Source organism: Eriocheir sinensis, chromosome 49, assembly GCF_024679095.1.
Source record: "Eriocheir sinensis breed Jianghai 21 chromosome 49, ASM2467909v1, whole genome shotgun sequence".
NCBI classification, from domain to species: domain Eukaryota; kingdom Metazoa; phylum Arthropoda; class Malacostraca; order Decapoda; family Varunidae; genus Eriocheir; species Eriocheir sinensis.
In genome coordinates, this window is record NC_066557.1 from 7,054,731 (window position 1) to 7,126,819 (window position 72,089).

The 72,089-nt window shown below is 43.1% G+C and overlaps 3 protein-coding genes and 1 long non-coding RNA gene across 10 annotated transcripts in view; 2 read left to right on the plus strand and 2 right to left on the minus strand.

Annotated features, from left to right (window-relative positions):
• Nucleotides 1-2,757: 2,757 nt before the first annotated feature.
• Nucleotides 2,758-8,506, plus strand: LOC126981783 (uncharacterized). The gene is made up of 2 exons (XR_007734135.1): nt 2,758-2,945; nt 8,228-8,506. It is a non-coding gene; the product is annotated as an uncharacterized LOC126981783 (long non-coding RNA).
• On the minus strand, nt 7,738-28,906 carry LOC126981782 (uncharacterized). Of its 5 annotated transcripts, XM_050833330.1 has the most exons (15): nt 28,302-28,906; nt 27,856-27,917; nt 26,774-26,838; nt 25,981-26,076; nt 24,171-24,312; nt 20,839-20,942; nt 19,334-19,467; nt 18,022-18,235; nt 17,163-17,295; nt 15,526-15,703; nt 15,143-15,249; nt 14,692-14,808; nt 13,217-13,309; nt 12,835-12,933; nt 7,738-10,102 (listed from the first exon to the last, which is right to left on the minus strand). In XM_050833330.1, exons 7-15 carry the CDS (start codon nt 19,461-19,463, stop codon nt 9,863-9,865), a joined length of 1,311 nt encoding a protein of 436 aa, XP_050689287.1. In that variant the 5' UTR covers nt 19,464-19,467; nt 20,839-20,942; nt 24,171-24,312; nt 25,981-26,076; nt 26,774-26,838; nt 27,856-27,917; nt 28,302-28,906; the 3' UTR covers nt 7,738-9,862. The 5 variants fall into 5 exon arrangements, with proteins under 5 accessions (XP_050689287.1, XP_050689288.1, XP_050689284.1 ...); XM_050833331.1 differs by lacking the exon at nt 27,856-27,917; XM_050833327.1 differs by lacking the exon at nt 25,981-26,076 and having other exon boundaries at nt 8,947-10,102; nt 18,022-18,240; nt 28,302-28,899.
• An 8,160-nt stretch (nt 28,907-37,066) lies between these two features.
• Nucleotides 37,067-48,020, minus strand: LOC126981786 (cytochrome P450 9e2-like). The gene is made up of 6 exons (XM_050833335.1): nt 47,847-48,020; nt 46,816-47,494; nt 45,257-45,475; nt 43,564-43,624; nt 40,469-40,659; nt 37,067-39,553 (listed from the first exon to the last, which is right to left on the minus strand). Exons 1-6 carry the CDS (start codon nt 48,018-48,020, stop codon nt 39,384-39,386), a joined length of 1,494 nt encoding a protein of 497 aa, XP_050689292.1. The 3' UTR covers nt 37,067-39,383.
• LOC126981785 (coiled-coil and C2 domain-containing protein 1-like) overlaps nt 45,352-72,089 on the plus strand; it is a 29,833-nt gene continuing 3,095 nt past the window's right edge. The window contains exons 1-13 of one of the 3 annotated variants that reach the window (XM_050833334.1): nt 45,352-45,491; nt 58,254-58,377; nt 58,886-58,992; nt 61,533-61,777; nt 63,347-63,629; nt 63,867-64,248; nt 64,710-64,849; nt 65,046-65,166; nt 66,402-66,596; nt 67,056-67,252; nt 68,231-68,386; nt 70,129-70,304; nt 70,926-71,046. In XM_050833334.1, coding sequence (XP_050689291.1) covers nt 58,263-58,377; nt 58,886-58,992; nt 61,533-61,777; nt 63,347-63,629; nt 63,867-64,248; nt 64,710-64,849; nt 65,046-65,166; nt 66,402-66,596; nt 67,056-67,252; nt 68,231-68,386; nt 70,129-70,304; nt 70,926-71,046 — 2,238 coding nt within the window. In that variant the 5' untranslated portion in view covers nt 45,352-45,491; nt 58,254-58,262. Of the gene's footprint in view, nt 45,492-47,896; nt 48,040-56,474; nt 56,620-58,253; nt 58,378-58,885; nt 58,993-61,532; nt 61,778-63,346; nt 63,630-63,866; nt 64,249-64,709; nt 64,850-65,045; nt 65,167-66,401; nt 66,597-67,055; nt 67,253-68,230; nt 68,387-70,128; nt 70,305-70,925; nt 71,047-72,089 lie in introns of those variants that run through there. The other 2 variants (XM_050833333.1, XM_050833332.1) reach the window with 2 other exon arrangements.

Consider the following 72,089-nt stretch of genomic DNA (forward strand, 5'->3'; position numbering starts at 1 on the left):
GGCTAACAGCGCCCTCGCGCATCAAAAATATACCTCACCGGAAGTGGCTTACGGCCGTTTCTTTAGGTGTCTTCCTACCTACTTTCAGAAAGTGCTGTTAAACTGTTGAGTGTGATAAGAAAGATGTTTCCCATCTTTTGCTCGTGCGGATTTGCAGCCGGCTGGCGAAGCTACAGAGACCTGAGCAGTCCGGGTTCATAATTATCGTATCCTAGCCCTTCACATACTGGTAGAGCCAGGGTAAAATAAAGCTTTATTTTACCCTGGGTAGAGCACCGACATGAGTTTCGATACGGGATGCATGCAGCCTGTGTCGATATCAAGAATGCGTTTGATTCATTGCATCGCGAAGCACGCTAGAATCTCCTGCAACTCTGCGGGATTCCTGCAATGACCGTTGTTCTACTGACTGGCCTGTACTCACGGACTTAGAGTGTTGTGAAGTGTTGTGTGGGGAGCGTATCCAGCTTATTTCCTGTAATCTTTGAGGAGTCGCTGGAGGTTTTGGGGCCTGCTCTCAACTCACTGCACGAAGAGGCGAAGTCTTTAGAACTTCAGGCTTCCTGGGTCAAGACCATGTACAAGTGTTTGGAGGCTGACTAGATGAAACAGTACGAGCTGCTTTTGCATGTGGTCAGGACAGTGATATCTTCTAAAAAATCACATATCATGATAGCATAGTGCAGAATAATTTCGGGTCTCGTCAAGATGTCTTAGGGCGGATTGGATAGGCTTACGGTATTATGTACTCGCTCAACAAGAGTATATGGCGTTGTCGATACCTGATGCAGAAGGACAAAGACCCGGATCTTCAAGTTGCTTCTGGTACCTGTCTTACACTATGGCTATGAGACATGGACACTGAATAGTGACTTGTAGAGGTGGATTAATGCCTTTGATAATAAATGCCTGCTCAGAATCATGGGATGTCATTGGAATAACTTTGTGTCACACCGAAGATTACTCCGTGAGACTGATTCGAGGCCCATTACTTGCATAGTCCGTGAACGCATCTCCGGCCATATGTGTATGTGACAAGCTACCCAGATGGCGACCATGCTCACCGTGCTGTCTCCGTAAGAGACAACACGGTGATTCCGCAAACTCTGTGTACCTACTCGTTCTGGCACGGTGCATTCTCTGTAAGACACAACCCCGAGTGTAGGAAGGCCAAGAGGACGCCCACAGAGTTCGTGGGTTGAGTAAATCGACAGATCCTGCAATGAGGTACTTGAGATGGGAAGGGTGCCGGCATGAAGACTTGCCCAGATTTGGCGTCATAGGGTCATAGGGTGGGCGCGGTAACGTGCCTTCCGACTTTTCATTAAGTTAATATTAGAAATTATGAATCATATAAAATAATCACAAGGAATAATCATAATATTTTAGAATGCGCATAAATGGATGGGTCATTTTAAGCTCGCTGAGCAGGCCAGAGGGCACGGTCGTGGCCGGATCCTACAGCAGTGAGAGAGGTGGCTTCAGAATAAAAATCCCTGACACGACATTTCAAGGCGACAAAATATATTTAAAACGTTTCAGTGTGGTAAAGGTCAGAACGTTGTTAACATTTTCTATGATTACGTGGAAGCCGCCAGAAGCGTCGCCTCGGATCGTGAATATTTAGAGGAAATTGAAACCGTGAAATGTTATGCTGATTACTTGGCGATCCCAGGCGGCCCAGCACAGATACGTAAGTTATGGAAATTAATCATTGTTACTTAAATGTTATCAAATTTAAGTCATGGTTAGGGAAAATATGTCTGATATGTGATTGTTACAAGTACAGACTTTGAATAGCCATGTGCTGGATAAGATTACATTGGTTGGTTGGTAAATGTATTACTACAGTGGCATTCTAGTAAAAAATAAATAAATAGCTCTGGAGAAGTAATGAAGAAACTAAACATTATTATAAGAGAAAAAAATATCAAGAAAATTAAATAATAAAATAAAATCCAAGCCTGCCTGATTGATTTCTTCTCTTGTTGACTGTTAAGTGTGATCTTGGTGTGAAAAAGAAGGAAGTGTAATTGTTCTGGAAAAGTCGTTAATTACCCTAATTACCGAAGGAAAATATATGAGATGAGAAATTAATAACGATAGAGTGTTTTTTTTTTTACTTCCTCTCTTGTTATTGGTGAAAGACATAGAGGAGAAGTTATCCTTATTATAGAAGAAAGTATAGATAAGATGGAAGAGTTAAGATAAATGGAAATAAAGATATAGATAAAAATGGAATGGAGAAGATAGAATAAAGAGATGAATGAGAAATGGATAAGACGAAATACAGAAATGGATAAGATAGAAAATATAAATGAATGAGAAATGGATAGGATGAAATATAGAAATGATGGAATATAGAAATGGATGAGAAATGCATAAGATGAAAAATGAAGACATATAAAATGGAATACAGAAATGAATAAGAAATGGATAAGACATATATATGAAGGCAGTTATTGGGGTCGAGGAGGCAGGTTTTGGGGTCGGAAATCGGCAAACATAGGAGGCTGAGTACGACAATCTGGCAACGTTGTCCAACTCACACACACTCACCGTTGCCATATTGTCGTACTCTGCCTCTTAAGTTTGCCGATTTCCGACCCAAAAACTGCTTTCATCACCCAAATAACTCCCTTGATATATGGTTATCGTTTAAATGGTTAATTATTGGTGCTTCTTGGCAACAGTTATGGGCCACAGAAACCGGTAAATACGCGGCTCTGAGTACGATAGTCTGGCAACCGTGCACACACTCCATTTTGAGAGAAGGACAGAAGGAAACAACATGACGCTCCTATTTCCTCTCGTCTGGCTCTCCTGCAGCGCCCACAGACACCACCAGGAAGCTTAAGAAACCCAAGACCTTCTACTAACTCACAGTGGCGATGGAGGTCAAGATAGAAGCAGGGAAGAGGAGAAAAGAGGCGAAATGTGAGAAGGTACGTGTCGAGATTCACTTAAAAGCTTGTCAACCATTCCTTGTACGTATGAATGTATATGCCTTTTCACTACCGTTACCACTTTTTCTTTACTTTTAAGCTTTTTCCGCCTTCATATCATGGTTAAGGGACATGTATCTCGTCCCTTAAGTATAATATGGAGGCGTAATATCGTATTTTGGAGGCTCGTAGTGATTCTCGATAATTACCCATTCCTTAATTCCTTCTCTCGTTGTTCTTTTCGCCTTTAAGAGCATGCAAGGGGCTTCAGGGTGACCAGGTAAGCCTTGGCAGAGGTTAAAAGGGCACGTATGGTAGTGTTATTAAAGGTTTTTTAAGGGCTGGTTCACTGAGGCGCTTCGGTGGTTTGTTTTGTTCGTTCGAGACACTTGGGTCGATATTTTCAGACGCTTCCTCCTCTAGCATCAACTATTTCCAAAGGACGAAAAGGAGATTAATCGGATTTTCATGAGTTTATTTTACATTCATGGTGCAGAAGGGTCAAACTACCACCAGGGTCATTAAACTACCCCTGAAAATGCCCCAAACTCCTACGAAATCCTTGGGTTTGGATTCGCAGCCCTTCCTCTAACAGCACTTATTTCCAAAGGCTGCAAAAGACATTAATTTTTTTTTTCATGGTACAGAAGGGTCAAACTACCGAAAGGATCATTAAACTACACCTGAAAATGCCCCAAACTCTTACGAAATCCTTGGGTTTGGATTTTCAGACCCTTCCTCTAACAGCACCTATTTCCAAAGGCTGCAAAGGACATTAATTTTTTTTTTCATGGTACAGAAGGGTCAAACTACTGAAAGGATCATTAAACTACAACTGAAAATGCCCCAAACTCCTACGAAATCCTTGGGTTTGGATTCTCAGCCCTTCCTCTAACAGCACCTATTTCCAAAGGCTGCAAAGGACATTGATCTTTTTTTTTCATGGTACAGAAGGGTCAAACTACCACCAGGATCATAAAACTACAACTGAAAATGCCCCAAACTCCTACGAATTTTTCATGGTACAGAAGGGTCAAACTACCACCAGGATCATAAAACTACCCCTAGAAATGCCCACAACTCTTCAGAAACCCTTGTCTAATATGTGTGTGCTTGGGAACCGATATGTTTAAGAATAGGACCCTTAACATCATCGTCTCTTAAAGTTACATGAATACGAGGTGGTGTAGAAAACCAGGAAAAAGCAATGAAACAGGAAGCACGAAAGTGAATACAAAAGGGCATGTATGGTAGTGTTAATAGTGTTGGGTGACTGCTGGTTCACTGAAGCAGTTTGGTGGTTCATTCCGTGCGTTGACTTACAATCCTCGTTTCTGTCTCATTAATGCTAATTGGGTAAATCTTAGGAATAGCGGCTCCTAGCGGATGCGCGTTTAGGGCGGTTTAGGCGCGTTTAGGTGGTAATTACAACATTTCTAGCACGTACGACGGGGTTTTGACAAGCGGACAGACGGATTCTTTTTAGGAGCAGCGAGTAGCGGGCTTTTTTTTTTTATTAATGTTTACTTTTTTGTGCCCTTGAGCTGTCTCCTTTGCTGTAAAAAAAAAAAAAAAAAAAAAAAAAATGTCACAAGGGTGTATTTTTCCACGCTGGCCTCACGATTTCTTCCTAATCGATGGGCGATGAGACTGCGAGCTCCGGGATGAAGAAAGAGAAAAGCCCGCGCGGAACAATACACCCTTGTGACATAAACACGCCTGTCCGCTTGTCAAAACCCCGTCGTGCGTGCTAGAAATGTTGTAATTACCACCACACCGTGCCCTAAATGCGTACCCGCTAGGAGCCGCTATTCCTAAGATTTACCGCCAATTGTAAAAGCTCAGAAAACTGGAAAAATGCAGTAAAATAGGAATCACTGAGGAAAATAAGATGAATCACGTCTGTAAGAACTGTTAGGCGTTTCAAGAGGCCGTGATGACTCGTTCGCAAATATCTAAACAAACTGTTGGATCAGTACGGCATTTTAGCACAGCTTTTTCGACACCCTGCCCTAATTTTCGGCAATATAGTGCATTTCCATATATGGATGATTAATTCGCTTACTCTTGGCTCTGATGGCGAAGCCCGGCATGAGCCATCCAGACATACGAACATGGGAAGCGTGACGCTGCCTTCCCTTTCTCCTCTCACCACCTCCACTCTCTCTCTCTCTCTCTCTCTCTCTCTCTCTCTCTCTCTCTCTCTCTCTCTAACATGCATTATATCAGTGACATCTCAAATAATGGACGGCGGACTCTCTTGATTTTGCGGCCCCCTTGTCATTAAGTCGCGAATTTTGGAAAATCAACCGCTTCGGTGCGAATCGCCATAACTCCCTTATTTCTGGGGTTACAGATGTTTTTGGTATCAATCGACGGCAAAATGAAAGAGAGCTATATTTTTTTAGTAAGCGGCCGGGCTAAAAACTACTTGAAAGGCTAAAAAATCGAACGACTGAAAAAAAAACTGAGATCCCAACCTTGAAACCCACTTTTTTTTTTAATTTCAAAAAAATTTATTTAACAAATAATTTAGCCCTACCAATGTGCTTTCCAATATGATGCATAACATTTCCCTATTCCCAGTAGTTTCGTCGCTAGAGCTCAAAACGTAAACCCTTTTGAGAGCGATTTTGACGAACTCCAGACACTTTGCCGTTTTTGTCTAGTGTGGCCTTGCTATTGCCTCTAGAAGGCTGTAATTTGGCATGTAGCCCCTCTTGGCAATGTAGTTAGACCAGCTCGAAGGATTTTGTGATACCTCGATTCCAAGTTTGTCGTCGACCCGTCACAAAATAGCCTTTTTTTCGGCACTTTTGCCCCGATTTGGACACGTCCTAGTTTTTTGCTCCAGTTTTTTTTCTTATTATTAATTTATTAATAGAGCTTTCATTTGCCACCAAGTACGCCTTCCTAGCTTCAGTAGTTTTTGCTCGACCTTGACCAGATGTTGCGACGAAAATTCGCCGAATCTGACTCATTTCACGCGCCGCAAAAATTAATATATCTGCATAAAAATTCATATATGAACACTTCAATATGTTGTCTATCTTGTATTAATATCATTTTAAGATATTTATATAAAAAGTTACTATTTTTATATAATCGTTTCACTATATAAATCAACCTATATTAAGCGCCTTATTATACATGTTATTTCTTATTTAGTATTCAACCCTATTTCTTCCCATTTATGAATAATACATTTAATTTGCTTTCTTTTGATACCATATATATATATATATATATATATATATATATATATATATATATATATATATATATATATATATATATATATATATATATATATATATATATATATATATATATATATATATATATATATATATATATATATATATATATATATATCGATGGTAGTGGTGATTGCAGATTGTTAGTAATGATGGTGATGGGAGTGGTGGTAGATAATGGTGATTGTAGAGGTATTGATGGAAGCGGTGGTGATGGTTATAGCAGGGCTGGTAGTAGTGGTGACGGTACTAGTGGTGGTAACTATAGGTTGTTAATAATGGTGGTGGTGGTGTTGATTCTGTTCAAAGCTTCTCAATAGCACTATATAGTACGTATAATGACCAACTATTACAAAGATCAGTTAGCATTACTTGTTTTGAAGGCTGTTGATGCAGGTGCTGTGTGGTTAAGGGTTCGAAATAGCTATATAAAAATTAGTTAATTGTACTTTATGAACACTGAGTGATGGTTCCTCTCTCTCTCTCAGTATATGCTAGTCGTGGTGGTCGGTGGAGAAGGCGAACTAAGTTCAGTTTGACCTTGGTAGTGTTGGTGGAGTGGTGGAGAGTGTGGTGGGGGTGGATGATGTGGAGGTGATGCCTGGAAGTTGTGGAGGAGTGTGGTTGTGGAGGAGTGTGGTTGTGGAGGAGTGTGGTTGAGGAGGAGTGTGGTTGTGGAGGATAAAATATGGATAAGCTGAGTTTACTAATAATGTAAGTGTGGTAATGAGGTCTGGGAGGGGTTCAATTTGTTAGTTAAGTCTCATTAGTAAGGAAGCATGAATGAATTTACTGAGTTGGTTACATAAGTATAGTGACTGTTTTGGTTATAGTCAGGCAAGGTTAATTAAGGGTCTCTTCACACATGTCACTCAGCAGTTCACGGTATGACTCAATAAAGGACCACTTGCTCAATAGAAATTCTTATCACTGAGGAGGTAGCCTATAATGAATAACACATTTATCATTATCTCAAAGGGTACACACACACACACACACACACTAGAGACAAAGAAATATTGAAGTTTGGAACAGACTAAGTGAGGATGTAGTACTGACAGGAAGTGTGCAAAGCTTTAAGGATAAGTTGGATAAATGTAGATACGGAGACAGGACCACACGAGCGTAAAGCCCAGGCCCTGTAAAACTACAACTAGGTAAATATACACACACACACATTCGCCTCACACCTGAGAGGTTCTGGGTCCAATTCCCCGGCGGAGTGGAGATGGATAGGCAGTTTCCTCCAATCTGTGTACCCTGCCCACCCAGCAGTGAATGGGCACTGAGTGTCAGTCGAGGGTTGTGTCCCACCTCCCGGGTGTGTTGGGGTGTAAAGCTACAGCCATACCCAGATACGTCGCTTGTGAACTCCTTTATCGCAGTTAGTAAGTACTGGCTGGCGATCGTGATTATTGCTTGGTCCAACCATGGTGAACACACACACACACACACATATACTCATCATTATCTTACAGGCTACTATCTATAAGTAATATCAAGGTGTTAGCAGTGGTCATTAAAACACTTCAGAGTTAATTTTCATTCATCACTTTTATATAAGATATTATGTACATCTCACTTGTTCTATTTTTTGGCTATATAAGTTTTGTATGGAAGGTTGGTGAGGCATTGATAGACCTTAATTTCTACTCCCTTATTACTCAAATAATGTTCTCATCACATTAAACTAAACAGTAAAGTTTGGAAATATTAATGCAGTAATATCTCTTTTCTACTTAGCCAACTGCTCTTCTGTTGTCATATAAATTTATATTTTCTACTAACCCTCAAATCGTCAGGCAAACCACAGGAAACAGTGTAAAGAATTTACTCTAAAATTGGTTCCATAATTCCTGCAAATGTTGATAATAAGTAAAGTCACATGAACATTAAGTGTTAATTCTCTGACTCCAACTCAACATAATATTTTTTTCCCTATTGAGTTTTGACAATCATGATACGGTTGTGAAATTACTGCTTAATTCAATGATGTCAACCAAATTTACCTATCTCGTGTAACAGATGAGCTACATAAAGAAAAGTGAATATTTCCTGAACCAACGGGTGTGTGCTGGGCAACGGAGATGTCAGACACCCGCCCACCTACAGCCAGTCTACAGCATCCTTACTTGCTTGGCCAGGGATCCAGCCACTGCCGGGAGGGATCCAGCTTAAGGGGATGGAATAGTTTAGGAATCACTGTTCCTATTTTCTTTTTTGTTTGTGTTTCAAAGAAGGACAGGAAAGTACAGGTGTTTGATAAGACACTAATCTTAAAACTCAACATGGAACTAAACAATATGAACTTCTTTGTTTAACATCCTTATTTTCCCTTATTGGGTTGGACAGGCTGATGAGGGTGACGTTGTCTTTCATCTTGGTTTGAGGCTGGACTTTTTCTGCCCTGGATGCCCTTCCTGTAGGCAACCTCATGTTTCAGCTGAGGGCCCAGGTGGATTGCCTACTATGGCTAACGAGCCCCACCTGTACAGGTTTGCAGTCAGAATTGTCCCTCTCCTCGGTGGATTGCCTACCGTGGCAACAAGCCCCACCTGCCCGGGTATACTGCCAGGAACTTCAAATCTTCTCAGACTCTCAAGAAATAAAAATGTATAAATGATAAACTATCAGATAATAAAACTCACCTCAACTATTTACATTGCCTACAGTAGTAGTTTTTAATGAGGATAAGCTTCCAATAGCCCTAAGGCTTCTTCATAAATTTCATCAAAGGTGACCGATTTTTTTTTTTATATTTTTTTTTATTTTTTTTTTTTACACCCTAAACAAATACTAAGCAAATATCGTAATATAAATAAGAGTTTTTAAAAGGTCCATTCTGCTTGATTTTGATGGACTTTCATGCAAGATTTCTAATGAGGATAAGCTTCCAATAGTCATTTATTTTGTCTCGTTTACCAATAAACAAAGCAATGAGAATGATCAACTACATTTTTATAACAATGGTATCACTTATTGTACTGAGGTGTAATTGTTACAAGTCCCACAGAAACACAGGGAATTTACAATAATTGAGAGAATAGTTCAAGCTTTGTGGGCACAAAGACGTAGTTGGTGGTGACACTCTGGCTGGCAATTGTGCAAATACCCCATTAGGAACTGTGTATGTAGAGTGTGCCAAAAGGAGAAAGTTCCCAGTTCCTCTCTTATGTTGATGTTCCTGTTACAACTCATTTGACTCCTGCAATCCATCTTGCTCTTCTGCTCTGTTGTCTTTCATCATCTGTTCCTTGCTCTTTTTTCATTTGTCACAGGTGTAAGATAGAAAGAAATCCATAAAACAAAATAGTTTCATCCTTGCCAAGTTGAATATCCTACTGCATCCCAACACTTTACCATCTTCACCATTTACAAAACTATATGGCACCTGGAGTCTAATTTGTAGTTTTTGTCACATGCATGCCTGAGTGGATCATAAACACTCCTAAATTCTTGGAGATAATGTAAAATGCTGCAAAATGCCACAAGGATGCAGGCCTCCATCCACTGACAGAGTAGAAGTTATGTCAAGGCACTGGTTTGTTTTTGTTTTGATGCAGGCTGTAACATCACAGGCAAACTATCTATAAGCCAAATCAAATCTGTGTCACCAGCTTTGTAGTCAGTCACAATACCAACTATGATACAGAGCCTGTTTCAGCAATCCCTACTGTTAGAACTAGGCATAGAAAGGTCAACAGTCTCCAGCTTAAATTTTTTGATGGGCAAGTCCAGGTGAGGGATGTCCTTCTTGATACAGTAGGCCAGGAGGTGCAGCATGAATGGGTTTTCCATCCACTCAGCAAAAGGCTGTACTTCAGGCCTGGAGTGCAGGTCTCTCAGTGTCTGCTCCACCACACCCGCCTCAAAGTTCAGCACCATGGCTCCTGCCACCACCTGGGAATGGTACATTGCTACGAAACATTCTTACACTCTAAAACTATTAAAGAATTAAGAATTGTTTTAATTTAAGTTCTATACTGGGCAGTTCCAGGCTGATTGCCTCTATCATACTGCTATCTAAGTAAGAACATCAACTACAGTACCCTCATGAGTTTCACACTATTGGAGTTTTGTGATACTCGAGTTTCGCGCTTAGTCCTAAATTCTTACCATCCCGACTTTCACGCATTATCGTCCCGAGTTTTGTTTTGCTTTGACATGTACGGCTCAGGTCCACCTACCATCGGCGCCATGTCAATACAGGGCGACTGCTTTGTTCATGTTGTGGATACTGGCAACCAACCTTGGCCATGTGTGACACACACCCAGAAAAGTTGGAGTTGCTGGTTGGCCCTACTGCCAACATGGTTGAAAGAAAAAGGCCCATTGTGAAACCAGCTTACAAACAGCTGGCAACTTGCTCCTGGTTGGGTGTACGGGCAACCATGGTTGCCCGTAGCCCCAATGGTTGGAAGAAAACAGCCAGTGTAACACTGCCTTAAGGTAGCGAGGCTGCTGACTGGGTGAATGCCGTCGATGACGTCATCGGACCCTCAGCAAATTACAAGCGTGTTTTCAGAACTGTCAGCCAATAGTAAGGCAGCCACCTTCAATTGCGGCTTCAAAACGACCCGTTCTCTTCCATTACATTATCTTCCTTTTTTCAAGGTGCATATTTTGAGATAACAAGGGAGCAAAGTGGAAAAAGTCAGCTCTCCATGGGTTGAAACAAATGTGCTTTTTCAGTGTTTTCAATACCCCGAGTTTCGTGATCTTCGAGTTTAGCGCTATACCTTTGAAACGAAGCAAACGCGAAACTTGAGAGGGTACTGTACCCTTAAAACTATCTCATTTTTCAATCCATAAATAAATAAACCACCCTTCTTCCTTGCAATGCCCTTTCTCTTATCTCTCCCTCCGTACCACCATGCTTACACATAACTGATCCAAGATACTTAAACTCATTAACCTCCTCCATTTCTTCATCATTCAAAATTATTTTGCATTTTTTTCACATTCAATTCCCACTCTATATGGGCATACAAAATCTACAACGTCACTTCTACTCCGCTCACAAACCATCACTTTACTTTTGTTGACATTTACTTTCAGCTTTCTCCTTTTACATACCCTATCAAAAACACTGACCAAATTTTGTAAGTCACTTTCATTTTCTGCAATGAGCACTGTGTCATCAGCAAACAGGATTGAATTCATCACCCACTTCCTTCCCTCAGCGTACATTTTTACTCCAACTTCTCCAACTTTGCCCTTCATTTCTCTCATAACACCATCCATATAAATATTGAGCAACCATGGTGACATGACACACCCCTGCCTAAGCCCACTTTTTGCTCAACATGTTCACTTTTTTCTCCACTAATTTTGACACATGCAGATGCATCCTCATAGAAAGACTTTATTGCATTAAGCAGTTTTCCTCCCACATCATATATCTTTAATACATCCCACAATGCCATCCAATCGACTCTGTCATAAGCTTTTTATAGATCCATGAAGGCAGCGTATAGTTTCTTTCCTTTTGCTATTATTTTTCTACTGCCATCCTGAAGGCAAATATCTGGTCCACACATCCCCTTCCCTTCCTGAAGCCTCCTTGTTCTTCAAGATTTGCCGCACAACTTTATATTTGCCTCCCATACCATCATAAAAATGCAAGAGGTAGTAATCGTGTGTCTGGCAGTGACGTACATCTTTTTTCCCCACTCGCTGGTGTGACGGAAGGAGGGTCTCCCTCCCTCCCCTCCCTCCAGTGGGGGTTGACAGTTTGTTTGGCCTTGAACAATTTAGCCTGAAATTTCCCCTACATCCTTGTGTTTCTGCCCAATTTTGCTGGATTAAATAATGGCTGGAAAACATACAGATGGGCACAGTAATAATGAAATTTGCAAGCTAAAAGGACTGGAGCTTAGAATAGTGGGAAACTTGATCCACTGATTTAAGGCTGGCAGAGAGAGGATGGTCACACTCCCCAAGAAATAACCAGGGAAACCAAAATTTTTTTTTACAAAGCAGGAATGTGTTAAGTCGATTGCTTGACGTCAACCCTTGCATTATAACCTGGAAACTGAAAGAAAGAAAACATACTCTCCTTGGTGATGTGTCACTGCAAGCAGTGTAAGAAACTCTGCAACGTGACCTTGGCTGCAGGTGTTGTTGCACGCAGAAGAAGACACTGATAAATGACCCAAAAAGGAAGAGGAGGCTTCATTTTGCCCAGCAATGTAAAGATCAGTGACAGCAGGCATTGTTTTGCCCTCTGTATATTTTCCACTCATTATGTAATCCAGCAAAAATGGGTGGAAACACAAGAATGTAGGGGATATTTCAGGCTAAATTGTTAAAGGCCATACCAATTGTCAACCCCTACTGGAGGGAGGGAAGGGAGGGAGACCCTCCTTCCGTCACACCAGTGAGTGGGGAGGAAGATGTACGTCGCTGCTAGACACACAATGACTTCCTCTTGTATATTTTAATGGTATAGGAGGCAAATATAAAGTTGCGTGGCAAATCTCGAGGCACAGACTCTTGTGCAATAATCATCCATGCAAACTGTGAAAGTTTCTGTTGCCCATTTTCTTGTATATTAGAGGGCACTGCTGTAACTGACCTAACTACATCTTACACCTGGATATAGGTTTTATCATAAACGCTAATAGCCTAACCTGTTCCCGGGTGAAGCCATAATCCAGCAGCAGTCGTAGAACAGTCTTGGTGTTATTAATTCCAAATGGGGTAAAGACATCTGTCAGTAAGTCCCGAACCTGCAAAGAGAAATGTTGTCCATGGTGTGATGAATGTGGGCCCCACACGCTAAGCACTCAGCCACCGCCTTACATTTGCAGTCAAGGAGGACTGGGATATTTTGCCCATTTGCACATAAGTTTGTTTCAGCATCATTGTGAATGGTGAGGTTTGGCAATATATTTAGTATGGTTTTTCTCTCACGTGCCAAGCAAATTAATTCCCATTTATTTGGTCAGCATTCAATCAGTTTGACAAGGTTTTCTTTAGGACCTATCATATTAAATCTACGTCCCACTGTACCTGGTCGGGGGGCAAGTCAAGAGTGAGGGCAACATAAGACACAACCTCTGGGGTGATGCCGTACCACTGCCTGTGTCCAGAGTGCTCCTGGCGCTGAAAAAGAACAAAAAATGAATGTGCAGAATGCATACAGATGAATGAAAAGAGGAAAGACTAATCTCAGAGAAACATATACTAAAACTGTATGGGAAGTGAAAAGTGATATAAAGAATACAACAAGAAATTATTAAAACAGAATAGTGCGGCAAACGAAAGAGGACCCTCAGGGTCTTTTCTAACCATACAAAACAAACGCCAAGGAAAATACTGGCCTATGCAGATGAGAGGATAGGAGTCCACATGACCAAAGCGACACAAGTATAGCATTAAATGAGAACACCTGTCCCCTGTATTTGCAGGTTAACTAGCATTCAGGAATTCACACATTCATGGATTTTCCTGCAATTGCACAAAGGTGGCCACAAGGGAATTTTCCCAGCGCCACTCCAAACATTTATGGTCTCCCCGCAGATGATTCTGCTGTTCTTAAGGAAAGGGCAATGTATACGTGCATATGATTATAAATGGCTGTGTGATGGATTGCCAGTATCAAGAATATTGAACGCTGCACTGGCAGTACACACCAGTATCAGTACTGACTAGTCTGGTGCCAGTACTGAGTTGCATAGCTGGTACTGTTAAAACCTTTAATGATGATCTATTATAGATCACTGATCTGGTTGTAAAATCTGGATTATTATGATCTGGGTGATACGGATCCTAAACTGCCTGATCCAGGTCAGGAGGTGGGTTGTAGATGACACTCACAGCCCAGATCCCAATTGGCAAGAACACAGCAGCTACTCATCCTTCATGAGGAGTATGCATGTGTTGTAGTAAAGACCAACCACCTCGAGACCAAGATCAAGACCAAAACCAGACCTTCTGAGAATGAGAAGAAGAACAAGACCAAGACCAGGCCTTCCAAGACCAGCATGAGCGGTGCACAGATCAGCAATCGCAAGAAAAGAGTTGAGCACGAAGCTGCTTAACTGAAAGATGGACTGTTGATCATGAGGGCGGTGAAAACACCCTGGAGTAAGTTTGCGAGAGGGACACTCTGAAAGATGTTACCAACACTGGGAAGGCACCCAAAGGAAAAGGCATGAGTGTTGCAGTGGTGGGCATAATTAGTCACCCAAGAGGAGGGCCCAAGTACAAGAGGCTACACAGGACAACAAAAGGATACAAGAAGAGAGGATGAAGCTGAAGATTGAGTGGATGTGGGAGAAGGACTGACCAAGTGGAAGAATGAGATGGAGGGAAAGAAAACTTTAGACTGGTATAGGGAGAAAGAGATGTGCGTGCGTGCGTGCACATTTGATCACACTGTCCAGGCAGTTCACTGAACCAATTGTAAAAACAAAGCTGCACCCATTAGGTGAGCCTTATATTTCATTGAGAGGCTGTACTTAGGTTTAAGTTATACAGCATACCCCAATTGCCAGGGAGATGCTGGAGATGATCTGTCCTGATTCTGCAGCATTTATCAGCCTCTTTGTGTGTCTCTGGCTCCTTAGGATCTCAAAGAGTCTATCAGATGCCATAATCACCTGAAACAAAACAACAGAGTAAAAGATCTTTCAAAGAATAAACAATATATTTACTTCAGGGGCTATAGACATTTACATGCCTGTGTGGGGTAGTGGTTAGCAAGCCTAGCTACAAATCTGTGGGGCTGGGTTCCATCCCAGCCTGAGACAGTCAGCAACAAGCTCACTTAGCTGTAACCTGTTCATTCTCCCTTTAAAACTGTTTGATAAATGGTGATCTGCAGGAATCAGGGGAAGTAATCAGAGGTGATCTGCAGGAATCAGGGGAAGTAATCAGATGTCACTGACAGCTGGATGAATGAGCTAAGTTAAGATAACCTATCCCACCCCTCACCTCCCATTCCTGGAGTCGTTGAAGGGCTTCTAATCTCCTCTCAACCTCAGAGAAGGAACTGGATTTGAACATTATTGTCGCATGGTGTGTGTAGGAGAACTTCCACACTAAAGAGAAAGGCAAAAGAACATTATTAATAAATACTGTAAATACTTATGTAATATAAAAAGAATTGAAAAATAATAATAGCTAAATTTTTTGGGGTCTACTTCTACTTAGTTGAGTATATTCCTGAACCCAACACATCATGGCCTTGCAGGGTTCACTGTTGTATGGTATCAATTTTAAAATGAGATGGAGCTCTTACATTATGTTATAATGACCATACTGCTTAGCATTTTTTTATCTCTTGCATTGCTACCTTTTCTATAAAATTAACTGACCTTGGTGCTTGTGAAGCAGCCTCAACCAAGAGTCCAAGTGAGACGCAGGGATCTGCGACAGCCTTGGATGTGCTTTGACCACTTCCTTGGTGGAGACACCACCCATGCTAGAGAACCTTTGCAAGATCTCCTTCGTGTTGTCTGGATCTAAGAACAACAGCCGTGGCTGATCTTGTATCTTTGGGAAGATAACGATTTTAGGGTTAGTTTGTAGCAGTGCATGCCATGGCAAAACTGTAATCCCACCCCCACCCCACACACAAACCACAAACAAACACACACACACACACACACACACACACACACACACACACACACACACAGTAAAGTAAAGTGAGTACTGTATTATGTGATAGTGAAAAGAGGGAAAAAAGAGTGGTTTATGTCGCTGTACAGAGGAAAAGGGAGCAGAGGTAATTGTAATAGTTACAGGAGAATAAGTATACTCAGTGTGGCAGGAAAAGTGTATGGAAGGGTTTAAATGAGAGGATGAAGAATATAACTGAGAAAAGTGTAGGCGATGAACAAGGAGGTTTTAGGAAAGGGAGGGGTTGTGACCCTTGTGTAGACCAAATATTTGCACTCAAATTGTTAGTTGAAAAATTCATAGACAAGGATAGGAAGCTGTTTGCTGCATTCATAGACCTGGAGAAGACATATGACAAGGTTGACAGGAAGGGGTTGTGGGATGTTCTAAGGATATATGGTGTGGGAGGGCTTTTGCTGGAGGAAATCCGCTCCTTCTATAAGGATGTGAGTGCCTCTGTACGCATGAAGGGTGAGTTGAGCGAGAGTTTTGGTGTTGGTGTGGGTGTGAGACAGGGGTGTGTGATGTCACCATGGCTTTTTAATGTGTACATGGATGGTTGTATGAGAGAAATGAAAGCCAGAGTGGGGGAGCTTGGTCCAAGGCTGAAAGTGAAAGGTACAGAGGAGTCATTAGTGGCGGGCCTGTTTGCAGATGATAGTGTTGTTGGCAGAGAATGAGGGGACGCTGCAGAGGAGAGTGGATGAGTTTGACAGGGTGTGTAAGAGGAGGAAGCTGAGAATGAATGCTGGAAAGAGTAAGGTTATGGTATTTGAGAGGGCAAGAGAACAGGTCATTGATTTTACAACCCGTACGGAGTTAGAGCAGAGGGTACAACAAAGTGTAGGATAAGGTTAGGGGAGGAGAGAATGGAGGAGGTGACTGAGTTTAAATATTTAGGGATTGTTTTATGTAAGGATGGAAGAATGGAAGGTGAGGTGAGGGAAACAGCAGCGAAGGGCAGACAGGTGCATGGAATAAAAAGTGGCATAAACATTTAAAGCCTCATCTCTTGACTTCAACTTGTACTACTATCTCATCTATTTCTGATTTTTTTTGTGTGTATGTATTTTTCAGAGTAGCAATCTACTTTCATTCTACTGTCTAGCGATGAATAAATCAAGTAACTAGTGCATAATTTAAGTGAGCTACAAAGAATATTGCAGTGTGGAAAGGACAATGTCTTAGGATGAGTGGGTGAGAGCTACCTCAAGCCCCCTATCCAATCAGACAGACAAACAATAGCAGGTGAAGCTTATTGTCGCAACTCAGCAATTTCAATATTGCTAACTCCAACACCACACCATGACAAGTGATAAACAAGACTCACCTCAGAAAAGCTGCATCCAAGGCAGTCAATTAAGACGTCACACAACCTGGAGTAATGATTCAAGGGCCTCCACAGAGAACGAAGGGAGGCACCATCCAGAAAAGCTCCCACTGAGTCTGCATCCTCAGAGAACCTGTATGGAAGAAAAGGCACAATTTAGAGGAAACTTTATGAAGAGGATAATAAAAAAGTGGCTGCTACAATTCAATGAAGAAAATGTAAAGTCCTGCACCATGGGAGGGGATATCCAGCACACCAATATCACATGGAAAACACTCCACTATCCACCACAGAGGCAGAGAGACCTGGGACTATATGTTACCAGGCTACCAGGGTAGGCCAAATCCGTGCCAATCGCAGCAGCTGGGTTAAGAAAAGGCTAAAAAATTCATGGCTAGAGAATAGGTGTTGTCAGGTTTGCAGGAGCAGCTCAACTAAGCAACTTGCCTCTTGCAGACTTGTCATGTTCTTCTAAAACCATAATGCCTTATGGAAAATTTCCTGAAGACAGAAGGCACTTTATAGTAGCTGTTGCTAACACTACTATTCTTGCCATGGAGGCATTTTGTCATCTTCGTAAACAAACCGCCTAAGTCATTATTTTTTACTTCTCAGGAAATCAGAAAAGAACTGTCATTATCTCATTTGCCTTAAGATTTAGGAAGAATGAGAAGGCCAATTCTAGAACACTCAAACCCTGAATGACAAAGGCAACTATACAGAAATGGGCGTCACATGATGGAAAATTGATGTAGACAAAAACCCGGAAACCACTGAAAAATGACTTAGGCGATTATTTTATGAGGGTGACGATTTGTGTCTTGTGATTCTAGAGATCTTGTAAGGCTTTAGAGCTTACCTGGCAGCCAAGTAATGTTTAAGCAAGAAGAGGTACAGGTGCTTCAGAGTCACTTGATCATCTCTCCGGCACAGGTCCAAAGCAGCCTGTAAAGTAGACTCTGACAATTTGAGGTCAAGCCTGCCAGCTGACAAAAGGTGCTCCAGAGGGTCAGAGTCAAAGATGCTTGTGATGCTGCTCCTCAAGGCATTCACAGTACAACCCATTACTGAAGCTGTCCTGAAAGAAATAAGAAGGTGAAGCATAAGCATATTCCACTCTGTTAAATAGTTTTATTACTGAGGAAGCGTATGTATAAGGCGCCCACAAGCAAAGTGATGTATGCCACATGACCAATGTTTTGAAAAATGGGCTTCAAAGTCTGATCATGAGTACATAATGTGTGTTTGATCCTAGAGTTAAATCAAAGTATGTACCTACCTTTGTATTCGTTCATACACACACTGGTAATATTTCTGTGGGGTCTGATTCACTTATTGGAGTGAAATTCTATTGTGAAAAACAGTCGCAAATTCGTGTCACTAGTAAAAATGAAACTAATAATTTAAATTTTGCCACCATGAAATATTCACAAATAGATAAGTATGAAAGCTCACAAAGTCACAATTACCTACCTACATCACCTGCTTTGCGCAATAAAAATATGCTATTTCAGGTATCTGATACCCTCAAAAAGGCGTGCGCGCTGCCTCTGGCCTCGGAGCTACAGCCAGGTCAACGTTGCCAGATTGTCGTACTCAGCTGATTATATTTCCCGCCTTCCTACCTCCAAACTGTCTTCTGGGCTCCAATAACGAAACTAATTTACAGTTATCGTTAAAAGAGTTAGGTTCTGATGTTTCTTGGCAACAGTTAGGCGTCAGAAACAGGTAAATACTGTTCTCTGAGTACGCCAATCTGGCAACAGTGGCTATACGTATTTTCATATTATTGTTCTGTTGTTTATTCAATGTTGTGATCAAGAAAAGAATACTCATAATTTTAGTTAGTTTTTGGTTATAAGGTTTCTTTATGAAATACAATTATAATCCTACCTCCTCTACCTTAGGAAACGTCCTGAATCCTGGATCGGCTATGGTGATGTTAGGTGCACCTAATTAGTCCAATGTACTGTGGGTCAACTGTACTTAGATTTTGGCCTCTTTGAAAAATATGAAGATACTAGTTGGCATTATATAATTTTCTAGGGGGATCTGAACATGTGTTACAAGAGGGGAGTTTTTTTTTTAAATAATACCAAAAAATGTGCTGGGTAAATTTTAAATGGCCCCATGCAGTAACAGCTAGGAGAGGTTCCATGCAGCCAACTCACCACACAACATGGTGCAGTGACGGCTGGGAGACTGACAGGTCCTGCAGCAGTTGGACACGGTGCTTGTACTCTGCTGGAGTGAGGAGAAGAACTTCCTTGGAGAGTTCCACTTCTTTCCAGCAGTAGCCATCTTCCTGGGGATGAAAAATTAACATCGTTATAGACTCAGCCTTCAAAATAGCACTGTTTGTGTTACACCAGTGTGGAATACATTCATGTAAAAGGTGACCTAATGTAAAAGTCAGTAATCCCTCTTAACCTGGTAGCAGCGGGGATCATGTTTCTAAATGGTCCCTCTAAGCGAGAAAAATGAGAAAAAATCATCACTCACACAAACCATTTCATAATATACGTACATCAAAGCATTTGTGATCAGTTTATGTATCATCTATTTTGGGGGGTTTATATCATGGCACAAATTTGGCCCGTTGCTGCTACACGGTAAAGCCACAAATTTGGGCTGTCACTGCTACCGGGTTATAGTTTATATGTCTGACTGAAGAATAAATTTACCAACTAGTATCACTACAAATGCTGACCTATTAATATTTGCCTTGAGAACTTGTTAAAAAATGTTTATGTGAGTGTATACAGTATTTTACAGCCTCCCCTTATCTACACATGAGATACAAGCATCCTACACTATTTGGCAAGGTTGTGTTCCAAAGCAAATGGTTGAGTAGTGAGTTGTCAAATAACACACCCGTTTTTCCCACAGGAATACATGTAAATGGGGGCAGTATGCAGGTGATCCCATACATGCACCATTTAATTTTGCATGTTTTTATATATAATACATGATGATTATGTTGAAATTATGGCTGAAAACTTGTTATAATCAGAAGCGACGTTTGAAATTTAGCACGTGCGGCCAGCCCGGATACGGGGTGGGGTGCCGTTTTCGCCCAGTCATATTGAAGGGGTTAAATATTCCTTTTCCCCTTAGTTGTAATTGCATAGAGGTTGGCCGGATGGTGCTCTGGGAATTATTACTCACGTCCTCCCATTGGCATCCCACACTGCCAAGAATTTCTCCAGTATCTCACCTGACGTGGCTGTGTTAGTCTAGCTTCAAGTTTCAAGTTCACGTCTCTCTTCTCCCCATTGCACTGTTGATTCAATTAGCAGATCTTTGGGGTGGTGGTGGCCTACCATTTCAAGCAACACCCAGTCACACTGCAGTTCTATTTCTTTTCAATACCATTTTTCAAAATTCATTCTTACTTAGCCAATGTGTACAAAAAAGAGAAGCCTCCATACGCCCTCCCAGGCACGACGCTTGAGCAACTAACAATGATACTAATAGTTTTGGCAGGATTTAATTTCATGCACTAATGCTGATTCAAGTTCTTCAATTAAAAAAATAGCAATGAAAGATAGTAAGGAAAGCAACCTTGCAGCATACTTTGAGTGGTACAAGATAGTCAGAACTGGTGTAGAAAATAATGATAACAAAGTAAATTTGCCCAATGGTAATTGTTGTAGTAGAGGAGCCGGTCTCTCACCTTCACCAGCTTAAGGATGTGGTCCAGCTGTGTTTCCTCCAAACCCCTCAGCCGGGGAAAATTGTATACGAAAGACTTGGCCTCTGCAAGAGTCCCCAAGTCTTCTGTTTGAATAAACACAAAAAAGTACATCAGTATTAAGTGTGTTGTACTTTGTGCAGGTATCAGATCACAGTATCATAAACCCTCAATTTAATGAACCTATGATTTAAAAATGAAGATTCTAAACCCACATAAACACAAGACAGTAAACATTAAAAACAAAATACATCAACTAATAACTTTAATTTGATAAACCGATATTAACAACAGCAACAAGATTTGCTGTTACAGTAAAACTTCTAGGAGCTGGCAACCAGTGATTCAAGGGTGACGGATAAATGGAAATTACGGATACTTGGCGTATGTTCAGAAAGTTCCCCATGAAATTTCATTCAACCAAACATGTTTACATCGCCACAATCAAACAGTCAATGAGGGCATACCACGGGGGGTGCGTTACCTCACCCCCTCCCAACGACGCTAGATCTGGGCTTCCCTCCAGGCAAGATACACTGGAAGTCAAAAATACTGCCGGGAAGTAAACAATGACAATTTGGGGGGGCTGCGGTAGCCACCCTATCAGTAACAAACACAAGAACATAAGAATGTAGGAGTCTCCAAGAGGCCTCAAATCATAGGCCTGTACAAGGCAGCTCCTTTGAACCTAAGCTCCCGTGTATCTAACCTCACCTAATATCGCTGTCCATGAACTTATCTAATCTATTTTTGAATGTGACAATTGTATTGGCACTCACCACGTTACTGCTAAGCCTATTCCACTTATCCACCACTCTGTTAGTAAACCAATTCTTGCCTATGTCCCTGTTGAATCTGAATTTATCCAGTTTAAACCCATTACTTCGTGTCCTACCCGGTTCTCTTACCAACAAAACCTTATGAATATCCCCTTTATTAAAGTCCTTCATCCATTTATAAACCTCGATCGTGTCTCCACGCACCCTTTGCCTTTCTAGAGATTGCAAGTTTAACTGTTTGAGTCTTTCCTCGTATGGCAAGTTTCTCAACCCGAATCATCTTAGTCATCCTCCTCTGCACCGATTCTAACATTTTGATATCCATTCTATAGTAGGGTGACCAGAACTGAACTGCATAGTCAAGATAAGGTCTAACTAATGCTAAATATAGTTTGAGGAAGACTTCAGCGCTTCTGTTGCTTACGCTCCTTGAAATAAATCCCAGTACCCTATTTGCTCGATTTCTAGCTTGAATACATTGTGCCCTTGGATGGAGATCAGAGCTCACTAAATCCCTCTCGCACCCAGACCTGCTTATGAGAGTGTCATTTATGCAATAGTTATGTGAGGGGTTGTTCCTACCTACACTCAGAATACTGCATTTCCCCACATTGAACTCCAACTGCCATTTATCCGCCCAGTCATACAATCTGTTTAGTTCATCCTGGAGAATACTAGCGTCCTGATCCAACTCAATTACTCTACCGATCTTGGTATCATCTGCAAACTTACTGACATCAGTACTAAGTCCTGTATCTAAGTCATTGATATAAATAATAAACAAAAGTGGACCTAATACCGAACCTTGTGGGACCCCACTTGTAACACATCCCAGTCAGATCTTTTACCATTGAATTGCACTCTTTGCTTCCTATTGCTAATCCACGCCTGACCCAGTTCAAAACCTTACCCTCTACTCCGTGAGCCTGTAACTTAAGCAACAGTCATTGGTGAGGAACTTTGTCAAACGCTTTACTAAAATCAAGATAGATTACATCATAATTTTCATCTCTGTCTACCGCCTCAAATACTTTATTGTAGAAGGACAAGACAAGAAATTGGTGAGGCATGACCTACCTTTCATGAACCCATGCTGCGAGTCGTGAATTAAGCTATGTTCCTCTAGATGCTCCCAAATGTTCCTGACTATTATGGACTCCAGCATCTTGCCTATAACTGATGTTAAGCTAATTGGGCGATAGTTTGAAGCAGCTGACCTGTCCCCCTTTTTGAAAATCGGCATCACATTAGCTACGTTCCATGGGCTGGGCACATAACCAGTATTAACCGACATCTTAAAAATGTCAGTTAGTGGGTCACTGAGTACATCATTACATTCCTTTAATACCCTTGGAAATATCCCATCAGGACCTGGCGACTTATTCTTCTTAAGCTTATCTATTTCATCCTGAACTACTTCCCTGGTAATCCCTCAATTTATTGCCATCCCCGCCCTCGTACACCTGAACCCCTTCCGGAATAGTCGTTCGATCCTCTTGTATGAATATTGAAAGGAAGTAGTCGTTCAACAATGTGCTCATATTTTCGTAATTTTCCACTAGCTCGCCTGTGTTTGTTTTCAGTGGTTCAATTTTCTCCCTTGTTTTTGTTCTATACATCTGAAAGAAGCCTTAGTGATAGCTTAAGGGGTCGCCCATTAGGTAAGTTAGGTTAAGTTGGGTTTGGTTAGTTTATATTTATTTAGCACGTGGTGTGGGGCGGTAACACAAGACGGGACAGGGCAGAGGTGGGAGTGGTCCACTGCACAGGCCAGTGTTGCGAGAAATACGTAGGTACTTCCTGGCAGAAATAAGTGGCTCTGCTGCTCACCACGCATGGGGGAATACACAGCAGGAAAAACATTAATTTGCCTGGTTTTGTTCTACTTTGTCCACTTCTGATCTTTGTGAGCGGTGAGTGAAACATAGAAACAGTAAGCAAGTTGAACATCCCTCTGCGAGCTATTCTGCGGCTGCAGTGGCGAGTGGTAGAAGGTGCACAACAGGCATCAAAAAGTCAATCATTTAATGATTTGTGACAAACAATTAGCAGATTATTTGATTAATATACCGAAAACTATGAAAAAAAAAGTTTTATCTGCCAGTGCGAGACTGGTCCATTTATGAAATTTTACCCATACCTTCAACAATATGGCCCCCCCACAGGGCCCCACTGCCAACCTGGCAGCCTCAGTGCCTCACAGTCCGTCGCCAAGTGTGCTGTGTGGCTATACAGACAACATGAAGACAACATATACAATAAAAAAAACTATATACATATGTATATTACGTTCGTTGGTATCATTATACATTTTTTAAAATTTCTGCTGTTTATAATGAACTTTCAGCGTTAACTTACTAAATTCCCCCCAGTTAGTCCATTATATCCATGGGCAAGAACAAATAAGCGCTGTTTCAGTGTTTTCAATACCCGAGTTTCATGATCCACGAGTTTAGCGCCATACCTTCAAAACAAGCAAGCGCGAAACTTGGGAGGGTACTATAAACAGATGGCCTGTACCTACAAAATACTTACTATAGTGGTGGTGGAGGATAGAGTAAGGACTACGCAAGTAGTGTTTGTAGTGGGTGACACCCTTGCTCTGCTGGCAACACGCCCGAGTACCATGGGTGCCCCAGGTGGTTGTTCGTGCACTCCTCAGTATGCCAGAGCAATCCTGCGGGATAAAGTGTTCATGTACTATAAGTAATTGTAATATGCCAAGAAGTATCACATTTATTCATGTAGAAATCAAATACTTTCGGACATTTTTAAGGCTAAGTTTAGAAAGCTATCTTGTAACACAAACATTTCTCTTTCTAATGCATAATAACTTTCACCTGGTCTTACTTGTTTGTGCGACAGAATTTGGAAGCTTGGCAGACATTAAATTTTTATAGTTAGCCGAGGGTTATGTTAAGGTAACTGGGAGTCTGAGTGTGAAGGTAACAGGTTGAAAAGGGATTTGTCCACTTAACATTATGATTAATTGATGTGGGTCACAGCCTCTGTTCACGGCACAAGAAGAACCGTTCGACAGGCAAAAATATTAAATGAAAGGTTTTCCAATAAATACCAATAAAAGAAAGTAAGTCAAGGAAGCACAGATGTGATGCAAAGGATCACCAACTCAGTCCTCTTCCATCATAATAACAATAAAAATCATAATAATAATAATAATTATAATAATAGTAATATTAATAAAAACAATACTCATATCAATGATATTATTATCAATATCGCTGATAATGTATGAAAATATATGATTTAATTCATTTTATGACCAGCCAAAACAATAACACTGGCTGCCCCCTGGCAGCCAATGCCACAATGCCTGAAGTTTTTATTATATTTAGTAGTGATATTTTCTGCAAAAAAGCAACACTCACACGCACACACACGCGCACACACACAAAAATCTGATTCTGATTTTGTCTGAAAATGCACAGGGCACCAGGGCTGGTGTGTAACACACATAACAACATTATGGTAATGGGAAAACTGTTTACTGTACGCAAAATTTACATTATGCAAACTCACCAGGAATACAATACTCGCGTAATCTGAGAGGTGCCTGTACTTAACAAGCAGGTGATTCTTATGCTTTGAGTTCCCTGTTTCCCCACATCCTGATTTATCTCACACATCCTGCCTTCATCCCCTCATCATCATCTCACAATCGCCATTTCTAGATGTGCGATAATTATTCTAAACGACAATAATAAAATTTTTAAGACCGTCAGTTTATCATCTCCACTCTTGTAAAAAATATATCACTTAACATGTTTCTGACAATTAATTTGATTGAATAAAAATACCTAGTGTTATTTGTGTGGGTGCTATAGTTTTGTATCCAAAGATCTATGTAATTGAACTACGCTGAGTATGACAAACTGGTAACACTGCTCAGTTCCTTAACCCGTACAGTGTTTAGTACATATATATACGTACCTCTTAGGGAAGTGTTTAGTACGTATATATACGCTTGCTCTTTTGACCAATTTTACGCCCTTTATTTTTGTTTGTGTATATAACATTTTTCATTGACAGTAAAAAGGAATATTTTGACGTCTTTTTTTCAAAGAGATGTGGAATGGCCTCTCTAGACAAGTGTACGCATTCCAACAAAAATCATTATACAAGAAGGTAAGTTACTTTCTTCTAGTAGGTAATTTCTCCTTGATTCTATAATCAGTAAGGCATGTGGAATTGTAAATTACGGTTCAGAGTAATCAGAAATGAAAACTGATCGTCTAAAGCTTCATAGTGTTATGCTGACCTTTCAGAACTATCCAACCATTTTATTGTACTTACAATTCTGTTTATTTTAGGTTTTTTTACTCACGCTTTAGGGTTGTGGGAAGTGTTTATAATGGAAAGAATAAAGGCTTTAATTTTTTTTAAAAATAAATTTCCTTTTCCCGGTATGACATCTTGAGGTCTGAAATGGAGAAAAATAAGAGGACGAAAACTCTAGGGTAGCAGTGCTTCCATTCCTCACATATAAATAATGCATATATCAAATGATTTGTGATTTTATTTACATTTTAAGGGGCAAATAAAAAAAAATATGAAAAAAATGCAACCTGGCATTAGCCCTATCTATGACAAAAGATGACACTGTACGGGTTAAAAACTTTCACCATCACCATCCAGCTACAAGGAGGACTGGAAGTCAGTAAGGTATATGCTGTCCAAATGATTTAAGACTAAAGAACAATTCATATTACTGACATTCAACCATGAAAAGAAGAAAGAGAAAATGTGACAAAAACAGCAATTTGCTGCTCCCCCTCTGGACCCTTCCCCTCACCAGCCTGCAGATTGCAGTGCAACTGTCTGCCCGGAGTAATGTTTAGTGGCAGCAGCTCACACCCCAGGTATGTTTCACTCACTGTAGCGGGACTATTGCACAACGTGTCATAACACAGATTTCACCACTGTCTTCACAGTTAAGATGTTTCATACAATATGAAAAAACAAAAAAAGAATAGCAGCTTTTTTTTCCTATTTCTCAAGAACATTCCATGAAAATCCTGTTGTTCAAGGGTTAACGCAATGAATTTTAATTAAGTTACATTCATTTCCCAAATGGTGAAAAATTACATAAAACTTTCACAATAATATACAGCACTTACGGCAGGATGCCCTCGAAGGTGACGGCAGAAGAGTGTTAGCATGCTGTCCTCAGTCACCCTCCTGCCTGCAACATAAATGCTCATTAATCTGCTTCATCCTCTAACTTGGTACAGTTATGACTCTAAGAGAGTGACAATAAATAATCTTATAACAGTATACAATCATCCCCAAACCTCTCTGAAGTCAATTTGATCTCTCTCATCACATGAAAATGTTGTACTATGTGACACCCCATAGTTACAGAGATATTATTCCAGAAAAGAACAGACATCTCATTCCAGTGGATGACACTGTTCTGTTGATTTTTTTGTGCCTTTCTATCTGTCAACAGTCTATCTGTCAACAGCTTTCCACACAAAGTATAAATGCTTGGACTGAGGTAAAGGAATAAGGGATTTCAGCAGTGTTCACAAATTTAGAACTGGAGATGTGATAGCATGAGCATCCCGTGGCTCAGGCTCCTTCCACTAATATGCTATGGTAATGGCCAGTTGTGAATAGATGTTACAACAGACATTGGAAACATTAGGCATCTTAAATTAACCTAGTGTGTGAGAAGATAGAATACAGTAATACCCCACTTTGTTATTTCAACATGTCAAACTCAACTTTATGCCACTGTTCTAGAGTAAATTTTTGTTTAACCCGGTAGCAGTGACGGGCCAAATTTGTGGCTTTACCGTGTAGCCGCGACGAGCCAAATTTGTGCCATGATATAAACCCCCCCAAAATAGATGATATATCAACTGATCACAAATGCTTTGATATATATTATGAAATGGTTTGTGTGAGTAATGAATTTTTCTCATTTTTCTCGCTTAGAGGGACCAATAAGAAGCATGATCCCCGCTGCTACCAGGTCAATAAACTCCATAATGTCTGACTTTATGGGCAGTATTACAAGTTGAATCTGAGAAGTTTTGGGTCCCTACAGAGCTATTCATCCCAAATTCTACATGTAAGGACCCAAAACTTCTCAGATTCGACTTGTAATACGGCCCAATGCCATTCAGCAAAGTAGCCTATGCACAGTGAGCCCAGTGCCAAGCGTTTGTTTACACAATGCTGGGTGTGTGCTTACCGTTTACCGTTGATGAGGTTTCAGGCCCCGGTCCGCCACCGTAGCAGTGCTCCACAGGGCCGCTAACATTATAACAGTAATATTAGCACCTAAAGTTGTCCTCAATCCTCATATTTGTGAAGTTGTAGGATTTAGTGAATAAGTACTACTCTCTCTGCTTCTGCCTGGTTTGGGAGGGATTACATCATCTGCTACTGCTATGGGGTATATTCATCCTTACCAAATGTCATCGCCAACTATGTCTTTGTGCCCAAGAAGCTTAAACTAACCTTTCAATTATATATTGTATATTACCTGTGTCTCTGGGACTTGTAACAATTACACCTCAATACAAAAAGTGATACCATTGTTATGAGAAATGTAAATAATCATTCTGGTTATTTTATTTATTGGTAAATGAGAGAAAATAAATGACTATTGAACTGAGCACTACGGGAACGTCTTACCTTCTTCTTTTGACCCGTTCCGCTTTGTATCGCTTCTCAGGCACACACTTACTTACTACACTGGGCACACTTACACACTTACCCTGCACTGAGATGTTTGTCTATACACTTTGCTTTCTCTTTTCTTTTCTTTGTTTTAGCTTAATTTGGCCTTTTCATCTTTCATTTTTCATTTCGGTCCTTTTGTCTGTTTCCACTATTACAGTTTTCTTTTTACGGCTCTTTTTGTGCAATGTTTTAAGGGGGCCGCTGTCCTCCGCCGGCCCGCCGGTGTGGCAGCTCAGGTAGACGTAAACAACAACACTTCAGCCGCTTATACGGGTTATCAATTCCGCGTCCACGAATGGACCGTATTGGCCATACAGGCAGCGCCACACGTGGCCACTCAGTGAACTGTCAAAGCAGTACTTTCCACAGAACTCAAGTTATGTACTAGAGTGCGTGAGGCTGCCTCCAGAATACAAGGCCTTGACACCGCCACCGCTCCAAGCCAACGACAGCACACACTTCACTCCTACCCGATTTCCTGACTCTACTATTTGACTTGGAGAGAAACTGTTATAATGTGTGGCTTGGGGCGACGGCGGCATCATGGCCGTGTATCTCTGAGACAGCCTCAGACGCACTCTAGTCTATAACTTGAACTCTATGGAAAATTCAGCTTGGAGTTGAGTGGCCACATGTGACGCTGCCTGTATAGCCAACACGGTCCATTCAGGAGCGAGTGATTGAGGCGATGAAAGAGTTCCTGGAGAGCATGTGGCGTGCAAGATGTAGGCAATGACATCTTGCCCCGAGTAGCTGAACGCCGATTTTCTGTATGTTTTATTTTTCTTTCTGCCGATACAAAGGGCTGGCTGGGAGAAATCTCAAGCTACCTGTGACATCAAGATCAAAATCAAGATCAAGAAGTCAGCAGAATGTCAGTAATCGATGCCTTATTAAAAAAAAAACCTGCTCAGAGCCTCTGAATCGATGCTGATCGAGTCGCACATTCCCATATCTCCCACAATCTGGATCTGGACAATTCTGCGTGTTATGCACCTATATATAATTTTACAAGCCCCCCCCCCCTTCTCTCGCTCTCTCTCTCTCTCTCTCTCTCTCTCTCTTTACAGATGGCAATGAATACGAGGAACGGGGCTGTGCTAAAGAGAAACATTATGGCAAGAACTGCAGTACACTAGAAGTTGGATATGCTGGCAAGAAATCCTGCTTCTGTAACTCTGACCGCTGCAATGCCTCCCCCTCCCTCAAGCCTCCCGTGCCTGACTCTCCTGTTTCAGTAAGTTTTTTGGGGTCCTCCTCCTCTTTTTCCTTCAGTATTTTTCTTCTCTGTTTACTTCTCGTTCCTCTTTTCTTTTCCACTTCTTTCTGTTCTGCCTGACCCATTTTCTCCTCCGCCTCTTCTTTATCCTTTAGTCTCCTCATCGCTGTTCCTCCTCCTTTGCAGATGTAGACAGCCTCACTCTCCTCCCCCTCCTCCTCTTCCTCCTTTGCAGATGTAGACAGCCTCACTCTCCTTCCCCTCCTCCTCTTCCTCCTTTGCAGATGTAGACAGCCTCACTCCTCCCCTCCTCCTCTTCCTCCTTTGCAGATGTAGACAGCCTCACTCTCCTCCCCCTCCTCCTCTTCCTCCTTTGCAGATGTAGACAGCCTCACTCTCCTCCCCCTCCTCCTCTTCCTCCTTTGCAGATGTAGACAGCCTCACTCTCCTCCCCTTCCTCCTCTTCCTCCTTTGCAGATGTAGACAGCCTCACTCTCCTCCCCCTCCTCCTCTTCCTCCTTTGCAGATGTAGACAGCCTCACTCCTCCCCTCCTCCTCTTCCTCCTTTGCAGATGTAGACAGCCTCACTCTCCTCCCCCTCCTCCTTCCTCCTTTGCAGATGTAGACAGCCTCACCTCCTCCTCCTCCTCTTCTCCTCCTTTGCAGATGTAGACAGCCTCTCCTCCCTCCTCCTCTTCCTCCTTTGCAGATGTAGACAGTCTCACTCCTCCTCCCCCCCTCCTCCTCCTTTGCAGATGTAGACAGCCTCACTCTCCTCCCCCTCCTCCTCTTCCTCCTTTGCAGATGGAGACAGCCTCACTCTCCCCCTCCTCCTCCTCCTCCCCTTCCTTCTCTATGCCTTACCAGTCCTCAGCCAACAAATCCACATTATTCTTTATCAAGTGTAGAGTTCTCTGGATGTAACAGTCATGCCAGACAGCCCACGTGCTCTCTGAAGGGTGTTTCCCGCATGACCACTAATGAAATATGGTGTGTACTAGGCCTAGACTTTACTGCAGCATTATAGTCACAAACCGCTGTGTTGGATAGCTGTTACTGCCTCACAGCACTGTTCTCATGTCCTTAAGGGGTGAATAATTTCATGCCTGTATGAAAACACTTTCCGTGATGGCATAGTCTTGAGTTTGGTCTTGGAAATGTTTGTATTTTGAAATAAAGCATATTTAAAATTTTACTTTGTGTCTACACTGCCTCGGCCACACCCTCTGCACGTCGCTGCACCTCCTCCCTACATGAATGTCTGGCCTCGTCGCTGCACACTGTTACTGCCTAGCTGGATGTACAGTTTGGCTCTGTGCAGCTTGACACTGTTCCCTAACCTTACCGAAGTGCCGTGCCCTACAGGCCTGGCGACCATGGCTTGACACATCTCCCTGTACTGCAGCAACTGTCCAGCACAATGTCCACCACACGCTGCTCTTACCATGCACCTCTCTCTGTCTTCCTCTCGCTCTTTTTCCCTGATCTATTTGTCAATCTCACATTTTCCAACTCTCCCCTTCCCTTCACGTATCTTAACAACTTTATCTGTCTCTTTCTAATCTTCATCTTTATTTCACTTTCTGGTCCCTTTCCCTGCAACTCTTATTCGTTTGTTTGTCTTTGGTGATACTATTAACTGCACATTATAGTGTCATTCTGTACAGTTTGACACTAGCAACTGCACATTTTAGACTGGCTCTGTACAGTTTTGAAACAACAATACAGGGTCTGGTTTTGTTAACCTTTGAAACTATTAACTGCACACTTTAGACTGGTTCTGTACGCTTGAAACTATTAACTGCACACTTTAGACTGGTTCTGTGCACTTGAAACTATTAACTGCACACTTTAGACTGGTTCTGTACACTTGAAACTATTAACTGCACACTTTAGACTGGTTCTGTGCACTTGAAACTATTAACTGCACACTTTAGACTGGTTCTGTACACTTGAAACTATTAACTGCACACTTTAGACTGGTTCTGTACACTTGAAACTATTAACTGCACACTTTAGACTGGTTCTGTACACTTGAAACTATTAACTGCACACTTTAGACTGGTTCTGTACACTTGAAAATATTAACTGCACATGTTAGACTGGTTCTGTAGAGATACACAATGCAGTGTTCGTTTCTGTACAGTTTTGACACTATTAACTGCACAATTGAGTCTGGTTCTGTACAGTTTTGACACTATGAAATGCACAATTCAGTCTCTGGTTCTGTACGGTTTTGGCATCAAAAAGACTTTGTAATACAGAATAACGAAGTGTTGAACAGCGCACAGACACAAGGAGAGCCAGGTGCGCACCCTGTTGGTGTCTGTTCCCAGCCAGCTTTTCCGCCAAGGTGTGGACGGCTGTTTACATTCATATTTATATAAATCCTGACGACATGAGAGCTTTGCGAGAGTGGTCATGGAGAGAGTGTCACAAGTGTGTGCATGCGGGCCACCAGCAGGCCGGACTGGTGCTGGTGGCCGCGCTGTACATGCTGTCACTGGCCGCTTTCTCCTGGATGCACCACGACTCCCTCTTGGCCTTCCAGCAGCTGCACCGCCTCGCGAACGATATTGTTGTGCCTCCCCGAAATAGCAGACAGCCAATTATGGGTCCCATGCGAGCGGTGCACGTCAGCACTGGCTATGTCACTGCCATCATGAGGAAAAGCATACAGCTCCTGCAAGAGCACAGCTTCCTGGACCCGGGGGAGCCGTGGGTGAAGGCGGTGGGCACGGTGGCTCTGCGGCAGGTGCGGAACCCCGATCTCAGAACCTCCATTTATAGTCAGAACTGCAACTGGACGGCCCAGAGTGTCATGGACCGCAGCTTTGAGGGGTCGCTCGCCCCCACAGCTTGGAAACACTCTCGGAGCGTCGGTTTGCCCCCCATGCAGGGCAGCTGGTGCACCGTGCCAGATGGCGGCTACTACCTGGGCCTCCGCCTCCAGAACCTGCCCAACCATGAGCAGTGTCGGGCAAGGCCTCCCGCTGAAGTAAGTGATTGCGTGAAGAATCTCCTGGAATCAATAATGGCCGAGTTTGGTAAAGCTGGTTGGATTGACTCTCTAACCAGCACAGTGACCATCTCTTTGACCATGTTTGATTTCCGCCACGGCCTGGCCAGCGTCGTGGCGGTGGTGGCGGAGAAGCAGACCACAACCAGCTGGCTCATCACGTCACGCGTCTCCATCGCCTACCCTCGGGAGTTCTTGCTGACGGTCCTGACGCTCGTGGTGGCGCTCGTGATTACTGTCCTTGATCTGCTCCTCTCGCAACACCTTCGCCTGGTAAAGAGGATGCTGCTCATGGCCTTAGACACGGTGCTTGTGGTCACCCTCTTGACGCGACTCATCCTGCACTTCGCTGAGGCCAGACTCTTGGGCGCCGCCACGGGGAAGTTCCTTGAAGAGCTCAGCGGCCAGCCTCGGAGGTCAGGCGCCGACCCGTTTGGAAGGTACGCAGGTATTGAGCCCTTGGCAAGGCTCGAGCAAAGAATCACAGCTCTGGAGACGGTCTGGATGCTCAGTTTGCTGGTGAAGCTTCTCGCCTTGGAGTGGTATGTGACCAGAGGCTTCACATCCTTCATCCTGATCCTCCGCAGAGCCTTGAGGAAGTCGTATCCTTTAGTGTTCACGATCGTCGTTCTCGTTGTGGTTCACGCCTCGATCTTCTACCGCTTCTTCGGGGGCCACTTGAGGAAGTTTGAGTTTCTCGATGACTCTCTGAGCGCCATGGTGGGCTACACGGTGGGCACCTTCAACCACCAGGAGTTCTTCGCGTCAAGCTTTACAAGGAAGGCGCTCTTTCTGTTGTCTGCCTTCATCCTCTTCTTGCTAGGGTCACAATACGTTCTTACGTTGTTCCTGGCTGCCGCCGAGGCCATGAACGAAACGGACGAAAGCGTGCAGGTAGAGGAGGGAAGGAGCAAAGACCCAACGGACAAGGACGATTCCGATGACGAGGTGTTCCTGAGGGTTGTGAAGGAGGAGCTGGAAAGGACCTTGAGCAATAGGTCACGAGGGTCAGCCTCCACCACTAGTCAGGCGTGAAGGCAAGACGAGAAAGGAGGACGTGTTTCCCTCAGACTCGCCACAATTACCAGATGCTCTACTTTCCTGGCACTTACAAAACGTTTAACCCGGTACCTGCGGGGATCATGTTTCTTAAAGGCCCCTCTACGCGAATTAATGAGAAAAAATCATCACTCACGCAAACCATTTCATAATATATATCAAAGCATTTGTGATCAGTTCATGCATCATCTATTTTTGGGGGATTATATCGTGGCAAAAATTTGGCCCGTCGATGGTAGCTACACAGTAAAGACACAAATTTGGCCCGTCGCTGCCACCGGGTTAAAGCTTACCTTCAATGCTTATTCGTGTAGTTTGCGCCTCCAGTGGTAAAGAATCATCATCAAACGCTATAATCTGCTGGTGAAAGCTAAGAATATGAATGCGTTTTTCGTGCGGAGAAAACCAAGCCAATTCTGAGTATACAATTTCCAGGTCCGTAGTGGCGCTCCCCTTTCCTTCCCTCGGCCTTACTGTTTTATCGTTAGGACAACACTTATTTCTACACCAAAGGCGAACGAGACCGTCCTAGCGCCTAACAACAACAACAAAAGCCTGCAAAGATGGCGCTCCTACCAAGATTAAAGGAGAAGGCAAGAATAGATGTACAACTTTCTTTTCTGCAATTATCACCCGATGGCGGAGAAGGAGTGGTCGGTGCTGGAGTGGTGCGGAAAGGGCTTTGTGGCCACCGTCTGCGTGTCTGGGGGATACCGCCTCAGGCTGGAACTCCCCGCGTATTACGTCCTCCAGCACAAGGAGCGGCGGGCCGACGGGACGCAGGTGCTGAGCTTCGGCATCCCCTGGAACAGCCTGCAGCTCATACCTGAAGGCGAGGACCCACTAGGCAGCGAGGCCGTCGTCCAGGGCAGGTACGGAGACGAGGAGGCCCACAGCCCCTCAGTCTCCTCCGCAGATGACTCTCGAGGTCTCAAACTGAAGGTTGCCAATAACTACAAGGTGAAGTTCCCGAAGAGTTCCCAGGGACCACAGGGACCTGAATGATCCGAGACGAACTGGAGAGGTGAGGAGGAGGAGGTTTGGTCACTGGTAGCTAACTAGTCCTGCTCTTCGCCTCCTCCTCCTTCTCCTTCCCTCTTTTCCAGGGTAATTTACGTGCTATCCTCAGCCTATTTTCTCCATCTTGATTCTTAGCGGGAGAGGAATATAATGTCGTGGCTGCCTTTCTAGTTTTATGTTACTTCCAGCACTCGTCACAAGCCTTGTCTCGTTGCTTTAAGGTCCCATTTCGCGTGACGAGAGTGACTAAAGACGGGATCGGCTTTATTGGTTTAGCTAAAATGTCCGGCCATGACTTTTGATTCATCAGACGATCACCCACAAAGCTCGAACACTTCAACTTTCACTACGCGTGTTCACTTACATTTTTTGGCGCGTTGTGTGTGAAGTATTTCGCGCTAATTCAATTGGAGATATTCACTTTGGTGTTGCTTCCACGCGTCAGATTATGGTGATGTATGCCTATAAACTATGGTGATGAATGCCTACAAACTATGGTGATGTATGCCTATAAACTATGGTGATGTATGCCTATAAACTATGGTGATGAATGCCTATAAACTATGGTGATGTATGCCTATAAACTATGGTGATGTATGCCTATAAACTATGGTGATGAATGCCTACAAACTATGGTGATGTATGCCTATAAACTATGGTGATGAATGCCTATAAACTATGGTGATGTATGCCTACAAACTATGGTGATGTATGCCTATAAACTATGGTGATGTATGCCTATAAACTATTGTGATGTATGCCTATAAACTATGGTGATGAATGCCTACAAACTATGGTGATGTATGCCTATAAACTATGGTGATGTATGCCTATAAACTATGGTGATGAATGCCTACAAACTATGGTGATGTATGCCTATAAACTATGGTGATGAATGCCTATAAACTATGGTGATGTATGCCTATAAACTATGGTGATGAATGCCTATAAACTATGGTGATGAATGCCTATAAACTATGGTGATGTATGCCTATAAACTATGGTGATGAATGCCTACAAACTATGGTGATGAATGCCTACAAACTATGGTGATGTATGCCTATAAACTATGGTGATGAATGCCTATAAACTATGGTGATGTATGCCTATAAACTATGGTGATGAATGCCTACAAACTATGGTGATGTATGCCTATAAACTATGGTGATGAATGCCTATAAACTATGGTGATGAATGCCTATAAACTATGGTGATGAATGCCTACAAACTATGGTGATGTATGCCTATAAACTATGGTGATGAATGCCTATAAACTATGGTGATGTATGCCTATAAACTATGGTGATGTATGCCTATAGACTATGGTGATGAATGCCTATAGACTATGGTGATGAATGCCTATAGACTATGGTGATGAATGCCTATAGACTATGGTGATGAATGCCTATAGACTATGGTGATGAATGCCTATAGACTATGGTGATGAATGCCTATAGACTATGGTGATGAATGCCTATAGACTATGGTGATGAATGCCTATAGACTATGGTGATGAATGCCTATAGACTATGGTGATGAATGCCTATAGACTATGGTGATGAATGCCTATAGACTATGGTGATGAATGCCTATAGACTATGGTGATGAATGCCTATAGACTATGGTGATGTATGCCTATAGACTATGGTGATGTATGCCTATAAACTATGGTGATGTATGCCTATAGACTATGGTGATATACGCCATTCCTGCGAGCCACACCTACGTACTCCTGGTTTAAGTAAGACTGACCTGCTGAATCTGAATCAATGAGTCGAGGGATTCGTTGATTCGAGCCCACCATACGCAGCGCCCCGAGACTCCGAGAGGCAATCAGTCTGGCAGTCAGTCCAGTCAGCGGGACGGTGCTCGCTCCGGTCCCGTTCTGCCCCGCCTTGTCTCTCCACACCCCCGTCACTGTAGCAGAACGTAAGTACCCTGGGGTTAATGGTTTTCAATGTTGGGAGTATCGACTACCTTGACCTTAGCCATGTTTGATTGCAGCTTTTCTTGACTGTCTCGTGTTTTGTACTCACTCGCTCCAGGTAGAGGTGGAACTTGGTTGGCAACGGTGGGGCAGGGAATAGGGAAGGTTGCCTATGTTTATGTGGTGCTGGGACGTTGTTTGGTGGGGCGAGGTTGGTGTTTGGTGGGTCCAGATTAATGTGTGGTGGACCAGTGCCCCTGTCTTGGGTGGATTACATTATTGGGTCGTTGTGTACATCGGATGAGTTTTGCTGCTTTACTGTAACCTTAGAGGGGAGTGAGCTGGAATTAAAATAAGGAAGTTTTTGGTAGGTCAATCACAATCGGTCTTATTATCCAGATTTCCCGAAGTAGCCTCATCCAGGCCATGGTCTCATCCGCAAGGCTTGTGGGGGACTATAGAAAACAACCAAATACTGTATATCTTGTATTAGCAGGTGATACAATAGCGCCTCCACTCGCAAGACTCGCCAAGTGTTAGCCAAAGGAAAGGTCTGTCTCGCATCATGGCAACGAGGCGTAACAGAACCCAAGAGCATAGCAATAATAACACTAATGTTCCTTAAAGTTTAGCGGCATCACAAAGCTAAATAGAAACAAACCCCAGAAAGTTGTCACACTAATGTAAACAAGGAGAAATTTAGCAGCAGGGGTCTGTCTCGGTTGGCAGAGGAAGGGGCAGTGGCCGTCGAGTCTCGTACCCTTGTTTTTGTCCGTCCATTCCTGATCTGCGCATGCACGACCTTTGTTTACATACACACAGGAAGGATGAATTTCGGCACGGCACAGGATGTCTCACTTATCACATTTACCGACATACAAGGGGTGCAGGTTATCTAATTTATCGACATACAAGGGGTGCAGATTGTCTCATATATCACATTTATCGACATACAAGGGGTGCAGGTTATCTCATATCACATTTACTGACATACAAAGGGTGCATGAACAAACTCATATTTCAAACATTTATCAAAATCAAAACAAACGTCATCATTTCCTTTTATAAAAACAATAAATCTTTCAATTCAATTCAGAAATAAACTTGGGTGGGACAATGTCTGTAAATGTGATAAATAAGATAACCTGCACCCCTTGTATGTCGGTAAATGTGATAAGTGAGATATCCTGGAAAATTCAGCAACCCTAGCTGTATGTATGTAATCAAGGCGGACGGACTACAACAAGGGGACGAAACTCGACGCAACAAGCAGCTTTTGTAGTACGTATCGGTCTTTCTCTCTGGCGACTTTACTCCAAACAGTGTTGCCATCTACGTATCATCAGCTTTCATAATCCCCCACTGAGCAGTTTCGTCACAACTTCCAGCACCAATCGTCTTGCAAATGTCCAATTCTCGTAGGTTTAGATAAGGCAGTTTGCTTGTTCCTCCTCCCTTCTCCTTTGTTGTTTTACTTGCAACAATAAACTATCAATCAATCAATCAATCCTTCTGGTTATCCCTCGGCTCTGCGTTCCCTTCTGTGATGGATGAGCAGAACGGTACAGCGTTGAGAAGAGAGGGGTGGATGAATACCACGTGTAGCAAGTTAAGTTTAATGGCTGCCTCTCGCGTCGTCTACTTTGTTAACGTCTTCCTCCAACGAGACAAGTTATACGAGGTAACGAAGTATTGCAAGAATCTGAATATGCGGTTTTTTTTTTTTTTTTTTTTTTGTCCAATGATCTTTTCTACGTTTACTATTATTTACTCTATTTTTTCTTTGTGTGCATTAAATGCTTTTTAGTTGTGTATTTTACCCTATACATTGTCTATATATGCATCGTAATTATTTGTTCCTATATATACTTAGTTATTTGTAGCCATCTATCTATATTTAAGCATTCCTTCGTTGATTCCTTTTTCGTTATTATCCTACTGTGCGGGGTTTTGGAAGTAACGGCGCAGACACTAGGCATGAACGAGCCATCAGCCTGGTTTTGCTTATGCCGTGAAGCAGGGTTGCCATTTGGTATTCTTCATCGCAAAATGATCCAAGTTAGATAATGAAAACACAATATATCAATGAATCAATACAGTTTGTCTGCGCTAATCGATTAGTGTGTTTGCCTTTTCAGTATAATAATAAACCAAAAAAATATGTACTGCAACTCCAGGACGTAATACTGCGAACAAATTGATAAATAAGCAGACTGTCCTAAAAACGTGGTAAGGAAGAACGGAATTGGCAATGAAAGCTGAGGAATTAGAAGAGATCCATATTCTCAGACATTTCGGGGATTACAGACCCACATTTGATAAGGCTTTCCTAGAGGTTGTTGTGGGTCCTTCCATGGGTAGTTTTGTGAATATAGTGATAGTTTGAGAAAGTTTCTGCGCGATGAACGTGAGAAACACCCATGAGAGCCTCTTAACCCGGTAGCAGCGACGGGCCAAATTTGTGGCTTTACCGTGTAGCAACGACGGGCCAAAATTCTGCCATGATATAAACCTCCCAAAATAGATGATGCATAAACTGATCACATATGCGTTGATATTTATTATGAAATGGTTTGCGTGAGTGATGATTCTTTCTCATTATTTAGCTTAGCGGGGCTTTTCATCTAACCTAACCTAACCTAAGAAACATGACCCCCGCAGCTACCGGGTTAATCTCCTTTGTGGCCTTCGGAAACTGCTGTTGAGTACCGAAAGAGTATGAGGATACGACCCTTGTTCCTGTGTGACAAGTGACAGCCCTGCTAAGTGGTTGTCCAGTAACAGCTGTCCTCAGTCCTCCTTGAGCGGCGTCAGCAGCATCGTGACGCCTCCACTGGGTCGGAGTAAAATAGGAGAGTTTTCGAACGTCATCTCTTCGTTCCCGGGTGCCAACTTCAGGTCCACCGCCAAGATGAGGTGAGCCAGGGCCACCTTGGCTTCCATGAGGGCGAATCTCATCGCTGGACGTAGAGAAAAGAAATAGTAGAAGATAACGATTAGCCATTAACGATTAGTACCATATTCACCACTATGTAACCCGTAACTATTTTTTCAGAAGACAAAATACATAAGGAAAGGCTCATCGTCAAATTTAAAGGCTGATACTACAAGACACTCGCTTCACACATAAGCTATTTCTAAAGGTCAAAGAGGGGATCAATCAGGTTCTACTGATTTTTTTTAGGCTCAGGGTACAGAGGAAGGGTCAAACTACCACCAGGGTCATAAAACTGCTCCTGGAAATGCTCACAACTCCTACGAAAGCCTTGTCAAATATGTGTTCTTGGGCGGCGAAGTGTCTTATAACACGACTCAAAGTGTTTTTCATCCAGTGTTTACGCTTGCCTCGAAAATAAACCCCGCCCACTCTACTCTAGCGTGCACCAATCACACACTTCTCGAGTAAGAGTGACAGCGTGGCTTGCTCGTGGATCGACCATGGTGACAGATATCTAAAGGGGAATGGGGAGGAGCTAAACTGTCGAAGTAATTTGCATCAGCACAACATCCACCAGTCAGATGTAGCCCGAGATGGAGGAGGGGCGTGGCCTGCTGGTGAAAAGGCTGATGACATACAAGAAAAGAGGAGGGGCTTATTCTCAAAGATAAAATGCTTAGACTAAACATTTAAATCTGGGACCATATTTTCAAACGCTTCGCCGCTTAAACACTCACATTTGACTGGGTTTTTGAAGGGGTATTGGGCATTTCCAGAGGCACATTTATGACCCTGGTGGTAGTTTGACCTCTCTTCTTTACCTCAAACGTGAAAACACCCATGAAATCCCGATTAAACTCCATTTTAGCCTTTGGAAATATATGACATGAGAGGTGGAAGCGTCTGAAAATACCGATCCTGTACTCTAATCGCTCACCAAGGCAGTTTCTGGGACCCATTCCAAAGGGCATGTGCGTGAAGCTCTTGATCTGGTCTCGGTTCTCTGGCAGGAAACGCTCTGGCTTAAATTCTTCGGGGTCGGGCCAGTACTCCGGGTCGTGGTGAAGGCTCCAGATTGAGAAGTTGATCATGTCGCCGGGCTTAAGGACCAGATCTGTGCCGGGAACCCTGAAAGAATAGGGCTGTGTGGAAGAGTGAGGCTGTGTGGAAGGGTTGGGCTGTGTGGAAGGGTTGGGCTGTGTGGAAGAGTTGGGCTGTGTGGAAGAGTTGGGCTGTGTGGAAGAGTTGGGCTGTGTGGAAGAGTTGGGCTGTGTGGAAGGGTTGGGCTGTGTGGAAGAGTTGGGCTGTGTGGAAGAGTTGGGCTGTGTGGAAGGGTTGGGCTGTGTGGAAGAGTTGGGCTGTGTGGAAGAGTTGGGCTGTGTGGAAGAGTTGGGCTGTGTGGAAGAGTTGGGCTGTGTGGAAGGGTTGGGCTGTGTGGAAGGGTTGGGCTGTGTGGAAGGGTTGGGCTGTGTGGAAGAGTTGGGCTGTGTGGAAGGGTTGGGCTGTGTGGAAGGGTTGGGCTGTGTGGAAGAGTTGGGCTGTGTGGAAGGGTTGGGCTGTGTGGAAGGGTTGGGCTGTGTGGAAGAGTTGGGCTGTGTGGAAGAGTTGGGCTGTGTGGACCTCCTTGCACGTATCATTCATGCTTATATGACGAAAAAGAAAGTAGTCTGTTGTATCAAGTGTGAAACTTAAGTACTGCCAAAGATGATAATGCTGTACCGTACCATTTCTGACACGTGCACATTGGTAAACACAAAGGAGGAAGCTCTTACACATCCAAGTGGTTTACCGAGCCTAAAGTATATAAATAGTGGTACAATAAACATACCATTGTATCTTTTTAGTTTCCTGGTGCTACTTCCACATCTATCCTTAGTTGTATATTCACACTTTGTACTGCCTGGGGGTTGGGATGGCATGCTCCTCCCTTCTCCTTTGTTGTTGATTGATTGATAGTTTATTGTTGCAAGTAAAACAACAAAGGAGAAGGGAGGAGCATGCCATCCCAACCCCCAGGCAGTACAGAGTGTGATTATACAACTTGTTTACTTGCAACAATAAACTGTCAATCAATCAATCATTTCTGTACTAAAGACTAAAGAGATTGACTGAAAGGAAAATGACCACAAGCTGGGGGCGGATTCTGAGAAGGGCCGCAAGTTAAGGCCCGCGCGCTGCCTTAACTTCACTAAGGCGCCGTTGGCTACGGCCGTGCTACGGCGCCGTATCTCTGCATTCCTTTCCCATACTCAAAACTTTTTAAGGCCGTCGTAAGGGGACCTTAGGGCGCGCGCCGCTGTAAGGCGGCCGCGTCTCAGTGGCCAATCAGGGGCAAGTTCTAGTCGGCAAATAGGAAGCGTCGACCAATCGCGGGATATAAACACAAATCAGCTGTTGTGCGAACGTTCCCGCGGTGCCCACCCTCTCACGACAATGGAGCCTCTCTCCTCACCCCCTACCTTGCCCCCTACGAAGAAAAGGAGGTCAAACTTTTCGGAAGAGGAACTACTAATGCTAATAGCACTGACACAAACCTAACCTACCTTTGTTCATAACCTCAGACATTCAGACTATGCTATATTCTATATGCAAGCTATAACACCATTTTTGTGAAAAGTTACCTTTAACATTTATCAGCACTATGGTATATATACAACACTTGCAACACAGTGATGTCCCTGCTCACCCACGCGTGCAAGATACTACGTTGCGAAGGATGGGGGATGGATCCCCAAGTCTGTAGGATTTAGGAAGGCAAATATGAGGAAAATGGTGTCGTGCGCGTAAACTGAATGCAGATATATTTACTCCGTCTTCAATTGTGATGCTGTGCATATAGGAACATGGCAACATACCTATCTACTACTGGTTCTTTGCAACTCCACATAATAAAAATGTATCATTGCAAGAGGCAGTGGGAAGCCCTCTCACAAGTTTTCACCAAACTTCCTAGTTACTGTATTACTAAACATCTTGCTGGTAGTTCATTCACTTCTTACGGTTGTATAAGTAGTATAACTACGTAAACATCGTATATATGCATTTCATACCTGTATAAAGGCTGTATATGTTCCACTTGTAGCAGCGAAGGCGTGCAGGGAGGAGGCCGTAACTCAGGGCGGCCCACACCCGCCTTAACCTGCGGCGCCGTAACTCTCCTCAAAATGGCCGCGCCGGTGTTTTGAGTATACCAGCGGAAGCGCTACGGCCGGACTTGCGGCGCCTTAAGCAGATACGACGAGCGCACCGGTGCTTTACTTACCTTGTACGGAGCTGTCCCCGCTTTCTTGACAGACAAAGGGCGGGCCGCAATACAGATCCATGTACGCAGCTCGTCCCGTGTCCGTGGCTGCCCCCTATGTTTTTATGCACGGGAGGGCATATTATTTTATTCTTTCAAAGGGGAAATAATCATGAGTCCAGTATAGCGCTCTGTTTTTAACCCGGTAGCAGCGATAGGCCAAATTTGTGGCTTTACCATGAACCAGCGACGGGCCTAATTTTTGCCATGATATAAATCCCCAAAATAGATGATGCATAAACTGATCACAAATGCGTTGATATATATTATGAAATGGTTTGCGTGAGTGATGTTTTTTTCTCATTTTTCTCGCTTAGAGGGGCCTTTAAGAAACATGATCCCCTCAATTACCGGGTTAATAAGTGAAGTGAAGGGCCGTTAAATGGCCTTGATGCAGTGATTCAGGGGTAAATTTACGTGAAATAGCATCTTGCTAATTAAAAAAAACTATCGACTTCTCCGTTGGTTGCTTATAAGGTTTGGTGGATATTGTTCATTCAACAGAAGATACTGCAAGGGGCCTATTTCAACCCTAAATTTGGCCAATCTTTCCGGTAAGTCTGCAAACATGTTATCGGGGGACGCCTGCGTACAGCCATATTTATCAACAAGTCTTTGTAAATATTCACTTCCAAATTCGCGGAGGACAGCTCTGCAAAAGGTGACAGCCACGTGCACAACACCGGGAAACGTAAACTAAAGTGCATGTCAGTAAACAGAGCGAGGCTCACTTGTACTCCTTGGTGCACTTCCGATCCCCAATTGTCCCGGGCGGGTACAGTCTCAGCGTCTCTGGAAAGAGAGGGTGACTTAGGAATGACTAAGGGCCGGTTTGTTAAACACTTCTTCGCCAAGCACACATATTTGACAAGGCATTCATAGAAGTTGTGGGCCTTTCCAGGGGTAGTTTAATGACTCTGGTGGTAGTTTGACCCTTCTTCTGTACCATGAACCTACAAAAACACTCATTAGAACCCGGCTGATCTCCGTTTTGGCCTTTAGAAATTGTTGATGTGAGAGGCGGGGTCGTCTAAGAATACCAACCTAAGGGCCGCAGTCTCAGGAGTCTCGGCCTCCAAGCACACACACATTCGGCAAGGCTTTCGTACGAGTTCTGGGAATTTTCAGGGGTAGTTTCTTGTATACCATGAACGTGAAAAGTACTCATAAAAAAGCGATTAGTCTCCTTTTTGCCTTTGGGAATATTTAATGTTAGGCGGAAGCGTCTACGATCACCGCCCTTGGGCCTGTTTTCCCAGACGCTTTCGGCTCACACAACAACTATTTCCAAACCCCACACAGGAGATTCGTCCGGTTCTTATGACTGTTTATCGCGTTCATGGTGCAGAAGCCTTGTCAAACTATCACCAGATTCATAAAACTACCCAGCAAAATACTAACACAATAACCTCTACGAAATTAACCTCAATAAAATCGAAACACATTAATTACTCAAACTTCAGTGTTCCTTCTGTAAACATCCGAATTTTGAGTATGCACTAAAAAGGTTAAGACACGTTCAATTAGTGTTGAAAAGTTAGTACAATTGAAATATTTAACCCCTGCGGGCAAACAGTTACGTATCATACATTACAAGCCTTTAAGTGTCACGTGGTGCCTTCTGGTGTCTATTTAACACAAGGGCAAACATACGTGGAACAGCCTGCCTGAAAGTGTGGCCTGTAGCCCTTGCACCAACACCTTGACAAATCAATGTTACGACTTTGAGAGAGAGATGCACAGGGAAGAGGTCCCTTTAGGAGTAATGCCCTTAATTTGTGAGTAGTTAGCTCCCTTAAGAAAATCACCCACCCAAAAGGGGCTATTACTCTGGGCAAATTTTCCGTGGATCTTCAGTCAAACCACGATTTCCGCTGGCGTGGTTCTCCTATTTCCGTGGTTTTCTGACGTGTCCACGATCTTCCAAAGCTACGGTAGATTTCACCGAAGAACGACGGTATTACTCACCATCATCATCAGCAATAACAAGAAACAAATAAGAACCACGCCAGCGGAAATCGTGGTTTGACTGAAGATCCACGAAAAATTTGTCCAGTGTAATAGCCCCTTTGAAGGAGTAGTTGTTTCCTTTAGGAGTCGCGCCCTTGTGAGTAGTTAGTTAGCTCCCTTAAGAAGATCACCCACCCAAAGGAGTATAGTTATTTCCCTTAGGAGTAGCGCCGTTAGAAGTGTTACCTCCCTTAAGAAGATCACCTTATGGAGTAGCTATTTCACTTAGGAGTAGCGCCCTTAGGAGTGTATGCTCCCTTTAGAAGATCACTTTTAGGAGTAGTTATTTCCCTTATGGGTGGCACCCTTAGGAGAGGTTGTCTGAGTGGTCTGGTTATCTGTTTATCCTGTTTATTCTGTATCCTATTTATACTGTGTATCTAGGGAAACAACACTCAACAAAAAACAACTCACCCATCAGGAAGGCGTCCAGGAACTTGGCCTCCATGACCCCCTGGTAGGTGATGGAGCCGTGTTCCTTGACAAGCTCCTGCATCTCGTGGCGGAGGCGCTGCTGGTACTCGGGGTGCCTGGCCATGATTCTGCCGGCGAAGGCGAGGGTGGTGGCGGTGGTGTCGTAGCCAGCCATCAGGAAGAGGACGCTCTGGGCCACCACTGTGTTGTCGGCGAACACTAGAACATCAAACCAGTAAGTTCTCACCTTCGTATTGGTCTTGTAAACGTTTGCCATTTTCCCAGTGTCGTTATTTCGGGGTTGTGGCTCGGGGATTAAGACCGGATGGCCTTCCTGACTTCACGCCCCTCCAGTGACATTTGACATCTGGAAAGCTTTTGACAGTCTGGCACAATTCTTTGCTTTCTAAACTACCCTCCTACGGATTCTATCCTTCTCGCTGTACTTTCATTTCCAGCTTCCTTTCCGGCCGATCTGTCTCTGCTGTGGTAGACGGTCACTGTTCTTCCCCTAAACCTATCAACAATGGTATTCGCAGGGGTCTGTCCCATCTCCCACTCTCTTTGTGTTGTTCGTTATTATCTTTCCAGAACAAACTGTCTTATCCACTCGTACGCTGATGACTCTGCTCTGCATTATTCAACTTCTTTCAACAACGTTGAACTGATCTCTCTTTTGGCCACTCATTTAAACTTTCTTATATGGGAGCCGTGAATAACGGGCTTTTTCTCATTTGTTTTTACCCTTGAGCTGCCTCCCGCACTGTATAAAAAAAATGGGGGTTCGAACGGCCTCTCCGTGGCTCTTCACTTCCATGGCTATAGAAGCTCTGACCCTCCGGACCGCCACTCCCCACTAAACAATATACTAAGTTCTCGCCAATCACTAGAAAATTAAAACACCAAATTCTCATAAAACTTCAGCAAACTAATCCACTAAGTTCTCGGCAACCACTAGGAAATTAGACCACTAAGTTCACAGCAACCACTAGCAAACTGAACCGGTACGTACTTGCTAACCACTCGAGAAACAATTACAATCACGAAGGTATTTTTTTTTTGCATCTAACTGATAGATTTTTTGGCTTCCCTTCTACCATGGCTCCCTCTTCTTTGATGGAGCGCCACTTTGTATCATGTGCTAACTTAATCTCGGCAGATCACCGAAATGCCTCGTCCATTTATGAGACTCCTCGCTTGTGGATGTGGCTGAGCATTGAGTTGTTGTTTGCTTGCATCAGTGAAACCGGTGTTTTCTTTTTTTTACAACATGGTCCTTTTCAACTGTGTACGCAACTTATATTTGCGCCTTCACGCGAGTTGCGCCGCTAAGAAAGCTGCATGAAGGGATTTCCGCGTAATCTATAGACATAATTGCTTCCTTATGATAATTATCAGTCAAAAGACAAGTGTTGTGTAAATGTGAGAAAAAAAAACGTGTAAAAATAATAAATCCACTAGTTCTGATCCATAGCATCGCGCTCCTCTAACGCTTACTTTAAACAGGCGCAGAGCCAATGGCAGAGCGCGATGCAGGCCTGAGTGGTGCTACTAATTACCTTTCTTGCCGGGGTGGAGGCGCTCCTCAGCGTCCCGCGCCTCCAGCAGCAGGTCCAGGAAGTCTCCACGCTTCTTCTGTCCCTTCTCCCGCACCGCCGTGTTCTCCTTGCATATCTTGGCGAAAAATTCTACTTCAGGTGTGTCCGCTTTGAGCCCAAGAGCATTGAACAACTTTGGCTTCATCAGCATAAGACCAAGTCTCAGCATTCTGACACCTTGAAACGTGAAGAACGCTTTCGCTTTCTCAGAAAATATTGGTTTCGTGTCAGAAAAGGAGTTACATTCAATGCCAAAAGCACACGAGGCAATTGTGTCCATGGTGAAGCGGCCAAACATGTCCTTCATGTCCACGGGCCGGTTGTTGACGCCCTTCTTGAGGCAGAAGGACACGAGGCAGTCCGCCTTCTCGCAGATCAAGTGGAACATGCCACGCATCTTGCCCGAGGAGAATGTGGGGGACATGAGTCCCCGCAAGTCTTTCCACTCTTCGCCGTATTTGTTGGTGACCATCGCGCTCATGATGGAGCCAGGCTGGTCCCCGAAGCTTCGCCGGTCCACGAAGTGGTCGAAATCTTTCACCATGAAGTGTTTGAGGAGGTCAGGGTCAGACACGAAGAGGACCGGGGTCAGGAACTCGTACAGGCCCCACACCTTGTGGTCGCGGTACTTCCGATAAAACTGTTAAGATTAAAAATGAAATTCAAATCGGTTAGTGCAAAGTGAGAATAACAGCTAAACAAACAAATGTTCAACGAATCACAAATGTTCCTCTTAAGAATCAAGGCTGGTAGAGTCACCTCCCCTCCCCCCCACCCCACCTCAAAAAAAAAAGTTGCTGTTATTTAATTGCATTCCGATAGGTGACCGTGAAGCCTCACGTCGCACCAGAAGACTGAGGACATTTGCGGGAACCTTCGGCCGTCGTGGCGCCTGAGTTCCAGTGATTCTAATAATTTTAGCAACACCGCAAGGCAGAGTGTGTAGCATCAGGCAATTAAACGTTGATCCACTCCTCGCATTCACAACTCACCTTGTCCACATAGAGCCAACGCTGACTGCCGAAGAACTGCTGCGCGTGGCCGAAGATCGGGAGGGCGGGCGGGGAGACGATGCCCCGCGAGGACCAGTAGCTGTGGCACCATCGGGAGTACACCCACAGCAGAAGCACCACCGCGCCCACGAACAGCCACGTCACCACGCCCATCACTCCTGAGGGAAACAAGGTGTGTGTGTTCAGTGGCTCACAAAATGTTCAAGATGGTGTGCGGTTCAGGGTGACGAGTATTATGGAAGGGTGACGTGTCTGGGATCGGTATCCGCCTCTCAAGTCGGCTACTTCCTAAGGCCTCAGAGGACACTAATCGGGCTTCCATGAGTGTTTTCTTCACGTTCATGATACAGAAGGTTCGTCAAACTATACCACCAGGGTCTTAAAACTACCCAGGGAAAACCCCACAACTCTTACGAAAGCCTTGACAAATGTGTGTGTCAGCTGTCAGGGCGCCGAGGTGTTTGGCTATGAACCACAGCTCTGAGGCGTAGATAGCACATGCTGGTGACCTCGTCGGCTGTTGTTGTCTGTGAGCCCCTTGTTCCTCCCTCCCCTCCCCATGGCGGGCGGTGCGGTCTCGGCTTGTAAGCATGACTGGGCAAGACGCGAGTTGGCAATGGTCCTTCATAAAACAAATCACATGGCACAGGTCACAGAGAACGATATATGAAATTCCATGGTTTCTCTTCCTTCTCTTTCTTTCCTTCTCTCTCTCTCTCTCTCTCTCTCTCTCTCTCTCTCTCTCTCTCTCTCTCTCTCTCTCTCTCTCTCTCTCTCGTCTGGTGTCCCTCAAAGCCAATAGGTTCGCACAGTACCAAGGCCATATACTGCTGTAGGTACATTAATGGTCACCTCATGGATAAGGTTTAATATAGGCTGGAATAACATCAGCAGCAGAGCATCTTTGATATGGCAATGGTCCAGGAGATAAGAAAGACACGAAAACAATGGAGAGAGACAAAGAAACGCAATGGTGACCTTCCCGATGACATATATATAAACAGAAGGGACATGACATCAGAGTAGAGAAATACCATATGTGTAGCTTAATAGAGACGGAGAACGTGAGGCAAAATAACCCATGTCCAAAGAGAAAGAAGGTTATAAAAATGGCTCTTCTATATTGCGGCGTAAAGAAAATTATGAACTCTGCTGCCGTACGTGTCGTCTTGCATATATGTGGCTCTGCGGCTCCATGGCTCTGTTCATTAGCAAACCAGCCCGAATTAACGAGAAAAATTACCACCACAGTAACTTAATTAGGGTCGTATTTTCAAACAATTCGTCGCCCAAGTTCACATATTTGACAAGGCTTTCGTAGGAGTTTTGGGCATTTCCAGTAGTAGTTTTGTGACCCTGGTTGTAGTTTGACCCTTCCTCAGTAGCATGAACATAAGGAAACACTCTTTAGAACCCGATTGATCCCCTTGTTGACCTTGAGAAATAGTTGGTGTGAGAAGCGAATGGGTTTTAGGGCCATATTTTTGAAACATTTCGTCGCCAAAGTTCACATTTTTGACAAGGCTTTCGTAGGAGCTGTAGGCCTTTCCAGGAGTAGTTTTATGACCCTGGTGGTAGTTTGACCCTTCTTCTGTGCCATGAACCTTAAAGACACTCATGGAAAAACAGATTGATCCCATCTTTAACCTTTAGAAATAGTTGATGTGAGAAGCGAAATTAAGGGTCTTTTAACACAAGCATTAATCCCACTCGTACTAACCAGGCAACGAAACAAGAACTCAAACACAAGAACTCGCAATGACAGACACAAAAATGATGATGATATTCGTAATGAAGTATACAATAAAAAAATAATACCTAGCCCACAATAACTGAAATCAAAGACCTCTTCAACACCTGCCGCCTTGCACTTTTTAATCTCCGACACACCTGTACACACACATGCACACACACCTCTGTCTTACCCCCGACGCAGTACCGTGTGGTGAGGAAAGGGACAACGGAGTGCCTCTCGCGACGCCGCCCGTGGCACTGACAATACGGCCTTGGCACTGTGCGAACCTATTGGCTTTGAGGGACACCAGACGAGAGAGAGAGAGAGAGAGAGAGAGGGGGGGGGGGGGGGTAAAAAGAGACGGAAAGGGAGAAAGAGAAGGAAGAGTAAGAAGGAGGAGGAGAAATAGAAGGAGAAAGAGAATGAGGAGAAAGAGAAAGAGAAGAAGGAAGAGAAAGAGAAGGAAAAGAGAAAGAAGGAAAAGAGAGAAAGAAAATTAAAAGAGAAAGAAAATTAAGAGAAAGAAAACTAAAAGAGAAAGAAAATTAAGAGAAAGAAAATTAAAAGAGAAAGAAAATTAAAAGAGAAAGAAGGAAAAAAGAGAAAGAAGGATAAAGAGAAAGAGGAGGAGGAGAAAGAGGAGGAGGAGAAAGAGAAGGAGGAGGAGGAGGAGGAGGAGGAGGAGAGGGAGACGGAGATAGAGGATCTTATGCAGTTTGTAGTCAAGGGAACATTTCTACTTTGTCATGCTTATTAGCTTGTTAAAATTTAGCTGTCACACACACACACACACACACACACACACACACATCACCCTTATGCATCACGAGACAAAATATATAGTACTCTCCTTCCCCTAAACAGCCGCTCTCTGTCCCATACGTAACTCTTCCCATGCACTTGTTAATACTAAGCAGGAAGGGACCAATATTAATCTCTCTCTCTCTCTCTCTCTCTCTCTCTCTCTCTCTCTCTCTCTCTCTCTCTCTCTCTCTCTCTCTCTCTCGTATTGCATGGTTCTTTCTTCACCCAATTTTCCCTTCACTCCCATTTTCTTTACTTCCTTTCTTTGTCTCTCTCTCTCTCTCTCTCTCTCTCTCTCTCTCTCTAATAGAATGTTTCTGTGTTCACCCAATTTTCACATCACACATTTTCTTTACTTCCTTTTTTTATCTCTCTCTCTCTCTCTCTCTCTCTCTCTCTCTCTCTCTCTCTCTCTCTCTCTCTCTCTCTCTCTCTCTCTCTCTCTCTCTCTCTCTCTCTCTCTCTTTAGGGATGACAAAACTTTAACACGATTTAGCATTTCAAAACATGATTCGACGCAGTTCCGGAAATCGACACTAAGGATCGAGTCTGCAAAAGTAAATGGCATCGTAACTTTTGTGTAACCGGGCAATCGGAATCTCTCCCATCACAGTTTTTTTTTTTTTTTACAGCAAAAGAACAGTACAAGGGCACAAAAAAAAGTAAACAACAATAAAAAAAAAAGCCCGCTACTCGCTGTTCATGTAAAGAATCCGAAGAGGCGGCCGAAAGAGCAGTCAATTACCTGAGAAGATAATATAGTTTAGTGCATAGTGGTGATGAGAAGGAAAAAGATAATGAAATATGCCCTGCAGCTGTTGGCCTTCCCTTTCGCGGCGGTCGATAACGGGTGCGGTGTAAAAAACTTGAAATAGAGAGAGGGAGAAGGACCATGGAGGATCCGTACTCTATACATTTCGGCGCCCAGGTACACACATTTAATAAAGCCCTCGTAGGAGTTTTGGGCATTTGCAGGGGTAGTTTTATGACCCTGGTAGTAGTTTGATCCTTCTCTTCTGCCACTATGGTGCAAAAACACCCATAAAAACCCGATTAATCTCCTTTTTGGTCTTTGGAAGTAGTTGATGTGAGGGGTGACAGCGTTTGAGAATAATAATAATAATAATAATAATAATAATAATAATAATAATAATAATAATAATAATAATAATAATAATAATAATATAACATCATGGAGACTCATACAAGACCATCACACATCATGGAGACTCATATAAGACCATCACACATCATGGAGACTCATATAAGACTATCACACATCATGGAGACTCATATAAGACCATCACACATCATGGAGACTCATATAAGACCATCACACATCATGGAGACTCATATAAGACCATCACACATCATGGAGACTCGTATAAGACCATCACACCTCATGGAGACTCATATAAGACCATCACACACCATGGAGACTCATACAAGACCATCACACATCATGGAGACTCATATAAGACCATCACACATCATGGAGACTCATATAAGACCATCACACATCATGGAGACTCATATAAGACCATCACACATCATGGAGACTCATATAAGACTATCACACATCATGGAGACTCATATAAGACCATCACACATCATGGAGACTCGTATAAGACCATCACACCTCATGGAGACTCATATAAGACCATCACACCTCATGGAGACTCATATAAGACCATCACACCTCATGGAGACTCATATAAGACCATCACACATCATGGAGACTCATATAAGACCATCACACATCATGGAGACTCATACAAGACCATCACACATCATGGAGACTCATATAAGACCATCACACATCATGGAGACTCATATAAGACCATCACACACCATGGAGACTCATATAAGACCATCACACACCATGGAGACTCATATAAGACCATCACACATCATGGAGACTCATACAAGACCATCACACATCATGGAGACTCATATAAGACCATCACACATCATGGAGACTCATATAAGACCATCACACACCATGGAGACTCATATAAGACCATCACACATCATGGAGACTCATATAAGACCATCACACATCATGGAGACTCATAAGACCATCACACATCATGGAGACACATATAAGACCATCACACATCATGGAGACTCATATAAGGCCATCACACATCATGGAGACTCATACAAGACCATCACACATCATGGAGACTCATATAAGACCATCACACATCATGGAGACTCATATAAGGCCATCACACATCATGGAGACTCATACAAGACCATCACACATCATGGAGACTCATACAAGACCATCACACATCATGGAGACTCATATAAGACCATCACACATCATGGAGACTCATATAAGATGATCACACATCATGGAGACTCATACAAGACCATCACACATCATGGAGACTCATATAAGACCATCACACATCATGGAGACTCATATAAGACCATCACACACCATGGAGACTCATATAAGACCATCACACACCATGGAGACTCATATAAGACCATCACACATCATGGAGACTCATACAAGACCATCACACATCATGGAGACTCATATAAGACCATCACACATCATGGAGACTCATATAAGACCATCACACACCATGGAGACTCATATAAGACCATCACACATCATGGAGACTCATATAAGACCATCACACATCATGGAGACTCATAAGACCATCACACATCATGGAGACTCATATAAGACCATCACACATCATGGAGACTCATATAAGGCCATCACACATCATGGAGACTCATACAAGACCATCACACATCATGGAGACTCATATAAGACCATCACACATCATGGAGACTCATAAGACCATCACACATCATGGAGACTCATATAAGACCATCACACATCATGGAGACTCATACAAGACCATCACACATCATGGAGACTCATAAGACCATCACACATCATGGAGACTCATAAGACCATCACACATCATGGAGACTCATATAAGATCATCACACATCATGGAGACTCATACAAGACCATCACACATCATGGAGACTCATATAAGACCATCACACATCATGGAGACTCATACAAGACCATCACACATCATGGAGACTCATAAGACCATCACACATCATGGAGACTCATATAAGACCATCACACATCATGGAGACTCATACAAGACCATCACACATCATGGAGACTCATATAAGATCATCACACATCATGGAGACTCTTACAAGACCATCACACATCATGGAGACTCATACAAGACCATCACACATCATGGAGACTCATACAAGACCATCACACATCATGGAGACTCATATAAGACCATCACACATCATGGAGACTCATACAAGACCATCACACATCATGGAGACTCATACAAGACCATCACACATCATGGAGACTCATATAAGATCATCACACATCATGGAGACTCATAAGACCATCACACATCATGGAGACTCATATAAGACCATCACACATCATGGAGACTCATAAGACCATCACACATCATGGAGACTCATATAAGACCATCACACATCATGGAGACTCATACAAGACCATCACACATCATGGAGACTCATACAAGACCATCACACATCATGGAGACTCATAAGACCATCACACATCATGGAGACTCATAAGACCATCACACATCATGGAGACTCATAAGACCATCACACATCATGGAGACTCATATAAGATCATCACACATCATGGAGACTCATATAAGACCATCACACACCATGGAGACTCATATAAGACCATCACACATCATGGAGACTCATATAAGACCATCACACATCATGGAGACTCATAAGACCATCACACATCATGGAGACTCATATAAGATCATCACACATCATGGAGACTCATACAAGACCATCACACATCATGGAGACTCATAAGACCATCACACATCATGGAGACTCATACAAGACCATCACACATCATGGAGACTCATATAAGACCATCACACATCATGGAGACTCATACAAGACCATCACACATCATGGAGACTCATATAAGACCATCACACATCATGGAGACTCATAAGACCATCACACATCATGGAGACTCATAAGACCATCACACATCATGGAGACTCATATAAGACCATCACACATCATGGAGACTCATATAAGACCATCACACATCATGGAGACTCATATAAGACCATCACACATCATGGAGACTCATATAAGACCATCACACATCATGGAGACTCATAAGACCATCACACATCATGGAGACTCATACAAGACCATCACACATCATGGAGACTCATAAGACCATCACACATCATGGAGACTCATAAGACCATCACACATCATGGAGACTCATATAAGACCATCACAATAAGACCATCACACATCATGGAGACTCATAAGACCATCACATCATGGAGACTCATAAGACCATCACACATCATGGAGACTCATACAAGACCATCACACATCATGGAGACTCATAAGACCATCACACATCATGGAGACTCATACAAGACCATCACACATCATGGAGACTCGTATAAGACCATCACACACCATGGAGACTCATATAAGACCATCACACATCATGGAGACTCGTATAAGACCATCACACACCATGGAGACTCATATAAGACCATCACACATCATGGAGACTCGTATAAGACCATCACACACCATGGAGACTCGTATAAGACCATCACACATCATGGAGACTCGTATAAGACCATCACACACCATGGAGACTCATACAAGACCATCACACATCATGGAGACTCACACAAGACCATCACACATCATGGAGACTCATATAAGACCATCACACATCATGGAGACTCATATAAGACCATCACACATCATGGAGACTCATAAGACCATCACACATCATGGAGACTCATATAAGACCATCACACATCATGGAGACTCATATAAGACCATCACACATCATGGAGACTCATATAAGACCATCACACACCATGGAGACTCATATAAGACCATCACACATCATGGAGACTCATATAAGACCATCACACATCATGGAGACTCATATAAGACCATCACACATCATGGAGACTCACACAAGACCATCACACATCATGGAGACTCACAAGACCATCACACATCATGGAGACTCATATAAGACCATCACACATCATGGAGACTCATATAAGACCATCACACATCATGGAGACTCATATAAGACCATCACACACCATGGAGACTCACACAAGACCATCACACATCATGGAGACTCATATAAGACCATCACACATCATGGAGACTCATATAAGACCATCACACATCATGGAGACTCATATAAGACCATCACACATCATGGAGACTCATAAGACCATCACATCATGGAGACTCATATAAGACCATCACACATCATGGAGACTCATATAAGACCATCACACCTCATGGAGACTCATATAAGACCATCACACATCATGGAGACTCATATAAGACCATCACACATCATGGAGACTCATATAAGACCATCACACATCATGGAGACTCATATAAGACCATCACACATCATGGAGACTCATATAAGACCATCACACATCATGGAGACTCATATAAGACCATCACACATCATGGAGACTCATATAAGACCATCACACATCATGGAGACGTATAAAAATAGATACATTATAAAAAAGATAAATTTATGTACTGTAGTGAGGCTAGGTCGAGTTAGATTCACAGGAGCTGCCTTGCAGAGGCCTATACCGGCCTCTCGCAGTCTCTGTTGCATTTTAAGTTTTTTTTTCGGAGACCAAATTAACATGAGATGAATAATCATCAAGAGATTGAATGCGGTAAGTAAAGTAAAATTGGAAACATACGCTCTTATAATTTTATAGCTGGGCACGGCAGCGGTGCTCAGCTCCGTAGCATTGAATTAAAATTGCCATATTACCAACGTTGAGGTTTCACTTTTGTAAAACGGCACTCTCTGGTGTTTCCTTTCACTATTGTGTTCTTTTCTTTTCTTTTTTTCTTCTTCTCTTTACCTTATTTTAGTATTCAAATCTTATATATTGCAATTTGTTTCTTCACTGTGTCTGTGCGCATCCCGCGTGTCACGTGTCGCCCAGCTGAGGCTGACAGACGTAAACAAACGGCGCCTGATAGTGACAGAGAAGAGCCCCGCAAAGAAGAAGAAGGAATGTGCTGACCATGTTCTCCGGCAGGAAGGAAGAGAAGCCCAGGAGGGCGAGGACGGGCGCCAACCTGGCCCAGGTGACGGGGGCGTGGGCGTGGGCGTGGGTGGGAAGGCTGTGTGCTGGCGGGGCGTGAGTCAGGGTCACGGGGCTGGCCCCTCCTGGCCTGGCGGGGAATGAAGCCAGTCTGTTCTTCAAATAGCATTTCTTAAACTACTGTTAATTTATATTGCCTGTTTTTATTCAATAAACGCGTGTCAGCGTTACGAAGGCCATGACAACCCTCGCCTCGCCTCGCTTTTCGTGTGGCCACAGAAACTCGCCTTCAGGACATGACTATAAATAGTTTCTTATGTAGCTACATAACCCATCGGTATATTCCTTTATTGTTGTTTGTGTATTGTACAGCACTGGTCATTTAACACTGGATGTTGGACGATGTAAAACACAACAATAAATATAACAGTAGGTTATCTGGTTAAATAAACTGGAGGTTAATCTAGCCAACAACTGCTTCTACTATACCAGAAAAATAGCATGGGTACTGCATAGGATACTTCTTTTGCTTCATATTTGTGAAGGTTTTAGTTACTGGTCGTACATTTACCTCTCATACACCACACAATTGTGGGCAGGAGGTGATGTTATCATAAACTAAGCAGGATTGAAAACCCCTGCCTCGGTTATGCTCTCAGAAGAGGCACCTACCGCCATGAGAGAGAGAGAGAGAGAGAGAGAGAGAGAGATATGTCTGTCCTCATGCCAACCCTTAATGCCAATCATCAGTATGTGTGGGGTTTCGTGTATGATGCCAAGCCTTAAGGCTAGTCCACAAATGATTGTCTTCACAGAATCGTGACGCCAGTCCTCTGCGTGTGTGGGCAGCTTAACCAAGATGAGTTTTTCACGTAAAAATCATAAGTAGGACTAATAGTTTATTTATTTATTTTTTTATTTTTTTATGCTTTTGAATATTTTCTTGTAAGAGATGGCAATGACTCACTGGTGCCTGACTTGCTGCAGGACCAGTACAGGACAAGTAGACTTGATACTTTTCCTGTACAACTGGTTCACATGCTCTTCCTTCTTACTAATATATATATATATATATATATATATATATATATATATATGTATATATATATATATATATATATACATATATATATATATATATATATATATATATGTATATATATATATATATATATATATATATATATAATTTAAATCATTAGATATTTTACTCTTGATATAACACTTAAATCATTTTAAACACAGTATATTTAATTTTGATTTAAATCAAACCAACCTTGCACCTTGGGCTTACATATTTTAAATTTTTAATCTTACTGATGGAGTGTTGTGTGGTTTGGATCTTTTGGTAATTGTGTAATCCATTTGCATTACAACTCTGGTCTGTTTAGGTTCTATCTCTTTAAGTGTGTAATTCTTTCATCACAGAAGGGATTTATTAAGCTTTTTGTCATACTCTGTTTCTGTCTCTAACTATGAAATTACTTCCTCACAGCTTGGATCTGTTTAGCTTCTGTAATAGTCATTCTTTCTGTAAGTGTTTAATTCTCTCATCACAACTTGGGTCAGTTTAGTTTCTATCTTTGTAACTGTGTAATTCTTTCTCATAACAGCTTGGGTCAGTTTAGCTTCTGTCATAGTCTGTGCCTCTGTAACTGTAATCCTCTCCCCTCACAGCTTGGGTTGATGGATGTGCCTGACCTTGATAACCCTAGTGATGGCGAGGGTGACGCAGCACTGGAGGCCGAGCTTTTGGCCCTCACTGGGGGAGGAGGAGGCCGCCGACCCCCCAACAAAAAAGGTTAGTAAGGCACCACTTGAGGTACGTATTGTTGCAGGTTTCTTGTCAAGTTTTGTTTTGGAAGGATGATTTTTCTTCTTTTCCTTTTATTTACTTAATTGTTTATTTGTTTGTATGGGAACACTTGAAGCAAAATGTGTTTGAAGGATAGGAACCTACATTACAAAATTCTGTTTATATAGTTTATATGTAGCAATTACCATTTGTGATCTTCATGAGCCTTCTTTTTAAACTTTATTTTCACTGGCTGCATAATGTCTTGAGCTTGTTCCACTTATCACAGCCTTGTTGATGGATCTGTTCTGGCCTGTCTTGAACACAAATTTAACGAACATTATAGAGATCAAGTTTTCTCCTCTCTGTCATTGTTATTTACAGTATACAGGAATATGGTGTCCAGTAAAGTTCCTTGTAAATATTAACATGAACCAGCATCATCTTTTCTTAGGACTGTTCACTTCTATGGTTTTGTGTGTGACATTTTTACTGATGTTTGGGCTTTTCACAGGCAAGGACATGATGTCCCCCGAGGTGTTGGCAAAGATGGTGTCTGAATGCATGAGGGATGATGATGAGGATGAGGATGACATTGATGAAGAAGACTCTGATCTGCTGGTGAGTTGATTGTTGGTGACACAGCTTTAGGGGAGAGATGGATGGTTGCAGAGCGATGTGAGGGAGGATGAGGAGGCAGTGCATGAGAAAAGGCTGCATGTGAGTTAAGAGATATACAGTGCATTGAAGGGATGTTAATTATGTGTCCCTGTATCTGTGTGTAACCTAACCTAACTTAAGCAAGTAAACAAAAAAAAAGTCAAATATAAGTAAACACAAACAGCAATAACATCATCATCATCATCTTTTCGTTTAACGTCCGTTTTCACTCTTCCTGAGCGGTTGAACGCTTTATGGCTCTCCTCCATTCTACTCTGTCTTCTGCCCGATGCTCATCCAATCCCATCAATGCCAAGTCTTCCTGTATACACCTTCTCCACGTTTTCCTAGGTCTACCAACTGGTCTCCTTCCTTCTACCTCCAATCTCTCCAAAACTCCCAGCACTGTATCCTCCCCTGCTCTCTTTACATGTCCAAACCATCGGAGTCTGTCCCTTCTGAGCACTGTTTCCAGGTCCTCTGCTCCACATCTGTTAGCTACATCTGCGCTGGACACCCTGTCTTGCCACCTGATCCCCGCCATATACCTCAGCATTCTGCGATCACTTTCTCTCAATACCTCCATCAATTTTCTAGTTAGAGCCCATGTTTCTGCTCCATACAGCATCAATGATCTAATACACGCTTGGTACGCCCATGCTCTGCTCTTTAGAGGGATGCTATGACTCACAAGTAAACTAGCCTCTAGTTCATCCCTCTCAGCTTCTTGTCCTTGCTGTCTCCTTACGCAAGCTGGGCATGTAAAATTCTGCACTCCTCTTACATTTCCGAGGCCTGATCATCTAAGGTGGCACCACTGCCTGCAACATGTGCACAAGACTGAATTTACACCTACTCCCTTCCCACAGCATCCACATGGATATTTTCTTGATTTAATCTTTTCTCTTGCTTCTTTTCCAGTCACTATGTACTTTGCTTTTTCCATTTTAATTTTCAAATTTCTCTCCTCCATTCCTTCCTTCCATTTATTAAACTTTTCTTTCACTTCTTCTGCTGTCTCTGCATTTACTACCAAGTCATCTGCATACAGCAGCTCCCATGGTGCCTCTCCTCTTGCTTCTTTTGTTGCCTCCTCCATTACTGTTATAAACAGGAGCAGGCTAAGGGCAGATCCCTGGTGAACCCACACTCCAAATTCGAACTCATCTGATGTTCCCACCACTGTTTTCATTTTCTATTTTGTACCTTCATATAGTCCCATCACCGATTCAACCAATCTTTCTGGTACTCTTTGCCTTCTCAATGCCCATCTTATGATTTCCCTTGGTACTCTGTCAAATGCCTTCTCTAGATCTACAAAAACATGATACAGTCTCCTCCTCTTCTCCATAAACCTTTCCTGAAGCTCTCTTATTGTATATATTGCTTCAGTTGTTGATCTCCCAGGGCAAAAGCCAAACTGACATTTACCAATTCTTATTATCCTTCTCAGCCTCTTCTCCAGGACTTTTTCATATACCTTCATGCCATGCTCCAGTAACCTTATCCCCCTATAGTTACCACATTTCAAAGCATCTTTTCCTTTAAAAATGGGTATAGTGTAGCTTCCTTTCCAGTCTTCTGGTATCTCTCCCTTTTTTAATACATCGTTTAACACCCTTGTCAATTCCAGCACTCCTTCCTTTCCTGCTGCTTTTATTAAATCCACTGTTAGTCCTGAAGGTCCTGCTGCTCTACCATTTTTCATTTCCTTTAGTGCTTCTTTTACTTTCTCTTCTGTAATTTTTTCTTGTGGGCCGTCTACTTTTTCAGTTTCATTTATTGTATATTCATTTTCCTCATTTAACAGTTCACTGAAATATTTACTCCATCTTTCTAATATCAATAACAATAACAAAGAGAGAAAAACTGCACCATTTCTTAATGCCAAACACAAGCCAGAAAACTCCACTAATGTATTATACCTGACCATTCATGCATTTTAACAGAAGAAAAACAAAACCAACAACAACAAAGAAATACCGGAAGAAAACATTCACCAACACAACACAAACCAGAAAAACAACTGCTATGCTAAAACCTGAAAGTTCTCGCATCTTGAACAAGTGAATGAAACACAGAAACAAAAAGATACAGGAAGAAAAAAAAATTAACACAACCAATGCAACATGAACCAGAAAACTACTACACGGATACCTGACCTTTTTCATGCCTACTTAACACAAATAAAGGAAAAAAAATGCTGGTAATGGAAAGGAGAGGAGGCTGAACATCACGGAAGAAATGGCGATGGACCGGCAACAGTGGAGGAGGCTCATATCCCGTCCAACCCCACCATAGGGAATAAATGGACGATAAACGATGATGATGATAATAGAAAAAAACTCCAATACTATCATACCTTTCATGCATATTAATTAAAATGCAAGTAAGCAAGGCAAAAACACAACAGGAAGAGAAGAAAACCATCACTTTGTCCTAATTCTTGAACACAAAGCAGAAATCTCCGTTAACACCCCCAATACCCCCACCTCCGCCAGGCCGAGCTCTCCGCACTGAATCAAGAGGAAAACGGGGAGAGTCGAGAGAGTACGCCATCCAGACCAGCACCTGCAGTACCCAGAAAACCAGCATCAGACTACCGCAACCCAGAACCGATCCTCCCCCGTCAGGCCCCCATGGCGGCTGGGAGCAGTGTGCTGGACCTCTTAGCCGAGAGGATTTCCATGTATGAGCAGGCGGAGGCGCACGCCCAGGCCAGTGGAGATTCGTCAAGAGTGCGGAGGTGAGTTGCTGTGGTGGTAGGGATAATGGTGGTGGTGGGGGGGTGTTATGTTATTTGTTGTTGTTGCTGTTCATGTTCGTCGTCTTTTACTTTATCTTCATTTATGTTTTATTCTCTCTTAATTCTGCTGCATGTCTTCTTTTCTCTTTCCTCTATAGGCGCACCTAACATCATCAAATGTTGGGTACAAACTTGGCAGAGGGACTGTTTTTGTGCCTCGAGTGGCGGTAGTGGGCTAAAGAGTAGCCCATCTGGATTTTTTGTTTTTATTTATAAATGACCCACGAGACATCCTGAAGTTAAATCAAAGTATGTGCTTATCTTTGTATTCATTCATACACACACTGGTAATATTTCTATGGTGTCTGATTCACTTAATTGAGTGAAATTCTATTGTAATAAACAGTCACAAATTCGTGTCACTAATAAAATTGAAAGTAGTAATATAAGTTATGCCTCCATGAAATATACACAAGTAGATAAATATGAAAGCTCACGAAGTAGCAATAAGTGACATCACCTGCTTTGCGCAGTAAAAATATGCTTATTTAAGGAAGCTGATACCCGCAAAATGGCATGTGCTGCTGCCTCGGCTCACAGTTGTCGTATAAAATATGAACGTATTTTCATATTATAGTTCTGTTTTTTATTCAATGCTCTGTTCAAGAAAAAGAATACTCATAATTTTTGTTAGTTTTTTTATTATAACGATTCTTTACGAACTACAATTATAACATTACCGCCTATAAGTTAGGAAACATAGTGAATCCTGGATTTGCTATGGTGATGTTAGGTGCGCCTATTAGCCAACCACCCTTCTCCCAAATTTAACATACTCAGCTCCTCACACACACACACACCCACACACATGCACACGCGCACACACACAGTTTTCCATACAGAAGCATAACAACATGGAACGGACTTGACGAGGAGACTGTGTGTTCAAAAACAATTCATAATTAAAAGACAAACTGGATAATAAGCGTTATGGAGACGGGACAGCCTGAGCCTAGTACGGCTCTTTTCCTGTATTTCACAACTAGGTAAATACACACACACACCATTTACCTTAGCATTAGAGGCACTCCTTCCTTCCCACCACTACCCTCCTATACTATTTCCACGAGAAACTGGCGGGTGGGGTGGTGGTGGCTGCGGGGTCAGCCCCGCCCCACACCTTGCCACACACTCTCAACACCTCTCGCTTCCTCTCATATGTCAGCTATTTACTACCTTTAAATGAATTTAATTAAATAATTGGATAATCCAATAAGGTCATATAGTGTTAAGATTGTTTTGTTTTTAGGATAATAAAAATTTTTTTTGTATAAATACCACAACACTTGACAACGTTGTATTCCAGAGTTGTCAAGTGTTGTGGTATTTATACAGAATCTTTGTTATCATCCTAAAAACAAAACAATCTTAACACTATATGACCTTATTGGATTATCCAATTATTTAATTAAATTCATTTAAAGGTAGTAAATAGCTGACATATGAGAGGAAGTTCATGGAAATAGTATAGGCACCTTGACACACTCACCTCACTGCTGTTCCTTGCAGGTTTAATCGGGGCCTCAAGACCTTACAACAGATGCAGAAGAACGTGAAAGCAGGGAACGCAATCAACGAGGATGGCATTCCCCCGCCGGTGTTGGTTCGTCAGGGTGAAAGAACCCCTAGAGATGAACCTCGGTCCCAGTCATCCACCCCAGCCGTGCCCTCCCCCGCTGAGGAGAGTTCCCCCTCCCACAAAAATATGACCCCAGCCTCCCTCCCTCAAAGTCTGGCTTTTAGGGAGCAGGATCCACCTGTCCCAGAGCCCAGGGTCACCACCAAGAGAGAGGTGAGTGAACTAACTAACTCCCTGTGTGACTTAGATAAAAGATTGTGAAGTTGTAAGGAGTGTAAGGAAAATGTATCAGTTTATTAGAAATGAAAACTGCTAAATGTTGGAAATGAATAAAAACAGCCTCATTTTGTTCATGGGTTCAATTTCTAATTATAAATTAGTCCATCACAGGTTTTATATTGGAGCCAAGCAAGATATTTATAATGTAATCTTCACCTTTATCTTTGACAGCCTCTAGGGCCACCCTCAGCACCTCAACTTCAAAGGCAGCCCTCCCAAGGTGCTGCGCCTCCACCCGTGCTGCGCAGAACCCCCTCCTCATCGTCTGCCACCTCCTCCGCCTCAGGGCCAGCTACTGCCGTCCGCCAGCTGCACACCCAGTACAAGGTGGCAGCGCTGACGGCCAAGAAGGCCGGGGACAAGGACCAGGCCCTGCAGTACATGCGCATCATGAAGCAGATCGAGCCCACCCTCCAAGCGGCTGAGAGTGGCCAGCCTGTTGACCTGACCACCTTGCCCCAGCCACCAGGCCAGGCACCACCCTCTGTGCCGCCCCCTCGAGAGACGCTTCCAGAGAGCGTTCCACCAGCCCAGCCGGCACCAGTAGCCCAGGGTAAGAATGGGGGGTGTCGGTAGTACCCTGTCAGGAGGTCAGATTGCTATCCACCCTCTGAAACAGCAATGCAGCAGATAAGAATGTAGCAGCCACCGCTGAAGTGGTCACGTGCTCTTCTCCAGTGAGAGAGAAAAATGTGGCGTTGCAGCACAAGAACAGTGTACTCTACAGGTGGAGACTGTAGCACACTTGAGCCCTGTTTCACGGTGTAGGAGAGTGGATGATTAATCAAGTTATCATTACAGTGACTGCTAGCATTGTGGAAGACAATGGGTGTTGATTGGCCACTATCATTTTGAAGGATTTAACACAATATTGAACCATTGTAGAGCAGACTTTACCTGTATTTTGATGTATTTTTGATCTAATGATATACAAATTTCAAATATAAGATATGTTCTTTGTATGTTTGTAGTGACAAGTCTGATTAATGCCTCACCCTGTGCTCTGCCCTACAGCCAGTGGGTCTGTCGAGGCTGTGGCTGATGCAGGGGGCGGAGGAGACCCAGCACCCGGGGGTCCCCCTCGGCCTGCCTCAGTGCTGGAGGCCCTGGAGCAGCGGCTGGCCAAGTACACAGAGCAGCGGGACAAGGCCAAGGTATGGATGGCCCCTCATTTATCATGGCTTGTAAGATGTGTCATTCAACCTGGCATCACCTTCCCTTGCTGTCATCACTATTTCCTCAACTCTCTTTACTTAATGTATAAATTGTAACATCTTTGTAATTTTTCATGGAGTTGTAGCCTTAAGCACAAACAGTCACTTCTAATTGGATTGCTGTGGTTTGCTGCAGAGTGAGGAGAACGCCCGCAAGGAGCGCATGAACCAGCGCATCATGAAGCAGTACGAGGATGCTATCAAGAAGCATAAGGCAGGGAAACCAGTCGACTTTGATGAGCTGCCGTCCCCACCAGGTAGGGGAGGGGCCAAGCACTCTCTCTTTTCTCTTTTGCTATTCTTTTTATGGCAAACGAAACAAATCAAAGACAAAAAAATCTCCACAAAACTCTGCACCAAAAAAAGATTTGAAAGCTGCACCAAAACAATGATAGACTCAAGTTCCAGAGTATTCTTGACATTCCCCTCTCAAAAAAAAATAGTCATTGGAAGGAAGAAATACAATAGAAATGCTGTTAGAGAGTTCACCATTTAGAAGGATAAAGATTCCTGATACTGGTCAACCCTGCTGGTATTGTATGTGCCACTGGTGCGCAAGTTAGGCATGGTTCTCAGGGTTGCAGTGATGTGTGGTTGGTTCAGTCAAACCACGATTTCAGCTGGCGTGGTTCTCATATTTCCATGGTTTTCTGCGTGTTCATAATCTTCCAAAACGTCGCATTTATCAGTTCCAGGGCCCAAAACTCTCCTACCAACACAGATAACGAGATTCCAGTTAAAGTTATCATTAAAAGCGTTACTTATATGTGTTTGTTTGTGATAGCTGTAAGTCAGAAACCGAAAAATACTATGTGTTGTGTGGCTGAGGACGACAATCTGGTAACGCTGATGGAGTGGTGTGGCCTTCCGGCAGGTTTGTAAGCTCTCAAACTAAATAGTGAAGACTATGAAATGTTTCCTGTCTAGTGTTTGGCATTCATAGAGAAGCTAACAGATTTGAGCAAACTATAGAGCAGGTCTCTTTGGTATCAAGTGCCCTGTAGAAAACCTGACGTGATGAACATTATAATTTGATTTGGAGGCTTACAATGACACTGTGTTGGTCCATAGTTCCAGAGGTTCAGTTGTATGTGTTTGGCTGTGAAATGCATCAGAGGGGGACCTTTATGCCAGCAATGAAATTTGAAATAGGAATAGATGAATGAATAGAGATTGTCTGTAGTTGTACTTCCAGGAAACTTTTGACCCATTGGCTTCCTTGGCATAATGTCAGAGTAAAAGCTGCAGCTAAAAGAAAACCTTCACTCTTGAAACTCAGTCTCACTTGCCTGCTGCTAATAACACTGGGCTTCCCGTATCAGTCTTATTGCACCTGAAGTGTGAAATTAATGTCTTAGAATCAGTGGCAGTTTCTTGATTTCTTCTTAGTTAATACTCTTTTGTCTGATGGACATTGTATGACTTCATAGAACATTGGTGCATGTTATATTAGCATATTTTTTGTTCATTTCATTCTGTGGTTCATTTCCAGGGTTTGCTCCCATCCCCGTTGGAGGAGGCGGCCCAGCAGCTGCTCCCCCAGCCACAGCCACTCCCGCTCCTGCTGCTGGGGAGGCTGGTGCAGTGGAACCATCACCCCCTAAGCAGCCCAAGCAGGCCCCAGCACCTGTCCCAGGCCAGGCACCTCCTGCTGTTGCCCCAAAGCCTGCTGGACCTCCTAAAAATGGTGAGTGTGGTTTTGTTGACATAAACCTGTATCAGCCAAATCAAGTTTATTGTTTCATGGTCTTTGTCAGCTTGCACCTTATTGAGTGACCAGCATTTTTTTTGACAAGTTCAGAATCTTGGCTGTTCCTGTTTTCTGTGGCATCAAGTCAATTCTTGTCCCTGTAGTGTTGCTTCACCATCTCAGCATTCAGCTGTTCTCCAGTTTGCCAGTTGCAAGACTGCATTTTACACATTTTCTACCTTTTTTTTACCCTGTGTATCCTTTGGGCTACACAAGTGTTCCATACCTCATCAGTGTATTTTCTATTCCTCTCACCCTTGGTCTTTCTTTATGAGCTACTCTTCCATGTGTTTGTAGCTGTTACCATTACAGAATCAGGGTTGTAGAAATTGCATGGTTGATGGTATTACAAGTGCTTATGTATCAGCATGATGCCTTACACACTTCCCTTGGCAGTGAGACTGGCACCTCAATCCCGGGTGGAGAAGCAACTGGCCTTCCTCACTCGGCGGCAGGCACAGTTCAAGCAGGCAGCTCTGGAGGCCAAGAAGCGTGGGGAGATTGAGCAGGCAAAGGAGTACCTCAGGATGAGCAAAGGCTTTGATCAACTCATTGAGGCCACACGGAATGGCCTCCCGGTGGACATGAACACAGTAAGGTTTTGATGCTGAAGTGTTGGGTTATAGTGTAATGTTGCCTCTTGAACACATTATTATTTGTAGACATTCTTCCAAGGTTATGTAAGTCAGTTTCAAAGATTCCTTCCTGCAAGAAGAATTAAATCAGGCCTCTACTTTTTTCTCTGTTCATATGCCATTCATAAGACCACTCTGTCCCACCCTTCACATACTTTCCCACACCTTGTTCATAACTTGTTGTTCTGCATTGATCCTGGAAACCTATTCCTCAGTATAATGTGATAGATTTTTTTTCTACATCAAAGGAAACTGCTCGAGGGAAAACAAAACATGAAACAAGCCTGCAAAGTAATGCTCCTGCAAGAAAATGCCAGGACACAGCAGAAATACATCAGCTTGATAGGAAACTGGAAGAGAGAGGCATAGAATCCATAGGAGAGTAGTTTATAAAAGCAAAGATTTGTGCCAGATTCAGTTAAAAGCTTCCGAGACATCCAAGGCAACAGCAAAAGTTTCACCAAAATATCTAAGAGAGGATGAACGGGAATGAGTTACGAAGGCAGGATCACAAGTAGAATGCCCTTTGTTGAACTGTTACTGGCAATGGAAAGAAGGTTGGAAGTTGATAGGTGCTTATGTGTGTTAACCCATCTTCTGCGATTGTCATATATTTCGCCTTCACTGGTAGCCTTGTAACATATACTCCCAGGTCTTTCTCTGCCTCTGTGATAGATAGTGGAGTGTTTCCCATGTAATATTGGTATGCTGGATTTCCCCTCCCAAGGTGCAGGACTTTACATTTTTCTTCATTGAATTGTAGCAGCCACTTCTTGTAGGAAATCCACAGTCAAGGGGTTAATCTTGTTTAATTATCTGTTCTCCCCTTCACCATTCCTTATTTCTCCTTTCTGAACTCGGCCACTGATAAACGTAGAAATATGTATCCATGCGTCATCATCGTGATAACCAGATGCCACACTTTCCTTTGTGTAGGTGCCAGTGCCGCCTCAGGAGAAGATTCCACAGAGCAGTAGCACAGACTTTGAGCTGGTGACTGCTGACGACTGTTTGGTGGCCCCCGAGGGAACCAGCGGGGACGTGGCCATCATCTACACCAAGCTGGAGGAAGACCTCATCGCCCAGATCAAGGTGAGCCGACACACACCAAGGGTAGTAACGAGAGCGGGGGTCGGAGAGAGGAACAGAGAGAGATGGCGGGTGTGAATGAGATGGTAATGATGGTGCTGGGGGTGTTACATATGAGAAATAGAAGAGGGAGTGAACAAAGATACAGAAAGGAGATGGTGGTGTTGTGGGGGGTGTTAAATACAAGGAATGGAAAAGAGAGGGAAGAAAGATACAAAAAGGAGATGGGTTGGGGATTGGGGGTGTTAGATGCGAGAAATAGAAGATAGAAGGGACAAAGAGGGAGAAAGCAGGAGGTGGTGAATGAGATGGTAGTGATGGTGGAGGGAATGGGGGTGGAGGTGGGGGTGTTAGATGCGAGAAATAGAAGATAGAAGGAACAAAGAAAGACAAAGCAGGAGGTGGGTGAGGAATGGAAGACTATTAGTGGAAAAGCTGGAAGTGCTGCTGGTGTTAGTGTGGGGTGCAGTGGTGAAGGGACGAGGGTAATGGGAGACAGCCACGTGGTTAGTGTTGCCGTTTTATTTTATTGATTTATTTTTCAGTTTAGGAATCACCTCAAGGGCATGCAAATAAAAGACCCCAATCTGATCTGTTATTTTGTTTTATAATGACACCTCTCCCCCAAAAAATTAAGCTCTCTTTCGACCACTCCACTGAACTTTTTTTTTTTTTTAATAGGAGCAGTGATGAGCGGGCTTTTTTTCACTATTGTTTCCTTTATTTTTTGCCCTTGAGCTGTTTCCTTTGCTGTACATAAAAAAAAAAAAAAAAAAAAAAAAAAAAAGGCTACATGATTTTGCTCGTCTGTAGGCCACGTAGAGTGTTCTGAGCACGTTCAGGGTAGACTAGGCTTTGATGCTCGGTACATGTGGCTTTGGCTCTACCTCCACATTCCTAAACACCTCGGTTCCCCAGCCCACACACTTGGCAAGGCTTTCTTAGGAGTTTCAGGCATTTCCAGGAGTAGTTTTATGACATTGGTGGTAGTTTGACCCTTCTTCTGTACCGTGAATTTGAAAGAACACTCATTAGAAATTGATTAATCTCCGTTTCGGCCTTTGAAAATAGTTGATGTGAGGGGCGGAAGCAACGTTGCCAGATTATCGTACTCGGTGCATAGTATTTACCGTTTTTTGACGCCTAACTATTGCCAAAAAAAATCAGGAATTAACTATTTTAACGATAAATATAAATGAATCTAGTTATTGGGGCCCAGGAGACAGTTTTTGGGTCGGAAGTTGGTAAATATAAGAGGCTGAGTACGACAATCTGGCAACGTTGGACGGAAGAATCTGACAATACCGACTTTAGACATTTTCAGCCATCAATGGGTTTGTCAGAACACAACCCTTCTGTAACCTGAGGAGCATCTTTATTTGGTGTCTTGATTAACCCGTCCGCTGCGATTGGCACTGACTTGACTTTCACTGGTAGCCTGGTAACATAGACTCCCAGGTCTTTCTCTGTCTCTGTGGTGGATAGTGGGGTGTTTCCCATGTGGTATTGGTATGTTGTATTTCCCCTCCCAAGGTGCATGACTTTACATTTTTCTTCATTGAATTGTAGCAGCCACTTTTTGTTCCATTCCTGTAGCTTGGTGATGTCTTCTTGTAGGAAATCTGCAGTCAAGGGATTAAGCACTTCTGGACCTTTTATCGTCTTATTCTGGTTAACACTTCTTTGATTACATCTTTAGAAAAATAGAAGTACACGATACACGGTGATTCGCTATCCACCCCCAGATGTGTGCCGAGACTCGAGAACACTTCAAGGCCACCGGTGACGTGGCGAGCGCCAACCGCTTTGAGCAGCTGATCCTGCACACCAAGAAGGACCTGGATGCTGTGAGGGCAGCCTTCAAGCGGGGCAGCACACCGCCACGCTTCCATTACGAAACCAGATCCTTCAACATAATCCAGTGAGTGTATGTGCGTGTGTGTGTGTGTGTGAGAGAGTTTTAGGTGCTGTTCTTTCACTGTGGGAATTCTCCTGTTATATACTATTTGCAGGAACATTGTTTGTGGACTGTTTTGTTTTCTCTTTTGTTCTTGTCCCTGAGGTGTCTCCTTTTCTGTATAAAAAAATGTCACCACCTTTATATGATGCAAGGGTGGCTCTCATGTTGAGGCTTCTGTATGGAAAGTTGCATGTCATTACATCATTTTAGAGTCCTGCCTTTTATTCTTTATTCTAAAACTGTATCACATTCTCATACACTGGTTTCCTGAGGTGAGGGGCATAAGACTTGGTACTTTCATCCATTTACTTTGTGTTGTTAGAGGCTACTAGGAGGACCAGCGCCCCCACATTAAAAGATGTTGAGTATGAAGACTTGGTTGCTCTCTTAGAGAAAAAAATGGTGGTAGTTTGCTTTTTTGTTGTATTTTGCTCGTCTTTGTGTTCGAGAAGTGAGGATAGTAAGGTAAATTAGAACTAACCAAATGCATGTCTACCCTCTGCCTGTACTGTTTCCTTGTGCTTTCCCTACTGAAGTTTTGTTTCTTGATGGCAGCAACATTTCCCTTCTTTCATTCTATAGATGTAACACGGATCTCAATGACTCTGACTGCGAGGTGAGCATCATGCGAGGAATCAACTTCAACGTCCAGAACCCCAAGGACGTGGACACCTACGTCAGGGTGGAGTTCCCTTATCCAGCGGTGAGTAATGTTTGTGCCACTTTTTGTTCCATTCCTGTAGCTTGGTGATGTCTTGTAGGAAATCCACAGTCAAGGGGTTAAGATTTGTAGGTGATACTGGACAGGTCATGAAGCAGTAACAGGTTGTGAAGTTTGTAGAGGATGAGAATAATGAGAGTAGTGAAGGTCTTTTAAGATTTTGAGGTTATGATGGATAAGCCTTGAAGCAGTAACGGGTCGTGAAGTGCATAGAGATGAAAACGGTGAAAGTAGTGAGGTAAATAGTCTTAAGATTTGGAGGCTTTGCAAGGAGGCTCTTAAGTATGTTGGGGGTGTGAGTTCCATTGAGTATGATATTGGAGAAGTGAATATTATTAACCCGGTAGCAGCGACGGGCCAAATTTGTGCCATGATATAAACCCCCCAAAATAGATGATACATAATCTGATCACTAATGCTTTGATATATATTATGAAATAGTTTGTGTGAGTGGTGATTTTTTCTCATTTTTCTCGCTTGGAGGGACCATTAAGAAATGTGATCCCCACTGCTACCGGGTTAAGGTTAGAAGCATTGTAGGAAAGGTGTGCAAATTACGAAGAGGATGGAAATAGTTTGGTAAATATCCCTAAGAGTGGGAGGTGATGCTAGACAAGCCTTGAAATATGAAGGGCATCCATTACAAGAGGCATGAGGGTCTTATTCTTTAACATTTTGGCACCTAAGCTCACGTATTTGACAAGGTGAGTATCAAGACATCTCTCCACCCGAGTGACTTCTCTTCTGGTCTCTCGTTGTTTCCTTTGTTAGAGCAAGATCTAGTGGGCATTTTTTGTTATTAATGTTTATTGCCCTTGAGATGCCTCCCTTGCTGTAAAATGAAAAAAAAAAGGCTTTTGTAGGTGTAGTTTTATGGCCCTGGTAGTAGTTTGACGATTCCTGTGTACCACGAACCTCAAAAAACACTATAGTCAGTTCCACGAGAACTGGCATAGATTTTCCTTCAGGGGTGGACTCGCGGGCTTGGCGTCATTGCTTGAGTGACAGTCTCCGCGCCGCTCATT

What these genes read in the sequence shown, in the direction of transcription:
- LOC126981786 (XM_050833335.1), bottom strand. Translation starts at nt 48,020, where the DNA reads ATGGGCGTGGTGACGTGGCTGTTCGTGGGCGCGGTGGTGCTTCTGCTG. An exon ending in GTTGGCTCTATGTGGACAAG is followed by an intron (nt 47,495 to 47,846) that starts GTGAGTTGTGAA and finishes TAATCTTAACAG; the next exon opens with TTTTATCGGAAGTACCGCGA. An exon ending in GGGTCCCAGAAACTGCCTTG is followed by an intron (nt 39,554 to 40,468) that starts GTGAGCGATTAG and finishes CTCTACGTCCAG; the next exon opens with CGATGAGATTCGCCCTCATG.
- LOC126981782 (XM_050833328.1), bottom strand. Translation starts at nt 26,815, where the DNA reads ATGCTAACACTCTTCTGCCGTCACCTTCGAGGGCATCCTGCC. An exon ending in TTGGATGCAGCTTTTCTGAG is followed by an intron (nt 15,704 to 17,162) that starts GTGAGTCTTGTT and finishes ATCTTCCCAAAG; the next exon opens with ATACAAGATCAGCCACGGCT. An exon ending in AACGACTCCAGGAATGGGAG is followed by an intron (nt 14,809 to 15,142) that starts GTGAGGGGTGGG and finishes GTTTTGTTTCAG; the next exon opens with GTGATTATGGCATCTGATAG.